This window comes from Arachis stenosperma, chromosome 8 (assembly GCF_014773155.1).
Source record: "Arachis stenosperma cultivar V10309 chromosome 8, arast.V10309.gnm1.PFL2, whole genome shotgun sequence".
NCBI lineage: Eukaryota > Viridiplantae > Streptophyta > Magnoliopsida > Fabales > Fabaceae > Arachis > Arachis stenosperma.
In genome coordinates, this window is record NC_080384.1 from 33963801 (window position 1) to 34035889 (window position 72089).

A 72089-nucleotide genomic window follows, 5' to 3' on the forward strand; every position below is an offset into this window, starting at 1 on the left:
CCTAGTCTATATAATAGATTCATTTATCATTCTATTCCTTTGAGATTCACAGTTCTGCAATCTATACTGTGAACATCACATTCTCTTCTTGCTTCTTCTAAATTTTTGACTTGCTGGACACGATTTCACACAAGAATGATAAACTTACTTATAATCTTGAATTTTCCTTTTTAATGTATATATATAAAAGAGCTTATCTATAATGAAATAATGATGCCGCTTTTGATTCAAAACTAATGCGGATATAAGAATGTGCATAAGTATGAGGTATCACTTCAGTAGTATTCTATTCTCTGACAAATAAAACATATTGCCCGTATTTTACATATTTAATTTCCACTTGATTAGCTAGTCATATTAATTAAACTCGGCAATTCAACAATGTTCAAGTACAACATTGCAATACAAAGCTTGCTTCTCTTTTATTAGGCTTCTTTTGTCTTTTGGATTCCTTCGTTATACATTACTAAAATTGAGTTAGGACTTGTTTGGATATACAATTTAATTAAGATCTTTATTAAAAGAAGCTTAAATTATAAGGATTTATATTAAAAATAGTTTATAAATAAATTATCTTGTATTAATTTTTTTAATAACAGAAGTATTTATTTAAAATTTTAATGATAGGCAATTTTAGAAAAAGAGGAATTATTTTTTTAATTTTTTCATAAATTCTTTGAATAACTTTTCGAGAAGCGACGAATTAATTTTAAAAATTGTACCAAATACTAATATTAAAATTTTTCATAATTTCAAAGCTTAAAAAAAAAACTTCTAAATCTTTTCAAATAAGTCCCAAGTCTAATTCAATTTTAAAGTAACTCATAAAATAAGAAATGTCTTACGTTTAAAAAGATACTTTAACAAGGATATATAATATTAATTCTCTATTATTTATTTATTTATTTGTCATACAACTCACACACTCTAACACATTCTATTTAAGAGTTCTTAGTATATTGTCTCTATTGAGATTCCGAAGATATGGTTTATGACACCTACATATTTGCCACCAATATGAGAGTCTCACACTCTCACCATATTAATTCTCTATTATTTTTCTGTCTACACTTTTTTTCTTCGGTAAGTTATCGGGGGCCTAAGCCCAAAGAAAACAGACACACACAAAAAACGCCAACGCTACATGGAGAGGAGGTTTTTGAAGGACTCTATTATTAATTTAAATAGTTGACCCTGACAAAAAAAAAGTAATTGACAACCTGTTGGGTTGACCTAGCTGATGAAAAAAATGGAAACAAAAACTTTATTTGGACCTGAAAAATTTTTTACACTAACTTTTCCCAATATACATTATTGACTTGCTAGTTGCTACTTATAGGCCACGGCTGGGGGCAGGTTAAACCCAATAGATGCATGGATATTTTTGAACACTTGAATTCAGATCTAATAGCTTCATCCAATAAATCCCCAGAAATAAAGGATCAAAATACAAAATCAATTTAAATTGATCGAATAATCAATTTACTTCTTTGTTTAAATAACTATTGATGATTCAAATTCTATTTTGTATATATGTCAACTCATTGACTAAAGATAAATCCTTAATCGAAATTTCGATTTGTAACGAATTAGGGTGTGTTTAGATTTGGGTTGAAGAAGAGAGAAGCCCGTTTAAATTTCTTGAATGTTTCATCTTTATGTTTGGCAGTTTTTATCGTGTAAACCTAAAAGTAATTTTTATCTTTAACCCACGTTTACTAGAAATTAAAAATTCTAGCTTTTTCGTTCACTTTTTTTTTTACGTTGGATTGAACTTTATATTCTATGTACTAATTATGTCCTTCATTATTCATATGTTTATTTTTTTATAATATTTTTTTTAATACTCTCTTATGCATATTATTTTTTTATGAAACTTCTGTTTTTTTATATGAATTCTTTTACTATTATTGTTATTTTTTTTTATGGAATAATGTTTTTTACTTTATATTATGATTCTATTAATCCTACTAAAATACTAAAAAAAAATTAAAATTTATTTAAATATTTAAAATAAAATTATAAGATAATATAAAATAATTATTTAAATTTATGTTTTTTTCTATAATTTTTTATCTAAAAGTGATTTTAAATAATGTAATCCAAACAATATTTAGTTTATTATAATCTATTTTGTATAAAAATTACCAAATATAAACTACATTAATACTAACTCACTTTTGATCAAAATCAATTTTATAAAATTAATTTTATACAAATTTTTATTTGCAAACAGTCCAAACACATACTTAGTTCTTATCTTATTGAATCGAGAGATATTGTAAAAAAAAAAAAAAAAAACAATAAAAAAGGACAGAGGAGGGAGAAAGAGGAAGAAAAAAAAAACAGGAAATTAATGCAGCTTAAAGTAAGTCAGGGTTGTGTTAGGTACAGCCGTATAGGGCTGTGACCGCAATCCATGGCACATTGTATTATTCTTAAGACTTTAGTCATTAGATACTGAGCCCATGGTCATTATATATGTTCTCATCAGTCAAAACATGTTACAATACATTGTTATAGCATTATTATTCAATAATCCTATGGTTACAGCCCCTACCCACACAACCAAACCAAAAATTAAAAAAATAAAATAAAGTATTATAGTAACTCATTTAAAAAGATACAATTAGTCCATTAGAAATTGTTTAAGGATAATGTTTTCTCTTTATTTTCCACAAGAAGTTCTGAATGAAGAAGAGGAACTATATATATTATTGTCCTTCTCTAAGACTCAAGGATGTCATAAAGCCTATAATTAGAAGTTAAGAATCAAATACAGTGTCTTTTGACGCACATTTTTTAACTATTACTCCAACCATGCATCGTAGTCAACTCTGATTGCTACATGCCTACATCATTCTAATTCTAGATTCCGGTAATTCCAAAAGCAAAATTAAAAAAAGTGACGAACCTACTAATTAATGACAACTTTTGCATGATCATCGCTGATTACAGTTTTGGAGAACCACACATTGTTTAATTTGGAGTCTCAACTCTAAAACTAACACGGTAATATTACCATTTTGTAAAGTTAGAACGTTATCCAAACATTTTTTTTTAGCCAATGTGATACTAGCTATTATATATATATGGTTTGGATTTAGAAATTCTTCAAGTATATATAAAGATGTTTAAAGTAATCTTTTGTTTGATTTTGACCCTTTTGATGTGTGTGGAAAATGAACAAAGATAATTAGACAAGATACAAAGAAATCGCTTGTCTGAAGAGAAATAAAGCTAATCATTTTTTTCTGATTTTTTATTTGGTTATTTATTCAACGGGATTGAGATGAGTCATTTTCTCCAAACTTGATCGGTGCGTGTAGGCATTAACAAATTCAAGATTATAAAACCATGAACCACCAAATTACCGCCGAAGAACATGGACAAAAAAGACCACATTCTAGAGGATACAACATATAGAAAATAATAAACAATTCTGTTATTAGATGTACATATACTCTTTATAATAAATATTATTTTAATATTAATTTTTTTAACAATTAATACGTTCTTTTATTTTGTTAATTAAAATATATTTTAAATATATGAGTTATTAAAAACAACTTTTTTATATGTGTATAAAATATTTAAAAATATTATTTACATATTAAAATTAGTTATTATGTATTTATATATAAATATATATAATTTAATTTATTTTTAATATATATTTTAATATATATGTTATACTAACAATTAATTTTAATAATTTATTTTAATGTCTATCTAATATGGTTATAAAATATTTGATGTATAAAGTATAAACAGTAGAATTATTATTGATACATAAATGCACTAATATTTCTTGGGTAGCCTGATCCCAATGATATCCAATTCCATATTTACTACTATTTCCAAACATAGTCCAACACCACAAGCAGGTGGAAATTTAGTATGACTATTACGATAGATATTAAAATGATGATTGAATTTATCTACTAACGTAATTGCAGCCTCGTCAGCAATTCATATATCCTATCTTCAAACCTATAAATAAATATAAGTATATATCTATACGACTATATTTATGTGAATCAATTAACGGAAGAACTTTAATTAGTAGATCTAGTAGTCAACGAACAAAATTGCTTTTAAGAATATATAGTTATACATTTTTAGATAAATAATTATACATATGTGTGATTTATGATGAAAATTTATACTAGCTATTAGAATAATATATATTAATTATCCTCTTAATTTATAAACAAGGAAAGTATTTAAATTATTCAATATTATTGTTGAATGGGTTGATCTATTACATTGTCAAACACTTGTATATATATAACTATATATATATACACTTGCATTCTTGATACATAATTAATCTTAATTAACCAATATTAGTATTTTAATTTGCACACTAATTAAGCTTGGTGTATGTGGGACGTGGGAAGAAGAACTATATATAGCATCACGTTTCTGACATTGAGCCCCTTAATTATAAATTCTAGTCATCATATCCATGTCCCTCATATTATATTACCAAAACAATAATATCTAAAGTGGATCTAACTAAAAGTGAAGCATCACCAAATTAATTAATGGGACGGCATATATAATTATCTCCAATCAAATCCTCAACCTTTGATTGAGTCCAATCAAATAGAGACACTATGCATTAATTAAAACACCCTTGCTTAACATATATTTATTAAAAGTAAAAAAAAAAAAAAAACATTTCTACTACCTGCAGCATTCTAAAACAAGAGTAGTAGATATGTGTATTGCCTTTACTTTTGAAGTTTTCATTAGATAATTAATTAATAATTGTTTAATTGGATATGCCATTCATTGGGTGAACGTTTAAGTTCTGGCACCTAATTAGGGACTCCATCTATAAGCCTAGCAATTAGAATTATATATATATTTTTTCTGGTAGGTCCAATTATTTAGATAATAATTTGATTACAAAGCAATAATTAAACCTATATAGTTGCCTCAGAGCACTACTTGCTGATAAACTTCACATCATATTCTTAAAAAGTGGGATGATTATTATTATTCGACCACTTCCTAGCTCTTGTTCCCTAAAATAGTAACATCCTCTAATCTAATTATTATATATTACATAATATATATTTCTTAACTTCTTAAATCTTACTTGCTAATTAGTAATTAGCCATGGTGATAATTGATGACACTCAACTTTTGGTGCTTGACTTTCAAACTCTTAACAAGTTCATTCTCAATGGTTATCTGATTCAACATTTCATATGGCAAGTGGTTGTTTCTTAAATAAATCGGATTGGATGCAACATGGTAGATGGTGTTTCATGTAAATTGCACTATATATCCATTTCATCGTTATTATGATAGGTTAATAATCATATTAATCTCTAAAAAATAAGATGTTTTTAAATTTATTTTTAAAAAATTATATTAATTAAATTAGTTATTCAAAAATTATAAATTAATTATATTTGTCTTTTAATTATTCTACTCATAATTTTCATCAACGATTGATAATAAAAAATATTAACTAATAATATATATAACACTTAACATATTTAATTAGATACTAACTAAATATGTTTATAAAAAATTATAAATTTTATCGCTTAATCATATTGAAAATATAATTTTTTATAATTAAAAAATTATTAAATTAATAAATTTTTATAAATATTTTTAATTAAACATATTAAGTATTATATATGCTATCAATTAATATTTTTATAACATTAATTTTTAAAAAAATTAATAAAATAACTAAAAAACAAATATAATTAAATTTTAATTATTGATGAATCAATTATTAAAAAATAAATATTTTATTTTTTAAAAACTAATTTAACTATTCAACCTCCCTCTTATTCTTCCGTGGTTATGATGAGTAACATCATATGTACAGTCCATAGCCAAATAAACTAAGGGTGTGACTTTGGTTATGAAAAGTGCTGGTTGACTTTCTTCCCCTTTGATCAATAGGATTGATCACAGATCTGCACGTGTAACCTAATGGTACGGTGCCTCACTTCCATAATTAAATTTTGCAAGGAAATTAAATGAGTAGTTTATTCATTGGATTTAAACTTTAAACACTAGCTACTACATTAGTGTATGTGTATGTAACAATAAGTCAACAACAAATAATAAAAATAAATTCATATGGTTTCCTACACCAAAATGAAATTAAAGTCTAAATTGTAGACAAATATGTAGTGGCCAAGAAGAGGAATAGTATATATATATTATGGTTATTGACCCTCATTATTCGAAAAATTAAACAAATAATGATGATGAACAACATTATTCTTTAATAAAATATTAACACACTCCTCGGTCATTCCTTACTACTCTATGATTGAATTTGTCGGTGTTTATATAGTGGCCAAAGTAAGCTACCCTTTTCTTTTCTTTTCTTTCCCCCTATACCAACTAGCTAGTACTTCCATTATTTATTTGGCACCACTAACAATATGATTATATTGTCTTATTAGCGAAATTTATAGAACAAAATTAATACGCTATCAGAAATAATCCAAGGTATAAAGATTGTAAGCAATAAATAAAGCAGAGATTGGAAAACATAGAAAGCTTGTAGAAGACTAGTAATGATTGATTAATCTGAATGAATATGTAAATACAATAGGAATATGCTTAGCTATATATTCATGAGTATACTATATCTCTGATTAATAAAGGTAAGCATACCAGAATAACTAACAGAAACAGTTACACATTAGAGCAGAATTATTTTGGTTAGATATATAATCAATGAAAATTAATTTCATATAATTTGTTAGATATAATTTTTTCTTCTACTGTCACTGCAAGGTCAATTATTTTGGTCAACATAACTTTCTTCCCTTTGAATTTGACGCACATGTTTTATAAGATAGAACGACATGTCAGAGAAACCAAATAATTGAAGAGACTGTCAGAGATAGGTTTATTAGTTTTTTTCTTTTTTTCTTTTTATAGTATCTCTTAAAATAGGTTAAAGAATAATTTGTTATAAATAAAAATTTTATTTAAAAATTTATTATTAATTAATAAATTATTATATATATAAAATAAAATTTAAATATCTTAATATTTATTTAAATAAATTAATAAATTAATTACTAGAACAATTCAAAATGATTAGATAAACTTATTGGTTACCGCCAACGGTGAATTACTGAAAATGAAATTGATGGATCCATGGGAGTCAAGTCAACCACACAGGGATTTAGATTGAATGTTGTATCTTGATTGGTCATGCGTATATTGATATATATGTACATAACACTAAGTTAAAGTTCAACGCCCGAACTAATTCTAGCAATTTCAATGCTTGTTTTTTTTCTCAAAATAAATTTTAAAATTTTAAAATCGTGAATGGAAAAGGTTAAGTAATAACCTTTTTTTTAAATTATTGAAGTAATACCTGAATCATATATATTATCTGTAAGAACTTAATCAATACTTCAATATTAGTGATACATATAAACAATTTATTTTATACACCTTCGAATAATTAGGTATGATAAAATCATGAACATGTCACAAAATGGTCAAAATATTTCTCACTATTTTTAAACCTTCAACGCTTAAAAACGTCTTCAATATTTGATGATGATTGTGACTTTAGCAAATGTATTGGATTGTACAAATAATACAATAATGAAAAGGAATATTGTGTCTCGTTTCAAAAATTTCAAGTATTTAGGGTAACATAGGGCCAGATTTCTTATAACTATATGTTTATTCATGACACCCTAGAGGTTAAACAATATTTCAAAATAGTATAGTTATTTTAAAATAATAAAATATAAAAAAATATTTAAATTAAAAATTTATATTTTATATATAAATAATTATTTTATTATATCTAGTTTAATTTTGATTAAACTTTGATTAATTTAAAATTTTTGAACCTTGCAAAATAGAGAGGCTACTTGAATTTGTAATAATCTGCATATATAAACTAACTAATATTTTTATTAAGGCTGATGAAGGTCTATGGAATATTGTGACCATGCAATGCAAGTCACGGCGTTTATATGTTTCAATTATACTGTGGATCAGGCCACTAGAAGCATCATGTGAAAAAATAGATACTAATTAAGCAACTAAAATAATTAATAATAAACGAGTAAAATATCTTTAACTTTAAAAAATTAACTATCAGAGTATATTTAACGTAAATCAAAAATTTGTAAGACAAAATTAAAATAAAATTTAAAAATATTTTTAAAATTATTAAAAATTTTAAAAATAAAAAATATACTTTTTATCTATAATAAAATTAAGATTGACCCTTTGTGGTTCTCTCTTATGTAATTTATTTTTAATCATTCCACTAAGTATCATTATGAATCAACGAAGTGACAATCTACATATCAATTTGTTTCATACTTTGACATTTGTTGTATTGCTAATAAATATTATTATTTTTTATTAGTAATAATTTACATTTATATTTAAATATATTTTATACACAAATAATATATAATTTATATTTATATTTATTAAAATTTATACACATAAATTAAATTAATATAGTTTATACTTATATTTTTTAAAAATTGTATACATAAATTAATAAAATTTATTTATTAAAGATATATTTGTATATGTACTGACTAAATAATAATAAAAGATACTAAAAATTATTAATCTCTAAAAATCTTTCTTATCTTTGTATGAAAATATTTTTTTTAACTATTAGACAATAAATTATAGAATTTAATTTTAGTATGTTATAAAAATATTATTTTTATTTAAAATATAATTAAATAAATAAATTATATTTTTAAATAAATATCTTTATAAAAAAAGTTTGACATGTTTATTAGAATAGATGCTTTACCCTATTTACATGTAGAGAAGTAGTAGAGTGCTAATCTTTCCTATCTTTTTCACACACTTTTGGGTTATTTGACTTAAGTAATTATATTTTTTTTTTTTAAAAATGTTAGTGAGAAGCTACATATTTCTTTTTATATATATTGAGAAGCTACGTATTTTGACTTCTCATAAAGAACAAAAACTGGTTTTTTGAAAAGTATAGAGATTACGTATCTAAATAAGACAAAAATCTCAATAATAAACGGCGTACACAACGTATTAATAGGTTGTTCAGTTTAGAATTAATTAAACACAAAAATGTAAAAAAAAAATAAAAAACAAAAACAAAAACAAAAACAAAAACAAAAACAAAAACTTTCCTATCGTTGAAGAGGTAGGTAAATATTAAGGAGACTTTTCAGGTGTTCAATGGTATAACATAACTAAATCTATTCCCAAAAATTGATTTGATAAAAATATTACATAATCCACAACCATAGCAACAAGGAAATAAAGCAGCAAAAACTAGTTGTGTTTAATTAAGCATGATGAATTATAAATCTCATATATATATTCAATCCAATCTAACCAATAATTAAATAAATTAGATGTCATATGTCAATATAAAATTTCATTGAATTGTATGATATGTATAATTTCTTTTATAAGGTAAGATTTTTATGGGGAGTGCTAAGTAAATAATGATATCTTGAACAACATGAATAACCACCAATCAAATAAAAATACATTATATTTCTAAATTAATTATCTAAATTTTAATATTAAAATAACCATCTATACACCTAATAAAATGAACATCCAATATATCTATTATTCATCTTATTTAATATTTTTATTATTTACTTGTACTTTTACAATTTTTATTATATAAAATATTTTTGCAAATTAGTACTACACACCGTACCATCCACCTAACATAATAGATAAATGGATGGGTATCTGTTTTTTTTTTTTTTTTTCATATTTACATTAACATTAGCCAATTCTCTTTTTGTTTTTTTACACTAAAAATATTGGATCCTAACATTTTCCTAAATTTAATATGTGTCAATATTTAAACTTAAATTTTTACGTAAGGACAACTTTAAATATGTTTACTGAGTTTATTTCCAACTTTTGTTGAACGAGTTACATGCCGTAGTTGCTAGGTAATTCAGGTGTTGAATCAATTATTATAATATCTATCAATTATTCCAATTTTTGTTTTCTGCCATACAATAATAATGAACTTAATTTTACTTTTCTTTCCCCTAATCTCACTCTAAGCTACCTTTTCGTCTTGGTTAGTTTAACGCTTATTAGTTTTATGGCTACGTAACGAAATAATAGTAATATTTATATACTCTTGAATTAGTATTTGTATTCTTGCACCAATGCTACAAATTAGAGGTAACATAATCATTATTATTAATTATGTATAATATATAATTGTACTACACTAACCATTTTTATATGCTAATTGCTAACCAACAAATTTCAAAGGCAAATGAATTTAGTTGTTAATGGATGAGATATCAGTTGCATGTTTGTTTGCGGACATTGATTAAAATTTCGCTTTCAATTTTTATATTATTAACGCCTCCTCTCTATTTTCTATTTTTCGTAACACTATACTACTAGCTAATTAAAGAGATTAAGATCGTTGTTGAAACTTTGCCCAAGACGACGAATAATTACTTATAATTTTCCTATCCTACTATATATACCTATCAGAAGTGAATTAGAGGCCAATTTTATTACACTTAATCATTCACAGCTAATAATAATTAGAATTGTAAAATGATTCTTGATTTAAATGTAAACTTTGAAGTTATTTATTTATTAGAACTTGCCTTGGAGTTAGGATTTCCATAATAATATTTTATTGTTTGGAAGACAATAAAAAATTAATTCAAGTAGTTTAAAATTATTTTATTTAATATTTATTAATTATTATTGTCTAATATAAGAGAAAGATGTAAGAAATAGAGGACAATAACCTTTTTAAATCTCAATTTTTTTATAAATTATATAAAAATTTTAGGAAAAAAGACAAATTAGTCCCTGACCTTCTAAATCATGGACTAATTCGTCCCTTACAATCTAAAAATACAAAAACGCCCATCACTATTCAAAACGTGTGACGGATCGATCCTTTCGTGCAAAATGCTCTCCCAAACGTAACGAAAAGGGGTGATGTGTCGCTTAGTTGGCGTGTGTTTGGCCTAGACCACTGTAACGGTGCACATGTAGTAAGGTGAATTGAGTTTAGGGACAAATGGGTCCTTGGATGGAAAGACGACGTCGTTTTTTGTTTGCCCTATGTATTCAAATGGAACTCGTTTGCCATTACCCTTGTTCATTTCTGTGAGCGGTTGAGGGTGGTGGTATTGTGCAGTCTTAAATGGCCAGCGACGGAGCTTCATCCAGCACACGATGCGTTCCACTGCCGCCAACCGTGAAATGCGTAGAAGCTGTAGAGGAGAAGGACGAGATTGCTCCGACGTGTAAATGCGGGGTGTACTACGCCATATTGTACAAATCGAGGACGACGACGATCTCCAATAGATTGTTCTTTAGATGTCCATTCTTTAAGGTATGTTGATGATTTTATTCGGTCAGTTTGATTATACGGGAGTTGGTTATGTTTTGTTTGTTTTGGAATGATGAACATGCAGCTGAAAAATTTCAATCACTGCAAGTTCTTTTTATGGCTGGATGACCATGTTTCAACAATAAAAGTCCTTGAGAAGTTTGTTACGGAGAACGAGGTTGATGATCTGAAAGTGTATCTTGGGAAGAAGGTAGTGGAACAGAAACTGATTGATTTGGAGAAGAAGGTGTTGCATCTAGAGAGGAAGAAGAATGTTAAACTGTATTTGGTTATTCTTGTAGTGGTTTCTGTAATTTTTGCTTCTGTTATTGCCAAACTTGACTGAAAAGTAGGTAAAAAAATTATGTAATGTAGTATGGGATGAGTTTTTATTTTGTTGTATGCTGTTTGAACAAAAATGTTGTAAGCTAAATTATGATATTTTCAACAAAATGATTGCCCTAAGCAAGTTAATGGCATAATTATTTAGAGATATGATTATATATGTAAAGCATAAATTAATCTCATGAAAGAGTTGTTAATGTTGACAAAAGAAATCAATAACATGTCTACTGCCAAAGTAAGGCATAAGTTAAGCCTGCAAGCTATACATAATCATATTGTTTTCAAAATAGTTGCTTTGTAAAATAACAGTGTTTTCCAAAAAGATGTTGATGTCATGACTAAAGTCTAAACATTTAGCATTAATTACTTGGTTTGTTTAGTCCTGGAGTGGGGATGAACTTAAACAGTCGTTGGGTTGCTTTGCCTGCTGTTGCCAAAGTATGTGGAGATGCTCCTGATGTAGTTGGTTATTGTAGAGAGGGGAGATGCTGTTCACTCTAAGGAGGTGGCACAGACTCCGAAGGTTTATTTGTCAAAGGCTTTCTCCTGACTGTTTGGATAGGCCTAAATGGCCTTGGTGCAGGATGAGATGAAGACTGGGCTGGGGTCCTGAATGGTGCTTTCAGAGGCATTGATTGTGTCGCAACTGCTGCTATTGAAGGTCCAGATTTTTGCTCAGGCATCGTTGCAGCGTTTGCATTCGAATTACCCTTCATAAAGATCGAAACAAGTGTGAATATAATGAAACCAGCAAACAACAACAATGAAATGCCACCAAAATTCATACCTCATTAGCAACTGAATAATTTAGCAGAATTTTATTCAACATGAGGAGGGTTCGTAGTAGCAGCGGGTCTGAGATGAGGCATTTTATAAAATGTATCCACTTGGTGTAAACACTCCCAATGAAGCACATTATATAATAGGACATTTAAAACCACTAAGCATTAAATTATAGACATATAACACCTTAAATAAAACTATAATAGACACTTAAATTCCTGAGTTTATTATTGGGGAACAATTACATCCCTGAGTAAGTAAGGACTACTTCTTCCTCGGGGGCTGATTGGGACAAAGGTAGAACCACTAGTGATTCAGAGTCCTTGTGCTTTATCCTTGGTTTTTTCGTCTTTGGCTTTCAATTTGGGTTGGATGGGATCCTTTTGCACGTCTTGTAGTTGTGTCCCCTCTCACCACACTTGCTACATGTGACATAGAAACTCCTCTTCAACTTGTCACCAGCAATAACAGTCTCAACTGGATTTTTCTGTCTGTTATGCACCTTGGAACGTCCAATTGGCCTTTTTAACATAGGTGGAGCAGGCTTAGTAAACTCAGACCTTGTCCAATATTACTCACTAGTTACTAGCTGGATGAAGTGCTCGTATGTCTTTTTAATGGACTCCATATATAGCCATGGATGGACATAATCATCGGGATTATCATGCCATTTTTTTATTGCTACTATAGTATGAATGCACGGCATCCCTTCACGGCAGGATAGCAGTTTCACAACAATAGAATGGCATAAACATGATTAAAATATGAAGAATTAATAGAAATTCACAACATAGCTAATATCTCGAAATTCACAGCATAGTTAATATCAACAGATTCACACCAAGCATGTCCAAATTGATAGCATGGTTAATTTAAAAAAATTCACATAATGATTATAATAGAAATTCACAGCATGGTTAATCTCAACATGGTTAATATCAGCTATGATTAAAATTGAAATTTACAACAACTATGATTCACAGCATGCTTAAATTAAGAAAATGCACAGCATGTTAAAATTGAAATTCAGAAACCTGACTGACCAGTGAGTTGCTATTTGTTATACGAGCAGCTGTGTTTGATCAGATCCACATCAACTTTGGATTCCTTGTAAGTGACTTCAAACCGTTGTGCTCGTTATCACCAATCCACTCTGCTGTCCATTTGTTGCTTGGTTTGATAAGCCTTTGTAGCATTTTCTCTTGCACTGGCGCCAGTTTCCCTTCATGAGTCCCCAGAAATTTCTTGTGTTGAACCATTCGCCGCATCACATAGCACCATAATTCCTTGCACATTGTGAGTATGGGCTTGCATCTGTACTTCACCACCTTTGCGTTAAACGACTCGCACATGTTGTTTCTTAGGTTGTCAACATTGGGACCATGGATAAAGTATGATATAACCCAGCTAGCATGTTCAAATTTCATAAGGTAGGCCCAAGCATCCTTATTCACTTCTTTCGGTCTTTCCATGGTTGTATTGAATTCAAAGATGGTGGTGCATCTTGCACAGTCCCACACTATTTCTCTTATATACAGATCCTTGAATTGGTTTATGAAATTCTTCCAGATATGCATCATGCAGTTTCTGACATGTGTACTAGGCATTACCTCTTTCAGTGCAGGTAGCAGTCCCTAACAACAATGAAGGCATCAAGCCATGTTTACAAAAATATATAATCCAATAAATGACTGAGACAAGAAACAGGGAATGACAAAAAAGGAACTAACCTTCTGTTGATCCGACATAAAATTTCAACCATGATTGCCAACATCACCAATATCCTCCTGTAATAATATTAGGAACCACTTCCATGATTCTTTATTTTCGGATCTTGCAACTGCGAATTCAACCACGTAAAATTGGTTGTTAGCATCCTGTGCAATAGCAGAAAGTAGTTGTTCCACATGGTATGTTTTAAGAAATACTCCATCTAGGTGGATCAATGGTCTGCAGCCACTCTTGAATCCCCGCTTGCAGGCCTAAAAAAAATATACAACTTATCAAACATAGGGGGTGCTTGAGACTGAGGAATCAGGTCTAGCAATGCAGAAGACCCAGGATTACTTCTATGTATCTCTAATAAGTAATCCCTCAATTTTACGTAATGTTGCCTTTCGTTACCCATCATCCTCTCCCTTGCCTCCTTCACAGCTCTATACACCATCTTTGGGTGTGCAGTAAGGTCAAAGTCCTCTCTTAGAAAATCAATAGTTTCATGAGTTGTCATATGCGGGTGCGTTGCCATCCTCTTCTCCACCTTTTTACTGATTCAGTGTTGATTAGCGGTGTTGCTTCCAAAGTCCCTTCCACAAGTGTGCTCGTTTCTATAAGTCTTGACTTGGAAGCATTGTAATTGCCGATTGTATGACAAGTGGGCAATCCAAGCACACTCATCGTCCTTGCACCCAACCCTAACTCTTTCGTTGTCATTCTTGATCCAAACTAACTCCCAGCCTTCAGCAATAAAGGTATCATTTACAACATCTTTGAACCTCTCAATTGTTGCAAATCTTGTTCCAAGCTCAAATCTTTTCTCTCCGAAACTATATTGGTCATTGAACTCAAGCCACTGATATTTGTTTCCGTCATCCTCAGAAGAAACGGGGTGTATGCAGCTCATCAGATTCATACTCCTATACAATATCATCACCATTCGTGTCTACATTACTCATGTAGTCTACCAGTGCTGGCCTTGGTCCTCTGGTCCTATTGGACTCCTTTGTAGGCCTAGATCTATTGGGCTCCCCTGCAAGCCTTGATCTACTATGCTGTCCACCAGGCCCACCTGCCTCGGGCTCATGGGCAAGCCCTTTCTTTCTTGCAGCATATCTTGATCTTTGAGACACGCATCGAGCTTACTTCTTGGGTTGCTTACTTGGCTGAGGGGTTCTCTTAGAGGAATGAGGCACTTGTTTTCTCTTTCCTCTGTCAGACACAGACCCACTGACAACATCTTTCCCACTCTCACTGTAATTTTCGTTACCGGGAGGTGGAGGTGCATACGGCTCATCCTCTGCGCTCTCGTAACTATCGTGTTCCGTCGACGACTGATCCAATTCATCCACCTTGACACGAACACTATCTTCCTCTACCTCATCGTTTTCCTTACCAACACAATTTACAGGCTCTGGGTCATCAATAGGATGATAAAAAAAATATGTAAAACTCATAAGTATCTTTGTTTCTCATCTTTGCTTGGCGCATCTGGTTGATGCATACATCTTCCCTCAGAACATGCAGCCCTGACTCTATACCCTTGTTCTTTGGATCATACCAGTATGCCTCCTTGTATGATTGATATCCCAATCCTTTGAACAGTGTTATCAAGTCACCGAAATTTACAAAATTCAGGTCCATCGGTGGGAAACTCTCAACCTTACCATCCATGTAAACTAATTCACCACTCGGGGCCCTTTGAAGAAAAACAGGAAACACGAAAATATCTACCATCTGCAGCATTGTTTGACTCAACGATTAGCACTAAGCATTACCAAATACACAACTACCTTTCACCTAAACCCCACACAACCCATCTTCCATGTCCTTTCCAATACTACATTACACCTAAACCCCAACCCACGACACGCATAGCAGATAACGTTCGAAAGTAACAGTCCCATTCAGTTTCGCAATAAGGGTACTTACTGGTACAGATGACAACCAAAATTCCACCAACGAAGTTTTACCGGTGCAACGTTACACGAAAACGACGAAGGGAAGAAGATCAATTGTTTTTTTTTAGGAAAAAGATCATACATATGTGTGCTAGGACTTCTTTGGAATTGTGTTTGATTCATATCGGCTTCTTTGGAATTATGTTGAAACTCAAGAACTACAACCAATGTTCTCAAAACATTGCCGTTTTACCTCATAAGGACCTATTTGTCCAAGACTTTTTCCAAAACGGCCACACCAAGCTTCCTCAACGGTACTGTGTTGACACATAGGCCTAACACACGCCAACTAAGTGACACATCACCCCTATCCGTTACGTCTGGGAGAGCATTTTGCATGGAAGGATCGATCCGTCACACGTTTTGAATAGTGAGAAACATTTTTGTATTTTAAAATCGTAAGAGACGAATTAGTCCATGATTTAAAAGATCAGGGACTAATTTGTCCTTTTTCCAAAATTTTAATTCATTCCTCCTAAAATATTTAACTTAGTTTTTTTCATATTATAAAATTAATTTTGTCTCTTTCTAAAATTTAGTCTAGCTCTCTCCTTAATTATTATTAGAATAATTATGTCATTTTAGATGTAATAAATATATAATTACGAATGTTATATTATATAAGATAACTTTATATAAATATTATTTTTTTTAGATGACCGTAATACTTTATATGATACAAAATTTCTTATGGCTACGTTTGACAAAGGCTGATTTTAAAATAGAAATACACGAATCATAATTAAAAAAAAAAGGTTTCAGAGGGTGTAAATTTATGTACTTTATATTTTCTAAAATTAAATATAAAAAAGATTCATTTTCTATTTTTTGTATTTTATTTCAAAAACGGATGAAATAACAGTAGTGTTGCTTTTTATTAAATCAAAACCTGCAATTATATTCAATCATTTTACAGTTGAAAAATATTAAGAAAAATCCAGAAGAAGTTGAATAATTTTTTACTCATCTGTGCAAACGAAAAATAATAATTAATCGATCACTTTTAGATTTTAATTTCATGTATGGCATATATGTAAAATGCTAAAATTTAGTAAAACAAATATTATTAGTCCATTCTCATATATTTTGATAATCGTATAACAATATGCAAAATTAAAAACAGAAGGTATTCTGTTTTTTAAATGATGAAAAAAAAAAAAAAAAACACCCCCGCTTTGTTTCATTAACCAATCAAGAGTGTAGCCTTAAATTTAAGTCCACGATCCAATCCAACGAAAGATTCAAAGATGCTGTGGCCTGTGGAATAGTAAGTTAGTAACACAAAATTAACAAACCTCGTTCTATATGTACCAGTAAATACAAAAAAGGAACTAATTATATATCGCATAATTTAGGTAGGAGATCATTTTAATAAAGATACTAAAAATATTTTTTTTTTAAAAACGTTCACATATATTATGTTATTATTGGATATTTTTATTAAATTGGTTAATAATTTATCTTTTATTATAAACTAGAACAAAATCAGTTTATTATAGCAATAATAATAAACTCAGTTATCTGTATTATAATTATTAGATCCGATTTAATCCAATCAAATTATACAATCTAAATCTAATATTTTTAAATTTTTTGATAAAAAAATAATTATATCCCTGATTTTTTATTTTTTGAACATTTAAATCCTTAAAAATTTATAAATACAAATAAATCCCTAAAATAATTGAGTTTATTGTTATTGTTATAAAAAAAATCGATTACGTCCAATAATAATGCGACATGTAAATGTCTTTATAAAAAGACATTTTACATATCTTTATGAGAGCATTCCCATTAAAGTAAGTCACAACTTGTTAATTACTAAAAGAAAAAATTTAGGGACTAGCAACTTTGTTAAATTTTGGGTAGTATATAATCAGCAAAAAAAGTGAGTTATTGAATAAAATCTCACACTAATATTACACTATTAAAATTATTATTGATGACTATTTAATGACTATAAAATATAAAAGTTATTGTCCCCTAACATTCTTGTTAATAAAATAAAAAAATGTAAGATAACAACCTTGGCCGTATTTGAATTCAGTCTTACTATTTTTAATTTTGGTTGTAAATTCCGCTAAACGCTTTTATATTTCTAGAACATTTAGAATAATTTTAGATAATGAATGCATTGTTTATGCACCATATAGTCGGTTCCTTTTCTTGCAAAAAAGCCAAAAATACATTATGTTCTCAAAATTTCATGCAACTGAAAATTTGATGTGTACATTAAATAGCTATTATACTCATTCTTGGAAAGCTATTTCCATAGATTGTTTAATTTTCACACCCACATGTGTGCGTGTGACTAATGATTAAATTAGTCTTTAAAAAATAAGTTATTTTTTTAATTTTATTTTTAAAATATTTTATTAATTAAATTAATTTTTTAAAGATTATAATTAATTATTTTTTTATTTAATTAATAATTTTTGTTAATAATTAATGATATAAAACATTAATTGATAATATACATAATATTTAATTAGATTCTAAATAAATATATTTATAAAAATTTATCAATTTAATTAATATTTTTAATTTTATAAATTTTAATCTAAATATAATCTAATGATACTAAATTAATTATTTTTTATAAATATATTTATTCAGCATCTAATTAAATATGTTAGATTTTATGTGTGATATAAGTTAATATTTTGTATCATTAATTATTGATGAAAACTAAAAAAATTGTCAATTGAGTGACTGAAAAACAAAAATAATTAATTTATAATTTTTGAATTGAAAAATTAATTTGATTAATAAAATTTTAAAAAAATAAATTTAAAAACTAATTTAACTATTAACTCTGTATATGCTAATCACATACTAATAATTTCTATAGAACGGAGGGAGTGTTAAAACTTTTATGTAAAACTAATATTTTAATTTCATTTATTAAAAAAATTTTATATTCTCTACCATGATTTATTTAGTAGAATTTTAAAGTAAAATGTATTGTTTTATGTTTCTTTAGTTTTATTTTCATTAATTACGATGGTCTTATATTTTCTCTCATTACCTTCTTGTTGACATTTGAAAACGCATTAACGATGCATTTTTCTTAAATTATTATCCCATCAGATCTTTATATATTTGTATAATAATAAAAATGCTATGTGCATGATAAAAATTAATTATATTTTATATATATTTTATATTTTAATTTATATTCTATAGATGCAGCTAATTTGATAAATAATTTTTATTATATACGTAACATGAATGATATAATAATTTAAATAATTGATAAAAAAGAGTCAAATAAGTAATGAATAATATAGGATTTGGATCCTCTAAAATTTAAATTTCACTTTAAAGAATAAAATATGATCTTCTATCCTTGAATAATTTTTTTTTCATATTTATTTTTGGTCCCACCTATAAAATCAATAGTAAAAAATCACATTTTACTCTTTAAAGTAAAATTCAAACTTTAGAGGATCCAAATCTAATAATATTGCAGCATATGTTTGAATGACAGTACAAAATTATAAATAAAAAAATCTCATCTTCATAACATTTAGGAAAAATGGTTTTATAAGGTATGATTAAGGACTAATAAAAGCGACTTTGAATTGCAAAATGCAAAATTTTTAAAATTTCAATGAATTCTCATCATAAAGTGAGCTTTTTTTAACAAACAATTAACTTTCTTTGAAATTCTTATCACCACGTACAGTATTTCTTTAATTTGCTTCAATTTATCTTTTACTTTGAATCTTTTTTTCATAACATTTGTTACTCTTTATTTTCTATTCAAAGTAATATATTTTATACCTTTAATTTATAAAATAGTAAAACATTATTCCACTATTATCTTTTTGCATTAATTAGATATTGTTGTTTAATAATATTATCTTTTGACTATAATTAATTCCATATTTCTTACCAATTATACATTTAAACAAAATAATTCATAAAAATGTTAATGAGATAGATGAATAATCAAATACGAATAAACAAAATAAAGAATAAATTGATTTAAAAAAAGAAAATTGGAGTCGTCTCTGTTTATAAAAAAGATGGTAAAATTTTATCAAATATGGTTTGAACGTATAAGAAGAAGATCAGCTAAAACATTCAGACAAAAGAATGGATGAGATGAAAGGTATGTGTACATGTGATGAATAGTAAAAGAAGATTTAAAAAAAATCATACATGAAGTGGTTAAAAAAATTTTACATATCAAAAATCTCATTGTAAACATAATACATGATAGAACGTAATATCATTGTTTGATACATGTAACAATTCCACTTAATGAAATAAGACTTTGTTGTTATTGTTTTTATTTTACACTTTCACTTTTAATTTTCTTTACAAAATTATAAAACAAAAAATACTAAGTGTTTGTTTAGGCGTCATTAAATCGATAAAAAAATTAATAAAAAATATTTTTTAATTTTTTAGTGTGTTTAACAAATTTTTCATAGTAAAAGTATAAGCAATCGAAAAAAAATCTTTTTTAACAAGCTATAATTTACATCTTTTCTTAAAAGATATTTAAAAAAACGATGTTTTTCACATGATAAATGAACCAAAAAATTACTTTTCTTTTATTTTATTCAAACATTATTGATAGATAATTTTTTTTATATGAGATATCCAAACATAAAATCACTTTTACTTTTATAAAAGATTTTTTAAAAATATCATTAAAAAATATGTTTTTTAAAAATGACATCCAAATAAACCCTAAAATAAAGACGTTTAATTTAAAACGTCTTTTTTTAAAGATATTTTATAATAATTAAAATTTAACACATATAATCGATTAAACTATGTTATTTTTGTTAAAATTAGGCAAGACAAAATAATTTAATCGAAAAAATAGTGAATCAAATTTTAAACTGGTCTAAATTAATATTTTTTTTATAAAAGTTGACTACAATACACTTATTATAAAAAATAATTAAAATACTCCTATTATATATATATATATATATATATATATATATATATATATATATATATATAATAGGAGTATTTTAGTTATTTTATATAATAAGGATATTATAGTCATTTTTTATAAAAAATTATTATTAATTTAGATCGATTCAAAATTTAATTCACCATTTTTTTGTTAAATTAATTTATCTGACCTAATTTTAACAAAAATAACATAGTTTAATCAATTATATGTGTTAAATTTTAATTATTAAAAAAACATCTTAAAAAAATGACGTTTTAAACGTCTTTATCTCAATGACTTTTTTATAAAATATATATTAAAAAAATATATAAATATTAAAAATGTGTGAAACAAACAACACAAACATATATAATTACATACAAAAATATATAATAATTAATTTTTTTATATTTCTTTAACGTTTTCTCAAGAATAGAAATAAAAACTCAAATAGAAGAGAATTATTTTATTTAATTTTTTTGTGATGAATTCATGAATGTATAAATTTGGCATTATGATAGCACAGTTGTTGGTGTGTTGTATCCAATTCAGTGTTTATCTTTCAATTTATGATTTCTCTTCTCACTTCATTGATTCATTCAGGATTCACAGCACATTTCCTGCTGAATTCTCTTTCATTCTTATTTCTTTCTGTGGAATTTTCCTCCTTACATTAAATCATTTTTGACTTATCCTTACACAAGTTATTAACCTCTTCCATATCAGACTCACTCCTTTGTTTTCTTTCTTCTGATTCCTGCCAGAAATTCTTGCTGTTTTTCCGTTTTGATCAGAGTAAGACAATTAACACCTCCTTATATAAGGCTTCATCCTCAAGGAATCATAACATCACATCACAGCTTTCTTTCTGGTTTTCTGGTTTTCCTTTTACCTCTTCCTCTGGTTCTAGTTTTTCTGGTATTCTGTGGGTGGTTCTCATTTGCTATAAAGTTTTTTAAGGTTGTTTTGTGTGTTGGGTTCAGTTTTCTTCTAACAAAAATGGTAGCTGTTGTTAGCATTGGTTTTTCCATGAGAATCTGAGTCTCCGGTGAGAGAAATAGAAAAAAAGATTTGAGATTTTGAAGGAGGATGGAATTGGGTCTCTAAAAACGTCAAAAAATAGAAGTCTTTGTTTTCTCGCATTTTCAATAGCTTTTCTTTCTCTCTCAATTCAAATCCCGACAATCTCTCTCTCTCTTTCTCTCTCTGTCCCTCTCTCTCTCTGTTTTGGTTTTCAACCCAATCTGGGCTGCCTCTGTTTTCGGGGTTGGGACAGAAGCTGAAACTCCCTCTCTGGATTTCTCTGTCTCTCTCTGAATTTCTTATCTCTGTCTTTTTCTCTCTCTCTCTCTCAAAAAACCATGATTTTCGAAAAAGGGTCAATGCATTCTTCTTCTTCCAACCTTGACTGCTTCCTCCGCTGCACCACCCCTGTGATTCCATCCCAGTTTCTTGCAAAGGTATGATCTTTTTCAATTTCCCATGAATTCTATCGATGATGATCATTGAATGAATGATGAGTTTTTGTGTGTGCAGTCTGAGATGAAAGGCCTGAATCGTCTGTGGCATCCATGGGAGAGAGAAAGGGTGGAATACTTCAGTCTTAGGGATCTATGGAACCGCTATGATGAATGGAGTGCGTATGGTGCTGGTGTCCCTATCACCCTGCCCAATTCTGACACACTTGTTCAGTACTATGTTCCTTACCTTTCTGCAATTCAGATTTTCACTAGCAACACCTTCAGGTTTCTCTCTCTCTCAAAAACTTTTTCTTTTTTGTTTGGTTTAGGGGATTATGTTTGTGAGCATAATAATGATTTAGTAGCAGGTTAGTTAATTGATGAATTGATATTGAATTTCAGGGAAGAGTTTGAGACAGGGGAGTGTGAAACAAGGGATTCATGTAGTGATACATTGAGCGATGAGAGTGAGTGTGAGAAGTTATGGAGATGGGATGGGAGTTCCTCAGAAGAAGGTGGAATGAATAATGTAGAACAAGATTCTCATCAATTGCATTTTAATGATAGATTAGGTCATCTCTATTGCCAATACTTTGAGAGATCAACTCCATATGGAAGAGTTCCTCTAATGGATAAGGTAATTTAATTTTCTTAGGCCATATCTTACTTCAGCAACTTTTATTATGTTTGTTTATTGTTACTACTACTTCCTTCAATGGGGGGTGCATCATTCATCTATATCTATCTTCTGCTTTTTCTCACCTTAATAAGGCAGGAACAACCAATTGATTAGCCATAGAATTTTGGGAAAGTACTTAAAGGTGTTTTGATTTAACCAAAATTCCATGAATGATAGCTAGCCATCCGTAGAAGTTAGTAAAAGGTTTTTTTTCTTTTTAAATTTTCTTTTGCCTTTTGACTTTTCAGTATGAATCTAGCTGAATACATACTCTCTTTTTTTTTCTGAATATTTTCATTTTTATTAATTATACATTTCTTTATAAAATTTCCCTTTTCTTCCTTTAAATTAAACAAATAAAAGTTCCTCTAACATAAGAGTTAGCATTATAAAATAAAAAAAACTATAGATTCCAATAATGGTTTATGACTTTTTATTTTTTTTTCCAGATCACAGGGTTAGCTCAAAGATATCCAGGGTTGATGTCATTAAGAAGCGTAGACCTTTCACCTGCAAGTTGGATGGCAGTTGCATGGTAATTAATTGAATAATTTCCACTTTTTTCTCCTACCCCCTATCTACTTTTTCTTGACCATGACCATATCCATCTTCAATCTGCCACCAAAAAAGGCAAAACTATAACCCTAAATGGTTAAGAACATTTTATTTTGAATTGGCCCTAACATTTATCATTGACATTAGGTCACTTATGTATGTCAACATTTACTATTAGTACTAGGGTAATTTATAGTAAATTTTCATTCATACTTTACATTTATTTTTGTTAAATTTCAGGTACCCGATTTATCACATTCCCATGGGAAGAACAATTAAAGATCTTTCCACATGCTTCCTCACTTACCACACACTTTCATCTTCATTTCAAGGTACTAAATATTATATTTTACTCCCATGATTGTCTATTTTCTATTTTTCTAATTTTTCTTCCAATTTTTCATGTCTCTAGCCGTGATGGAAGGGCCCATTAACATTCACTTTCTTGAACCGTACAAATTTTGGAAGAAAACATGCCAAATTGTTATTTAAAAAAAAAAACAAGATCTTTGACCGATATTATTGAATTATTGAATAAAATTATTTTACTATAATTTAATTTTTATGTATTCAAAATACTTGGCTTATGGACCAATAATTTTAAAAAAAATTTAATAATGAAAAATTCTTTTATACTGTCAGTGTAAAATAATTAATAGTTAAACCACAAATTCAAGAAAAAAAATTGTCTTTTATGTAATTGTCCTTTTTTATTTTTTTGGCTAAATATAAATTTATGAATAAGATGGTTTGCAAGTTTGCATGATGGGGGTGTTGTGTTATGGTATAGGTATGGACCTTGATGATGATATTGAGGGTGGACATGAGAAGAAAAAGGAAGAAGAGGAAGGAATCTCTTTGCCACCATTTGGTTTAGCAACATACAAGATGCAAGGTGGGAATGTGTGGGTCTCAGGTAGGGACCAAGAGAGGCTTGTCTCACTATTGAGTGTGGCTGATTCATGGTTGAAGCAACTTAGGGTTCAGCATCATGACTTTAATTACTTCATGGGTATTCGCCAAGGCTAAAGAGGAAAAAAAAAAAACATAATCAAAAGGTCCACTATTATCCTCTCTACAAAGAATTTGCACTTGCAAATTAAAGGAACAGGAAATATTGATAGCTTAAGGAAAAGGGAAAAAAAAGAAAAAAGAAAAAAGAAAAAAGAAAAAGGAAAAGAAAAGAAAAGAAAAGAAAAAATCCTCCTTTTTTTTTTTGGGTATATTTGGTTTTTATGCATTTTCTTGGACCATACCGTTAATTGGTTTTTTTTTCTTCTTTTGGGTCTTGTGGAGTGAGGAATAATATTAACAATATTGATGGAGTTTTAGGAGTTGAGGGGGATTTGTTATTAACCCTTTTGAGAGAGAGAAAGAAAGAGCATGTTTTAGGAGCAACCCCCCTATTGTGAATTATGAATTGTGAATGTATAGAGAGAGAGAAATAGGTGAGAAGAGGAAAAGAGGGAATGAAGTGAGAGTCTATGTTTAGAAATTTGATGTTTATGTATCATCACTTCACTTGCTATTGACCGTGTTAATGGTTAATGGATTGGATGAGTGATTTCATATCAATGGAGCATCTTGCGCATGTTTTTCTAATTTCCTTTCATTTTTCTTTGGTTATATATAATTGTTCTTAGTATCTAATCTTAGTACCGAATCTACATAATATGATGTAAACTTATTGGGACTCTAGAGATAATTCGTTTTTCTTTTTTTAAAAAAAAAAAAACAAAATTAGAATTTTACCTTGAGGTTAAATTTTTTTAAATAAAGTAAAAAAAAATACTTTAACTACTCTTAAATCAAAATATTTATGTATGTATGTCTCTCCATCGAATCATTTACTTATAAGAGTTGCGGAGTCCATTATATACATAGTTATCTACATATAGATAAATTCAAAAATATATATATACCTATGTCTAATGGAGTTTAGTATACACATAGTTGTCTACATACATATGAATCTAAAAAAATATTTATGTATATATGCTGACCACCGAATCATTTACTCGTAAGACTTATGGAGTCCACTATATACATAGTTATCTATATATAGATAAATCCAAAAAATGTGTACGTATATCTAACCACTTAATCAGATAAAATTTGTGGAGTCCACTACTTACATAGTTATCTATATATAGATGAATCTAACAAAATATTTATGTATATCTAATAAGTGAGTTGTTCACTTGTAAGACTTGTGGGGTCCACTATATACATAGCTGTCTATATACAAATAAATCTAAAAAAAATATTTATATATATTTGACCACCTAATCATTCACTCTAAGACTTGTAGAATCCACTACATACATAGTTATTTACATACAAATATATCTAACTATCGAATCATTCAGTCATAAGACTTGTAGGATCCACTACATACATAGTTATCTACATACAAATATGTTTAACCACCGAATTGTGTAAGACTTGTGGAGTCTACTACTTACATAGTTATCTACATACAGATGAATCTAACAAAATATTTATATATATCTAACAAGTGAATCATTCACTCGTAAGACTTGTAGGGTCCACTATATACATAATTATCTATATACAAATAAATCTAAAAAGAATTACATATGTCTGACCACTGAATTATTCACTCGTAAGACTTGTAGGATCCACTACATACATAGTTATCTACATACAGATATGTCTAACTACCGAATTATTAAGTAATAAGACTTGTAAGATCTACTGCATACATAATTATCTACATACAAATATGTCTAACTACCAAATTATTCACTCAAAACTTGTGGAGTCCATTACATACATAATTATCTACATATAGATATGTCTAACTACTGAATTATTCAGTTATAAGACTTGTGGGATCCACTATATACATAGTTATCTACATACAGATATATCTAACTGTCGAATTATTCAGTAATAAGACTTGTAAAATCCACTGCATACATAGTTATCTACATACAAATATGTCTAACTACCAAATTATTCACTCAAAACTTGTGGGGTTCATTACATACATAGTTATCTACATACATACGGATGAATCTAAAATAAATATTTTTATTTGTTAATGACTTAATTTAAACATTATTAAAATATGATAAATTAGAAAAAATGATATAGGAGCATAATTTAATTTTGTTTGTATGTTTTATTGTAGTATCATTTCATTTTTTCTCCTCCAAATTAAGCAGTCTATTAATTATATATGACCTAATTAGTGTACTGTGAAACTTTGCTATAAATTATAGTGTACTTGTAAATGTGAGAAAACCTTTTGTTTATAATGTGGCAACGTCATTCCTAGTTCTCATCGGCCATTGGACACAAAAGGTTTTTAATATTATGGCCAATAATATACTTCATTATTTTTCCTATTTGGTGCACACTGATTTAACTTAATAAAGAAAAGAAAAAGAAAAAGAAAGAAGGAATCTAACAGAGGGGATTCTTGAGAAAGGGATGGAAGGGTTGGCTTGTTTTAATTTAATGGATAGCAATGCATCTTCGATTGTTTCCGTGTGCATCCAAATTGAATATTATTACTCATTTTGATAATAAGTAATATTATTGGTTACACACCAATAGGAAAAAAAGCATAGAGTAAATGTATGGTGTTAATAATGTCACTAGTTTGATAAAGTAAATTTCTGAGATATATCACATCACTTTATTTGTATAATTTAATAAAATTCAATAGATATAATTCAGTTCCCTACTTTTTTTTTTAAAAAAGTTAACATGGAATTGGCGAATTGCTAATAAGCAGGTAAGGAATAACTCAAAACAAATAATTAAAGCCCAAAATATCGGCTAAGTTTGAAAAAATTGAATGCTGATATCTTTCCTATAAATGTTGTTCATCATGATCATCCTACAAAAACTGATTAATTAATTAGTTTCATTTTCTCTTCTTCAAGTATTATTTTTCTGATTTTATTATTTAAAAATTTAATACTAAAGTGTCACTTTTTTAAAATTAATTATTCAAATGCCACTCTTTCTATATTTTAATAATTAATCATAATTAAAAAAGAAATAATAAATTAGTTATTACCTTAGCAAAAATGTGATATTTGAATAATTAAATTCAAAAGGATAATATTTCAATAATAATAAATTTTGCAAAAATAACACCTTATTAGTTAAATTTATAGAAAGAATTTAAAATATTCTTAGAATACCGATTTTCAATATTTTTAATCGTTAATTTTAATTAACGATTAAAATTATTGGAATACTAATGTTTTAGAAACATTTAAAAATTTATATTTACTGATTTTGATGGCGAGTATGTTGTTAAAATATATAAATATATAATAATCAATATAATATTACTTTTTAGTATTTATAGAAATTGATTTAAATATATTAACCACTAATTTATATATTTAGAACTATTGCGACGACTAATAAAAGGCAATGATGTATCGCTATCAGAATGAATGATGTTGTTGTTAATTGGTTTAGGGTTATGATGTGATGTGATGAACCTAAAAACGCAGAGTGGAAAACGTGGCCACCAACAACGATGGCCGCAACATTAATATCCCTTCTTTTCTTTAAGCATTGAAGCCCGTAATAATTCTTTTTTCTCAATGAAATTAGAGTCAAATAATATATATTCTGTTTGAGGAAACTTACAATTCATAAATTATTTGCATGTGTCCATCAAATCATCGTCAAACATACACAAATTGTCAAGCATACAATAGTGGCGCTGAAAACAATATTTTCAAGTATGTGCATTTTTTTTAGAAGATATTTATTTTTATTAAAACAGGGTAAATTTTATTTTATAATTAGACCATTGTTTTTAATCAGAAGTAGTAGTACTTTTTTTTTTCAACTCTAATTTATTATAATAATATTTAAAAAACAAAAAAATCAGTTAAAATAGTCTAAACTTATCTTATTTAATATTTATTAATTGTCACGATAATTAATAAATATTAAATAAGATGAATTTAAATTTTTTTATCTCTTTAATATTATCGAATTTATTAGGTATTACTATGTGCTTCTTTTAATTAAAGAAATTATAGATAACATGTGATCATCATAAATTTTCAGATATAATATTTACGATTATTTTTTCCCTCAAGAAGTACAGTTTTCATCATTTTTGTTTATTCAGGTGTAAATGTCATCAAATAAGAAATTGACGAGAGAACCGGCCCTACCAAGATTGCTATATATAAACAATTCATTTTGATCATTAATCATATCAATAACTAACTATACCAAATTAAAAGTAAAGAGATGTGTATTTAGTGGAATCCATGACAAATTTAAAATACAAATTTCTTTACTTTTAGGGTATATATAGTTGTCAAAATGAATGGTTTATTATCATTTGATTGAGTGATAGTGATGATAACCACACCTTCAGGGGATACACAGTAAATAATTTATTTATTTAACGAAAACTCACGTATAATTATTTTCATATAAAATTATTAGTTAAAATTATTAAATAATAATTAGTTAAATATATCAAATTATCTAACATACCAAGATAAATGCAGGTAAGTTTCTACCTATTTATTTACATACTATAATCTACATCAAAATCTTGATGTAATAACCTGGATAATTAAATGACTATAGTTACAAACTAATTAAGTGAAATTAAACTATGTAAAGTTATTAAAGGTGTGTTTGATTTGACAGAACAGAATTTAAAACGTGTGTTTGTCTTATATTTTCTTAGAATGATAAGACACAAAAAGCATAAATAAGTTGCCAAAATTACCATTTTTATTAAAATAATTAAGAGGGAGAGAGATAGAGGAAGGACAATTTAGAAATGACGTAAAAAAATGAGAATATTTTGGTTTGAAGAATTTCATTAAGTTCGTGTCTTTGTAATCAAATATATTTTCCGTATTTCTGTTCCTAATATTTTAGAATACAAACCAAATGAATCTAAAGTTACTAATTGATTTTCACATTTGTATAGCGTAAATAAATTGTGATTGATGAATATGATTCAAACTTTTCCCACTTTTATTAACCCTCATAATGCTATGAAATTAAAACTTAGAGTACGTTAGTATATATAAAATCAAATGAATAATAACTAGTCGTCTTTAATTTACGTTAGTTACTAATTAATCAATCTTTCAAATAACCAATTTAGATTGGTCGAATAGTCAGATCTTTACAGACAATTATTAAAATTTGTTAAGAGTTATAAAATAAAAAAAAAGTAAGTTATAAACTTACTCTTAATAGAAATAATTACTCTATGATTTTATTCTTTCTCCTCCATTAATTCAAGGATATCCAAAGTGAACATTTGATCATAAAAAAATTATAAGTGAATTTAAAAAAAAAAAAAGGAAACTGAAGAAGTACTAGTATTATTATTATGAGTTTATGACAAGTAGGCATCCATTAAATAATAAAATATACATCGTGGCAAACAAGTATTTTGGATGAAAAGAAAAAGAAGTAACAATACTCGATTCCCCTAAATGTTTTAGAATTTTATCTATAAGTAGGTGATGATCACAAATTACAATTTAATAAGGTGATCTGAAATTGATAGCAACAACAAAGCATAAATGTTAGTGAGAGAAGCAAAGTGATAAGGTTACGAAAGTGAGTAGTAAGTAGAGTGTAGTGTTTGCAACTACCAACAATTCCATAACCTTTGCGGTCAAATACACATGGTAGCTACGCTTGTCGCCTATGCTTCTTCAAAGTCAATGCAATGCATCAACATCACGTTACCTGTTTCCACTTTGCCTTGTCTATTTTAACCTAACTTAGGTTACAAATTTTTATGTCATTTTTCTTCTCACATCAATTTATTGTCATAATATAAAAAGGAAAAAGATATAGTAACAATAACTCAATAATAATAAGATAAATATTGTTATTAAAAAATTGCAAAAAAACTTTTCATTGGTCCTTCATGCTTTTCACTAGTTGCAAAAAACTACTGCTATCACGTAAATCCTTCAATGACTAATATTAGTGCATTACACCAATTTAATTTCTGTGGATTTCACATTGAATTTAATGAAAAAGGAGAATAAATTAATTTATTTTTTTAAAAAAGAAAAAAGAATGAATATAAATAACACATGTTGCAAAAAGCTACTGCCACCACAGACACCTAAATTACATCAATTTTCTTTCTTATAGAAAATTAATTTATGTGAATTTCACATTGAATTAATGAAAAGAAAATGCATATAAATAACACAATTTATCCCCAATTTTTTTTTTGTTATCCTTTTCCCCTTTCTAGTTCCCCACTTACTGAATGTGGCATTGATAGCAATGATGAGTGCAGGTCTCAATCTCATGACTTAAAGCTATACGAGACTACCATGCCCAAAAAGTGCAAAGTGCACACTTGTTCTTCACCAAATCATACATCCATTGTACATAACATAATGCCAAGCTCAGCTGTACCATACAGTGTTGCCATTCACCGTTTCACGCGTAAATATATGGACTTGTTTGCCAACTCTCATGCTAAGAATACACTTTATTGTACACAGTTTATCCGTATAAAATCGTATATCTCTGTGTGATCATTTTTGTTATTATTTTTTTACCTAATAATTAAGACTATGTATCACTTCTGAGAAATATCGTGTACTTAATTTTGTAAATAATGTGTATTCATCATTACCTCCAAGAGATGTGTTTAACGTAGTGTATAAGATTAGATGAATATAAATAGCCACACATTTCACTTTCTTTTGTCAATAGAGGCTAACCTCCAAATATCCACCGGTCAAAAGCCAACAATAAATATTTAATCCTGTCGAAATTCACTTTTCAATGATTACAAAACTGACTACAAAATCTATTATACACATTGTCACCAATAATTGAACCCAGAACATACTATTTAAACACCTTGAAAACAATACCAATTGTACTAGATTTCTTGGTTACAACTTACAAGCAACACTCTCTACTTCATAAAGTGCTACTATCATCACACTCAAAACTCGAGCTAAACTCCGAAGTCTTCAGTGTAGTGTGTACTTTTTTCTAGGGTCAGAAAAGTCTTTAGAAAATTGACGATCTTTTTTGTAGAATGGATAATTTCCAAAACCGGCTGATGCATAGGCCATAGCGCCCATAGAGAAACACAAGACCTATAGATGGCCATCACACTTTGCTGGCTGGTTCGATTTCGCTGGATGAGAAAAGCTCAAAGGCCCATAGAGTTTATTGTTTTTAAGTCATCAACCCAATTTCGTTAGTCTAGCAATACAACATACTTTTAGCTCGTACTTTTAAAAATTATTAATCAGCTGCTATCCAAAAACAATAAATTTTGTTAGCCCTCTAACATTCCTCATGTTGAAATCCTAATCCTCAACCGAAATGACCGTATGTATAGTAAAAGAATTACTTTTTTTTATAGTAAAACATAATCTTCAGATGTATAACATGAACCCTAAATTTAATTTGGAGCTCTCTTTCGGCAGTTAATAAAAATAATAAACGAACACAATTACACAAAGTAAAAGCCATCATAAGTTAATTAAGAAAATCTTAAGGCCCAATGCAATCAATTTCCTCATTAGAATATAGCATGTAGAACCTATTTACAATATCCAAATAAATTAGGAAATATACAAACAGTACAAAATGGCCACCGGAAAAGTAATGCGTACCTAAACAGTGAAAGTGGCTATAGTTAAGAACTGAACTGGATGGTGAAATGACTTCAATTCTACATTTCTACTCCATAAGCTTCTGTAAGACCTTCCAATATCTCATGCAAGAAGGGTTCATGTGAATTGCCCGAATTACCCATCTCCAAGCACTATGAGAGGACTCTAATCTACCTGTGACGTTGGGTCCATCTTTTAACTGCCTTACAACCAAATGCATTTGAAAGTAGAGCTCTGCAGGCCTCATTACTGAGGAAAACCGTAGCAGAAATTAGATACTTCTATGAAAAATGTAGCGTTAAATTAATGTAGATGATATTGAGATTCTATTAATTGGCAAGGAATCAAGCATTATATACATCCTAACTCAACCTCTCAATATTAGTCATTTGTTCTATAACTGCCTTGTGATAGAAATACAAACACATTGGAAAACACAAACATGTTTGGAAAGAGACAAAAAAGTGTCTCTTGCACAAGGATAAAATTGTCGAATTTTTTGTCCACCCAAACCCAAAAGATAGAGAGTCTCACGTCACTATATTCTATTTTGAGACCCTTATCAAAATATAAGCAATTTGACCTATTTGAACAAGTTGAGCCAATCAGTGGTGCAAATTTTGGACGCAAGCAACCAAGTATTTATTTCTCCATAATTCAATCCTCAAAACTTTAGTTTTCACATAAAGCGCAGAAAGCAAACCTGATGGCCAGGAATACCATTCAAGGCGAATGCTTCTGTCCCATTTGTCTTTTGCACCGAGGCTTCCTTCTGCTTGAGCAACCAATAAGGAGGCAAGAGGCAAAGAGATTGGCAAAAGCTCATGAAATCTGTTAAGACTATCAACAGCCCATGATAGGAGCATCGAACCGCCATACTGCCTGGCAAGCTCCATGCAGATAGCACCTATAGAAAACCAAGATATCAGATGTTGTCATGGACATCAATTGAAAAGGTCCTCTTGAACCCACTTAGACCCCATTTGGTGCCAACCTCTAGGTCTGATATTCAAATTAAATTATTCAAGAAACTGCCTAGTGTTTTAATGATAACAACATACTATGTACAAAAGATGCTAAAAGCTTTTTTTTTTTTTAGATAAAAAAAGGAATTAAAAAAGAAAAGTGACACGCCCCAAGAAATAACAAAGACGTACCATGACATAGAAAAAGGCAGCTTTCAAAACCTGCCATTGAACAAGCCTCTCGCATGAGCTCTTCGGCTGAGATTAAATCCTTCTGATGAAAGGAAATCAAACCCCTCACCAGGTTATACACAGCTATCCACATATTCCATGAATTTGCACCCTTTTTAAGGCATTCTTCAAAGTTCGAATCAATGACATTTGAATCAATTTGCAATTGATAATGGCATTCCATAAGTTTGAGAGACATCCAACCAATATGGCAATCTGTCCTCAACTCCAAGCATCGAATATACTCTTTCTTACAATTCAAAAGATCACCTTTTATGGCATATACACGGCACAATAGTAGGTGGGCAAAGAACAAATAATTATCAGGAAGCACGAGTACAGAGGCCTTTTGGGCATGGGAGATAGAGGTGATGTGATTCCCGCATTGTAAACTGATCTCAGAAGCACAAAGTAGAAGTTGAAATTGTCTATATTCATAGCACATTTCTTTCTTTCCACAAAATTCATTTGAAAGAGCAACACATATTAGACGATTTAGAATAACACACAGCTGATGAGGAAATCTCTCTTCACGTGCCCTCTGGAAATAGGTAAGAATAAGCAAGTACCGAGCATCATGATTCCATGGTTTCTGATGAAAGTATCTGCAAGTTTGGAGGCATAAGAAGATTACTCCTTTTTACAATTTACAATACAAATAACTATGTGGTTATTTTGAACACCAAAATGGTGGTGATTTAAGATTTTTCCCAAGAATGGAAAAGTTAGAAGTGCTTGTACTCAAATTTGATTCAAAACTATTTTAAAACTCGAAAACATGATAGGACCAGAGTTTCGGGAATATACGAGGCATAAAGCAAAAGAAAAATAAAGTTACTACCTCTGCAGGTATCGGATTGCTGCAGGACCTCTAGAACACTGATTTGTACAAGTTTGAAAAGTAGACTTTGGGTTGCTGTTCCCATTGGCATAGCAGGCAACTACTGCAGCACCATGAATATCAGAAGCTGATTTTAAACCTTCTTTATCAGAAAGGTCAAGATGGTCCAGTTTACAACACCTTGTAGCCAGATGGCAACTGTTCGACTCTTTACCAGATAGTGAGAGATAGCCAACAAGGTTCCTTTCCCATAGAAATGTTCAACAAAAGAATTCAGCAAGCCTCAGAAAGAGCTAGCAAAAATGGCAAAGAACTATAAACAAGACTCATTAGATTATAAATTGTCCATCTAACAAATTGAGCACAACTACAGGGACAACTATTAACACTGAGTAACCTAACAGATCAAAATAATGTTAGGCAACGTCCTGTAATAAAAAATGACTACCTTATCAAACTACAGTTAGGGAACATGTGCAGAATCCTTCTGAGGTAGGCAATTCCACTCTGAACTGCAAGGAAGCCATCATGCCCATTTTTCACCTGTCAAAACCATACCAAACCATTGTCCCTTTCATCTTTATGCAGCAAATTGATTTGGGAATGGGGGTTGAGGAAAGAGGGAAGTCTGAGGGTAGGAAGATACCAGTTTACCAAGTGCTATTAGAAAGTGCACCCTGTCAATTTCATCATGATCGTTGAGAAAATATAGGTTCCTTGAGACAAGAAATCCAAGACGATTGTGTCCATCAAGAGCATCGATAGCAGACATAACAAAATTAACTTTTGAACTTTGAATAAGCTCCTTTGGCATTTTCATAATGTTGGTTATGACTGCATCTAGTCCACTGATGTAGTATAATAATCTAAAAATGAAACTAACGGAGATTTCCATGGCTGTCTTTTCCATAGAAGAAACACTTGCTGCAAGACTTCTGACTATTGAGAGTGCTAAATCATTTTTACCAAGTTGCCACAACGAGATTGCATATACTTGAAAAACTTCGAAGTCAAGCATTCCTTAAACAAGATAAAATGCAACAGTGTAAACAGAAAAGAAAAATTGAAATATCTTTCCAAGCAAGACCAGTCACAACAGGAAAAATGCCTTTACATGAGGCAATTCACATGAGTTTTATAAACAGAAGGAAGTTTAGATAACTTATAGCAAACAAGAATCAGTTAATATTCAAGCACAATAATAAATTCTTTATACTTTAAAATTTAAAAAAAAATTGAAGAACTCTAAAAAGAGATCAATTGTGAAATACGAAGTGAACCTTCTTTCCTCAAATTTTCACATTCCTGTATAGCATCAACAGCATTCCCAGCCTGTATCAAATAGTATGAGTTAGCAAACATCGCAACATTATTTGGAAAAGATAATACTGGAGATCTGTAGTGTAGGTACCTTACAAAGTGATCTCGCCAAATTAATTGATACATCTTTTATCTGTGAGTTTTGATTATCTAACGAGGCAATGCTAATGGCATGGAGGGCTATCCTGTAAGAAATAGCAGCAGAACTGTAATCTTTTCGAGACTCACAAACCAGACCATGTAAATTATGTGATTCAGGATAGTGAGGAGAACGCTGCACAGCTTGCTGAATAGCTCCAAAAACCTGCAACAATTACATTCATCATTTACATGAACAAATCACAGAAAAAAAATGAGTGATCACCATAGAAAACTGCCCATCTACCATATATCTAACCTGTGTAGATGAAAGATGGCCACTCAGCATAGCAAGCTTAGTGAGACCAATTTGGAATTCAGCTAACTGCAAAATAATAATAACCATCATTTTAAAGAAAATAATAAGAAATTAAACACAACAAAGAAATTTTTTTGACTAGATTAATGTCCAATAAACTGCAAAACAAGTATTGACAGGAGCTCCCCCCCCCCCCCCCCCAAGCGGGGGTATGTAAGACCAGATACCAAAATGATGAAAATAAACACCGAATCGCAACAGTGACCAAGTATAAACTAAAATCCCAACACACTCAATGTTAATGGCAGAGATTAGTAAATTACAGGCATCATCTGCACTGCTTGGGAACAGCTCTCAAACGCCTCATCGGGAGCAGACTCCCTACATTAGAAAGGAGCATATAGCTTAGAAAGCCAGTAAATTAATAGACATAGGTAAAACTACCATTTACAGCTAAATGAAAATATTTTACCTCACACAACAATCAGCTGACATGCTTGCCCATGGCAAAGCAAGGCTAGGATCAATACTTCTAGCACGATCAAACATTTGCCGTGCCAATTTCTTTTTGCTCATTTTACTATAAAGCTGCCAAAAAAAAAAGTAGAAGTAAATTATGGACTAGCTGAACTATTTGCACACAGAACTTGATGATATGCTGGGGATAGCATTTGATATTCAACACACTGTATTCCAAAAAAAAATAGTAAATGCATACAGTGAACAGTTACCACACTGGACTATCTCTTATTAGTAAATGACAGATGAGAGTACCTTCCCAAGATATCCCCAAGCAACAGCTAGAGATACATTCAACTGCAATCCTCTGATTAGAGCATGTTGATTTAGTGCATTTTGATCAGACAAACATCCCAATGTCACCCAAAACTCATAATTGTCACCTTCAAGCAGCAAAGCTCCCACACACATTTTCTCTGGCAGCTGCCTACTAAAACAATAAAGTTGAGAGGAGTAGAACAATAAAAAATACTGTATAAGTAATCATACTAAATAGATTACCATGCATCTAAGTCTCGTTCATAATCCTTGTCCAATGAGGTAATAAGATCTGAAGTTACAGCAATATCTGCATAAATGTTTGCTTGCCATGGACACAAGTGCAAGGCTCGTTGATACGAAAACCTAGCAAGTCTTGCCGCCGAAAGACAGGTTCTCCTCCAAGAAATGATGGAAGCACTGAAAGCTTCCTTATTAGCTTCCAATTCTTGGACCTCCTCAATCCAAGGATAACATCTTGCATATGCAAGCTACCACAAACCAAAAATAGAACATCATTGAATAATAATATTACCAGAGAAGAAGATCCACGTCCATGCCATGACACCAACATATGCCTGAAAATATAAAATCTTGAAAACAAAGAAATCCTTTTAATACTAACAAAACAAATGATACCTGAACATCAGCATATAGTTTCCAAATACATGAGACATTCCTAACAGAATAAGCACTTGCTCTTGCAACCTCAGATGCTTCCTGCAGTCAATTCAACGGTTACTAAAAGTTGTTGAAATGGAAGATTTTATTTGAACTTAAAAACGAATGCCACAGCATCCAAACAATTTCTATAAAACAAACCTCTAATAAAGAAGCCCCCCACTTAAATGCTCCCAGGTTCATGCAATCTTTTGCTAAACAAAGCAGCCCCAAAGCAAGCCCATATTGTGCAGGCACACATTGTGATGAAATCTCCAAAGCTTGTCGAAATTGTTCAACTCCCTTTCATGTAGAAAAACCCAAAGACAATTTCACAAACAGTTATAGAATATAAACAATTGGATGTGGTCGAACAGCTTCCAAAAATTCATGAAAGGATTTGCAAGAAAATAGAATTCATTATTATCGAAGAGTACCTTCCTAAATGAACCAAGTGTCAATGAGATATTTCCGCTTTCAACCAAAGCAAAGACCATCTTATCATCTAACTCGATGGCACGGCCATAAGACTGATGGAGAATTCAAAAGTAAGTTGGTGGTTGAGGAATTAATCATCCAGAAGATTTAAGAGGAACCCAAACAGAAGGTACCTTTATGGCTGCAGTATACCTGCCCAATCGCTGATAAGCAAGGCCCAAAGCCTGAAAAAGTTTTAGATACCTATTAAGGAAAGAACAATGAAAATGGTAGTCCAAAAGAAGAGAAGGGAAGTGAAATTACTTCCCACAGTTCAGCACATGTAGGATAGCCTCGTATGGCATGTTGAAGATTCTGAACAGCTTCGGACCATTTCTTCTGATGAACCTGTTAAATTATGAAAAAATATTCATAATGGCAGGTGTCAAGACTTGAAGAAATTTCAATATTAAACTAGACGATCCAGATTGAAATGAAATTGCAGAATGTAGTCTATACTCTCTACTTCAGCTTAAGCTCTCTGATGTATTAAATGTTCTTATACATAGAAGGAAAAAAACATTAAGATGGAGAGAAGAATAATAAAAGGAAAGATGGGAGGATAAGACGTGGCATATAGTGCACATTGTCACAGATTTCGAGTCTTTTCCTATTCTCAAAACCAGCAAACCTAGTCAAGAAAAACTAATCTGAAATTGCAAGACACACCCAATACTGACTAAAGATGCCAAATATAGTTTTCCATTTTAGAACAATAAAACAAAAGCCATAAGACAATGAAAAACAGATGTGATAATTTGCTCCACACATAACATAACCTTAGGTGGCCTTCGAAACTGCAAAGTGCCATAAGTAATTCGGTTGAGCACAGTTGCCAAATAAGGGATTTGACTTTAGAAGGAGTTTCAAACTTCTACATAGGCTTATCGATATTTAATGTGGCAAATGTTAATGAAGGAGGATGTTTGGATGGGTACAGTATGCAATAGAGCACTAGAGTAATAGGGGAAGAAAATGTACTATTTCCTCAAGAAATGAAGTTCAAGGAGCTAGAATGAATAACATGGGCTGCAGAAATAGTGTCCTAACTCCTAACCATTCTTGTCCAAGCCATATTTAATCTTGACAATGTGATGGCACGATAAATGAAGCTCTACAGAAAATCACCGCAAGCCATGTTCTTAGACACAAGATTTCTGAGACCCAAGCATTCTTACTGTTCAGCCAACAACAAACTTCCCAACCCATGATATGATCCTAGTCTCTATCCAATCGCCAAACCATGAATACAGAGAATTTTCTTTCATTTTCTATCACTACACTATGTCCTTTGCAAAACTCTCAATCGTAGTTTAACTAGGAAAATGTAACAATGTTTCAGCACAATGACAGGGTTTAAGTGTGATCCATAAGGGTGTAATGAATGCAAGAATATATAGAAGAGTGATTCTGCCTTGATAAACAATACATTAGAAGAGCAAACAAAATCGAGAGAGCAAACCTGCAGGAAACCCAATCTACGGAATGCCCAAAAGGCCCTTGGTGACTTTTCAGAAGCTTCACGACATACTGCTGCCTCCAAACTATCCTTTCCTCCTTGGTATAGTAAATTGCAAAGAGCTTCCTGAAGCAAAAAACGAAATTACAAAATGCCGTCATTGTTATGCCATTCAAAAGCTAAATTATTACTTTCAGTATCGCTAAAAAGGAACACATGAGGAACTACTAAGCTTACCCCAGAATCAGAATCATCAGGATTGAGAGCAACAGCTCGCTGATAACACTTAAGGGCTCTCTGAGTATCAATGGAAATGCGGCCATAATAATGACCAAGATATTTGAAAGGTTCTCCATTCTTGGGGTTCAATTTGGCTGATTCAATGAAATGTTCAGCCGCTTTTTCTGTGGATCCATTCGCTTCTCCTCCTTTTTCCCATAAGAATAAGCCCTAAATCATCGCATCACATATTTATGAATGACTTGAAAATGAACAAATGAATAATAGGTAGGGTGGGAAATCAAGAAAGAATGCATACAATATCAAAATGCAGCGACGCATCGTCTGGGAAATCCTGCAAGCGTCTGAAGAGATGTTCTACACCTTGTTCCTCCTATGGGAAGATAAGGAAAATGGTCAAAAAAATGAATAAACAGGGACAAAGAGATTAATGAAAGAATCACAGAAACAGAAAAGCAAGGAACCCACATTATGTGTTTGAGATTCCATAGGAGCTTGCCAGAAGACTCGAAAATTGTCACTTGGTTTGGTTTGTCAATATCTGGTTCACCAACAATGTCCTCATGTCTTGAATTAGAAATTAAGACTCTAAAACATATTGAACCAGCAAAAACTATAATGTTTTAAGGGGTTTTCCTTCTACTGTTGAATGATTTCCCCCCATTTCATTGTTTGAATTTGAATAGCAGCACTTCACTCAAGTCCAATCATTTCATTTTTTTTCCTTATTTACTTAAAAACAAACAAATCCTAGACTAAAACTTCAATTCTGAACAATTCAATTCATCTTATAAAACCAGCAAAAATAAAATAGCCTTTTTTTTCCAAGCAATTATTTTGCACAGACCAAACCAAAAATTTAGCAGGCATGGCAACAGAAATTACTAAATGAATGTACTCGAAAAGCTTTAAGAAAGCCATGTTACTCGAAAGTACGCTCAGAATGAGAGCCTTCTCTTTTCTTTTTCTTTTTTTCCTTTAATTTTTTTTTCTTACAGAAGCAGAAGAGAGGGACAAAGCTCTTAGTTACCAGTATTCAGGGGAAAGATGAGACGTTGTCTAGTTACCACAACTAGAGCTGAGCCCGTGGCGATGGTCGACGGCGATATGGTGGCCGTTGGCCGGTGATATTGCAGTTATGGAAGCTGAGGTGGTGGCAGAACCGCAGAAGGTGTTTGTTACAGCTGAACCCTAACACGGATTTTTTTTTATATAAATAAAATAAATATTTTATAGAACAGTATACGTAATAACAAATGGGAAAGTTTTTTAAATATTAATAGCGAATGGTGAAAAATAATAAATTAGGATGATTTTTTAATATTTTGTTAATAAATAATAAATTAATAATAAAAAATATTGACTACAAATAATAAATTTTATTGATTTTTAAATATTTTTTAATAAATAAATTTAGAGAAAAGATAAATTAATTTTTAATCTTTTGGTGTTGAGAATTTAAAAATATACTTAAATTTCTAACTTTTTCAAAATTTAGACATATTGATTCTTATTTTTATTTGTCGTATTTTAAAAATTTTCTTTCGTGTACATCATATCAAATTATCAACCAGATCATTATAACAGGAGTCACATTTAATTTTTTTATTGAATCACATATTCAATCATCCAAAAATCAAAAATTTATTTATTTTTTTTATAAATTTAAGTATTTAAAATCTAATACTTTATATAAAAAAAGATTGAAATATATCTAAAATACAAATGCTATCATGAAAATGAAAATTTTTTTTTTGTTAATCAAAATTAATCTCTTAAAGTTTACTAAATCAAATTGTTCTTTTAAATTTATCAAAATCAATTAGTTTTCAAATTACTCTACGTAAAAACAAAGAATTTAGATCATCTAAAATAAAAATAATAATAATAAAATAATAAGATAAATGATTAATCATTATTAATTTTGTAATTTTTATAAAATGTGAGTTCTATTATTTTAGTTTAAAAATGATTAATTTTTTATTTTATTATTTTAATAACTTTTTCACTTTAAAGAATTTTGATCTAAAAACAAATATATGAGTAATTATAATTACATCAAATTTATAATTAAATTTTTATACTTAAAAAACTTTTAATTAAATTTTTATATTATTTTTAATTTTATAATTAATTTTTTTTATAAAAAATATTAAAATTAATAGAATTTTTTTATAAATTAAAAGTATTCATAATTAAAGATTTAATTAGATTTTTTATTACATATTTTTTTAAAAAAATATTCTATTAACTTTAATTAATTTTACATGATAAAAATTAAATTACAAAATTAAAAATGATATAGAAGCTTAATTGAAAGCTTTTTTAAGTATAAGAATTTAATAATAAATTTATCAAAAATATAAATACTAATAACAGAATTATTAAATCTTTTTTAAATAAACAGGAGAATTCTTATCATGTACCACATGTAACATATGTATGATGCTCCATCCTATGTGTCATCTTTTTGTTGCCTATACAACAAATTTCTTCGAGAGGGGAAGAGGTATCTCTCTTTAACCATTCTCCAAGGAAGCGAAAGGCCAACAACAATATTTCATTTTTTTTTTAGATAATAGGTTATATTTCATTAATTATTAAAAAATAAAATACAAAAATGTCTAAAAGCAGGACAGCATAATAAAAGGTGGGAATTTCCCAAAAACACTACACTGAAGATATTTATCCAACGGTGCGTGGTCGAAAAACGAAGAAAAATCTTAAAGAAGAAATAATGATAAATCAAATTGAATGCACCTAAGAGTTTGTCTCATGGAGATGACGACCTAAACTGGGAGTTCTTTGGATTTCACGGAGCAATTTGACAGAGCTTGCTAGAATGGCAGACGGCATAGAAGTAGAACCTTCAAAAATCAACTGGTTGCGAGCTTTCCAGCAGTTCCAGCAAATGATGGCAAGCAATTGAGGATTACGGTCAGCATTCTTCAACGGGTTAAGTATCTCTGTTGATGCAGTCCACCATGTCCAAAAGTCGTTAGAACTCTGAGGGGGAAGACAGTCACGAAGATAACTCTGAGACCATACGTCTTTAATTCTAGAGCAATCGATCAAACAATGAGTGACTGTTTCCGTTGCTTCATGACAGCAAGGGCATATTGGTGATATAGATGGGATGCGGTGATGAATCTGAGCAAGCACCGGAAGTCGGCCATGGAGAACTTTCCAAATAAATAGCTTAATTTTGTGAGGCAAGTTCAACTTCCATAGATCAATCCACGGCTTTTTCTGTTGCATATAATTAGGACAAAGCTCCAGAGGCGGATGGTAAAATAAATAGCCAATTCTGTAACCTGAAGCTGTATCATATTGCTTGGATTTGTTCAAATCCCATTGCAATTTGTCCCTACTCTGCTGAATTTTAACTAACAAAATCCTGTTTGCAACGTCTTGGGAAAATAGTTCTTGAATGAGATTCTGATTCCAATTTCTATCTTCAGTAATTAGATCTTTAACTCTTGGAAATAACTCTTGGAAACAACTCAAAAATAGCCTGTCTATTTGGCATGTCAGAAATCATTAAAGGATACGGAGGAGGCAGCCAAGGATCCTCAAAGGTTCGGATATCCTCACCAGTACCCACAGCCCAATTAAGACATTTTTCAACAATCTTTCGGCCTTCCAGTATGCTCCTCCATCCCCAAGAAGGTAAGACTCCAATTTCTACCGTTATAGCATTACCATTGCTAAAGTATTTACCTCTTAAGATTTTGGATAATAAGGAAGTAGGCTGTGTTACAAGTCGCCAAAACTGTTTGCCTAAAAGCGCCAGATTTTGGATTCTGAGATCTTTAAATCCAATGCCTCCTTCTTTTCGTGGGCGAGTCATAGTGTCCCAGCTAATCCAAGCCATCCTCCTTTCAGAACCTTTTTGTCCCCACCAGAACTGAGAAAGTAGAGAGTGAATTTCCGAAATTAAACCATCAGGCAACTTGAAGCAAGACAATGTATAAATAGGAATAGCTTCTCCCACTGCCTTAAGCAATATGTGTCTACCACCTGACGAAAGAAGATTGCGCTTCTACCCTTGGATTCTTTTCCGAACCTTTTCTTTGATCATACTAAAAGAAGCCTTTTTCGATTTAGAGACTGTAGAAGGCAAACCAAGGTATTTATCCTGAGCCCCAATATGATTAATATTCATAGAGTTAGCCAGTAGTGTACGAGTAGTGGACGGAGTGTTGTGGCTAAAGAATACAGCAGATTTATTAAGATTTACCCTCTGGCCACTAATGCTTTCATAAGAATTCAATAAATGCAGGATATTTGAACATGCTTCAGGATTAGCCTTACAGAATAAAATGGAATCATCAGCAAACAGGAGGTGGTTGACCTTGGGACATCGCCTATGTATCTGAAGACCCTAAATTAGTCTATTTTGTTCTGCCTTGTGTAGCAAGAAGGAGAGACCTTCTGCACAAAAAAGAAAAAGATAGGGGGATAGAGGATCTCCTTGTCGAATACCTCTATTTGGTTTGAAGAAACCATAAGGTTGTCCTTCCACAATAACGGAATAAGAAACATTTGTCACTAATTCTCGAATCCACATGATCCATCGAGAGTCAAAACCAAACTTCTCCAATATAAACCAAAGAAAGTGCCATTCCACCCTATCATATGCCTTACTCATATCTAATTTTAGCGCCATTTCATTTTCGAGACCCCTTTTTTTGTTCTTCAAGTAATGCATACACTCGTGAGCAATTAGGATATTATCAGAGATTAATCTGCCTTTAATAAAAGCACTCTGCGTAGGGCTAATTAGTCTATTCATCATACTCTGAAGCCTATGTACAAATACTTTGGAGATAATCTTGTAAAAGACTGAAGATAGGCTTATTGGTCTTACTTGAATCATATCTTTAGCATCAGAAATATTGGGAATAAGACAGATCTGAGTGTGGTTAAAACCCTTCAAGATTCTGCCCCCAGAAAAGAAGCTCTTAACTGCTCGAAACACATCACCACTAAGTATGTTCCAGAAGCTTTGAAAAAATTTTGCTGTCATACCATCATCTCCTGGAGCACTTTGAGGATGAATGCTAAATGTTGCGCGTTTCACTTCCTCCATAGTCACTGGTCTTTGAAGCCTACGGTTCATGTGAGCTATAACCTTAGGTTCAAAATCAGTAAACAGAGGTTCAGGGTTCTCATGACAAGTGGAGGAAAAGATGTCCTTGAAATAAGATTCAGCCACAGAAGCAATACCAGCATTTGAAGTAGCCACTTCACCATCATTGCCAGTTAGTTGCCAAATTATATTCCTTCGGGTTCGATTTCTAAATTTCTGATGGAAGAAAGCTGTATTCTGATCACCAGATTTGAGCCATTTGACTTTAGACTTATCTTTCCAATAAGATTCCTCATTTTGCAATGCTTTTTCAAGTTTGTCCTCTATTTCTGAAATGATGTCGCCTCCATGAATTCCTGCTAAACGAAGTTTCTCTAATTCCGACTGTAGTAAATCAATCTCCACCTTCGAATTAGATCTGTGTTCTTGCTGCCATTTGACAATCTTATGCCGGCAACGCTTTATTTTTTGAGTTAGGATATACATGGCTGAACCATCAATCTGTTCATGCCAAACCTCTCTAACAATCTGGCGTATTTCATCATTGGAACACCATCTTTCTTGGAATTTGAATTGGCGTTTAGATCTCTCAGTTTTCGGATTAGAGTCTAGGAGAAGAGGGGCATGATCCAAGCCTGATTCTGACAGTCTAAGAACCGTTGCATTGGGATAGAGTTGCTGCCAATCAACTCCTACCAGGAATCGGTCCAGTCTTTCCTGTATCAACTCATCACCCCTCCGTCTATTTGACCAAGTGAATGGTCTTCCGACCATACCAATATCAATCAGGAAATTATCATCAATAAAACTATTAAAGGTTTCAATAGAAGAAGCAGATTTAGCACCCCCACCTTCTTTCTCCAATTGATTAGAAATGGCATTAAAATCCCCCATTAACACAACCTTACCATCGAACTGTTGGGTGACTGAAGTTAATTCAGCAAATTGAGCCATTCTATGTTGATCATTTGAACTGAGATAAACACCTAGAACACCATAGGGATCATTAGAACCAGCTGTCAGAACTGATGCCGCAATGAAAAATCTACCATGCTGTAAAATCTGAACAGTGCAACCATCCCTCCATGCCATTGCCAAACCCCCTGATAATCCATCCGGATCTACAATAAACCATTCCTTGAAACCACAAGATCTTAGTTTTCCTTCAACTTGTCGAGATTGATTTTTTGTTTCACAGATAAAACCAACCTCGGGAGAGTAGGATTTGCAAATCCCTTTAAGATTGTGGATTGTCAGGGGTCTCCCTAAACTCCGACAATTTCACGAGAGCAGTTTCATATTTCTTTGGGTGCCACTTGAAGGCTGGCACCCTCCACCGTCATAGCAATTATATGAGGATTCTGAGTCTCTCTGATTTGTTGCTCATGGTGTAGAGAAAATCAGAATTGGTATTCAATGATTCCAAAGAGACATAAGATATATGGAATGAGTGAATTAGAAAATGGAATGAATTAAAAGAGCAATGAATTGGAAGAGAAAACGAAAATTAGGGAGCTAAGTGGAAAAGAAATTAAGAAAAAAATAAAAAAATAGAAGAAGATGGAAAAGAATTTGACGAAGAAAAGACAAAAAAGACAAAGAAAGGTGTAACCATAGAGGCGGCGCAGTAAAACCCTAGCAGAGCGTCGGGCGCTAGATGAGGAGTACGTACTCCCACCGATTACATTAGAAATATTTGTTAAGGAAACAGAAATGATTTTCTTAACAACAATATTTCATTGGGAAAGAAAGAAGAACGAATCATATATTCATGTAAATATAAACAAATTGTTACAAATCTAAAATCATAACTCGACATTATATGTTATAGTTTGTTATTATATATTATAATTCAACTTAACGAATTATATCCCAAAATAAAAATGTCTGATCAGATACTGTAATTTATTAATTTATTCTTAATAAAATAGCTAGATATTGTTCATTGTAATATTTGAGCATCAAATTATAAATTATTATTCTATATACAAAGTACTATTTTCATAATTTATATTTAAGTGTTTCTCTTTTTTAAATTATTATTCCACATGTATAGTATTACTTTTATAATTTAGTTGAAATGGATTATCATTCTTTGACCATGTTTTAATTCTCTTTGTTATAAAAAGATTTTGAGTGACAATGACACAGTAGAAGACTTAATATCCAAAATAGCTAGATTAAAGAGGTTGAGAGCAATCCTTTTGAAAAAAAAGACAAGAGGATATGTACCTTCAACATATGATTATACAGTTTGGTTTGTTTAACATAATTTTGATTGCACCTTCTTTATTTTATTGTAAATTGATTCTTAAGGTGATTTTGATGCCTATGTTAAAAATATAAAAACACAGTTATTTGAAACACTTAGATCTATCCAATTTAGATAAATAAGGATGAGGAGAAAGCAATATTTAAGTTAAGGAGGAATGCCAATTTAGTTTATACTTCAAGTTAGTACAAAAGAGTTTTATAATATATTTTGTTCTGTTTTTTGTATTGATTTTTGGTAAAAAATATTCTGCTGTAATTATTTATGAATCATTCTATAGGATTTAAATGAAATATTTTGTATCATATTTAAAATTCTATCGATGTGTAAAAAAGGTATAATTTTTAAAAAAAATTACTTCCATAAAAATTCTGCAATTCTCGAAGAGAAAGGAATGTCTTAAGTTAAGGAGTAATGCCAATTCAGCTTTTATTTTGGGTGAGTACAAATTTGTAACATGTTTTATTCTAATTGTTGCTACTCATAGCTAATTAATAGAAAAAAATCTATATAGTTTATTGTAATTGTTTGCTGTCATTATGCAAAATGAAAAATTGAAATCTTTTGTATTATATTTAAAATCATAGAAATATGTGAAAAAAGGAATAATTTAAAAAAAAATCACATCAATAGTAATTTTGCAATCCATAAAAAAATATGGATATCCTTCCAGTTTTATTGTGTAATATTGTCCAATCCATTAGTTCAATCCAATTGTTGAGAAATAAATTGAGAGGCCTATTTGTATTTTTAATACTTCTTCATGGTATATTTTCTACTTAAAACTACTTTTCATCAAAGTTTTTTGTTTATAGGTGGACAATCATCATGTATTCATAGCTCACCTTCAAGACCTGATGTGGCTTTATTATATATCTTCCACTTCGTAGATAATATAAATAATGAGATGGAAAGATATGCTGTGTCTAGAGAGGCAAAATGCAAAAGAAGGCAATTATTAAATTAAAAGAGATCTATTCGATCTACTCAAAATTTAAGTATACCTACTTTCAGCAATAGTTTCTCCCTTTGGTACGAAGAAAGGACTCACAAAACCAGAAATACAACTCATCCGAAATTCTCAATTTGTTGCTTGGAAGGAAGAGTCCAATTGCCATTGTTAAAATCCCCTCCTCTTTTGCTACATAATTTACTAGATTACCATAGAAGCAATATTGCAAAAAAATTTAGAAAACATATTCGCATATATAATGCAGTCTTTGTTTTTACGTCTATGGATAGAAAAATTAATCATGAAATTAATAAACATGGTGGCCCATATACTTTTTATATTAATGGTCAAATTGACCATTTTCTTGGATCTTTGGTTCCTTTATATGGGAAAAAAGGTAAATTTGCACAACTTTATATCCATAACACAGCTAATGAGATATCAAATAGATTAGGAGTTTTCAACAATGATGATGGAAGTAGCCCCCTTAAAGAGAAAGTTGTGAGAGATCTAATTCGTATGTTTGAATAATTCGCATAGCTGACTTATGGGTATTTCATAGCTAATAAATCTCTCAAAAATTTATTTATTTATTTAATTATTCAATTTAACAAATATAACAAAATTCTAAACAGGACTGATCAATATGAAGAAATAATGAAAATACCAAGTCAAGACAATGCCAACACAAATCTTCATAGCAGAATGATTAGAAATCGAATAACTATTCAAGATCTAATGGCCATGCAATGGGAATCTGATGATCAGGTATGAAAAAAAAAACTCACAACATGCATCATACATTCATACTAACTCAAATACCATATACCTAATGATAACATAAATTGAATATTGGAATAGGAAAAGATCTTCACAATTTTAGCAACTATAAACGAAATTAATGACAATTTTGGATGGAACTATGTTAAATGTGAAAAGTGTCATAAGAAAGCATATAAAAAAGGAGACAACTACATTTGTGGCACATGTAATCAAACACCACAATATCCAACCATAAGGTAATTCTATATACTTTTCATAATTTCATCTATCAAATTATTAGTTACTAATCTAATACTTATTTTAGGTTCAGAATTCAATTAAAGGTTTCAGATCAAATTGCTACAACAACTTTTGTATTTTTTGATGGCGAAGCAAAAAAATTGTTGGGCACAACTGTTTTAAATCTAATGACACTCCAGGAAAGTAATGATATTGAAACACCACCCCAATTGAAAAACTTGTGTAACCTCACACTTATATTTGAAATCAAACTAAATGACCTTAATTTCAAAGAAGGTTCTCAATAATACACTGTTACCAAGACATTTGTTCCGACTAAAATTACTGAACATCAACATCCATTACAACAAATAAAATAGGTAATACTAAAAAAAATCACTTATTCAAGACATCATTTTCATTTCTAATTTAAATTATTCATTCATTACAGGAATCAACTTCGCCAACACTAATATCATCAGACGAAGATTACATACCCATCAAAAGATTGAGGAGAAAGAAAACCATACAAATTCAAGACACATCTTTGAAAGAAGAACATACATGCAAAGACGGAACAAATAACACAAAAGAAAGTGCATATAACTCAACCATTCATAAAGAATATGCATTCATAAGAACCTACGACCGAAAGAAGAAAACAACAACTTTAACAACAACCAATAAAGAAAAAAGGAGGACGAGCATCACATAAGAAGACTAAGTCCATAAATTAAAACAAATGCAAAATTCAAACAACCAAATATAAATTTCATCTTGTACAACTCCAACATCCAAATACTTTGTACTACAAATTTTTTTAAATAAAACACTTTTTAAATTTATTTTTAATTTATATATATTTAATTTAATTCTACAAAATATAACAATTTTTAATATTTATAATATACTATCACTAATTTACTGTCTCGTGCATCGCGCAGGTCTCATTCTAGTTTCTAATAATTGCTCTTCAATATAGACGATCAATAGAAGCATAACCAACCTATTCTACCTCACCTATAAAGGCATGATATTTTATCCTCATATGACACATTAAATTTCACAATACAAAATTAAGCATCGGAATGCCTTTTGCAGGCACACTCTCAACATTCTTCGCAATGTGATATATCTCTGGACAAAAAGTTTGGACCTCTCAAGTCCATAGTTCGGCATTGAAAACGACAGTTCGGCATCAACTCTCAAGAGCTGAATTACGTCTAGGTTACTCATGCGAGAACACAAACAAAAAATTATGTCAACTTTTAAATAGATCATACTGTATCTAAACACTAATAAAATAGATCTCGTAGAATGAATTACAGTTCCTTAAAAGATACAAGCTATACCAAAAAAAGCATAATAGATTTTGAAAATTGAGGGTCATTCAATTTAGAAGTAGTGATATTGACTATTGAGTAATATTTCATGCCACTTTTTCTTGCTCATTGAGATAAAGTATCATTGTACAATAAATTTATAGGTAAAGAGTTAATATCGTGTTAGTAGGATCGTTAAAATGAACTAAATTTATCTGCATATTTCATTTATATGTTTAAACGGACAGATTTTAGTCTTTAAAAATAAATTTGTTTAAATTTTAAATGAAGCCAATTAATTTGTTGGCTAAACGAACAGTTTGTTAAAATTTGTGTTGTATTTTTTAAAAAGAATTAACACTTTTGCCAATATTTTTGCTTGCTCGGATTCAAAAATTTAATCCATTAACAAAAAAATTATTTGTTAAAATTTTTTTTATCCGAAAATAATATTTTTGGTCAAAATATTTTTTAAAAAATAAAATAAAAAATAACCTATTTTCATAAACAATTCAAACTAAAAAAAATTATAATTTACAAATAAAACGAGTTTAAATGGACTAATCACTTAACTCACAAACTTAGGTGGAATTTAATCAAACTAAACTGATCCGTTTGACAATCCTATGTCTTCATTAGTGACACTTGTCATATTCACTTAGATAATAATATCAAGCGGCAAAATACAATTTATTTATAGATTTTGTTAGGTAGACAATGATTTTTGTAAACAATGTAAATAATGAACTCTAAAATTAGCTCAATAAAGTAAAAATACACTACACCCCAAATTATCCACCTAAATCTTAATATTAGAATAACCATCTACACACCTACTGAATTGAACATCTGATATATTCATTATTCACATTATTTAATATTTTTATTATCTATCTATACTTTTCTTTTATTTATATGTCATTTTAGTCCCATTTTCATCTTAGCTCACTATTGAGTCATTTATTCATTTAAAAGACCAATTTGCTGATATTTGAAGTTTTTCTTGTAGACTTTAACCTTAATAGCACATAATTTCTCTGACATAAACAGAATAGGAGATAAAAGAAAAAAGTTGCACACCAATAATTAATTGTTATTCATTAATTAACAGCAATAGATTCTTCACATAGATTCACACTCGAGTAAAACATCGGTTTTATCCTCAATGTTTGTAGTAAGTTCTATTTGTGTCTCTAACGTTTAAATCATCCTATTTGTATCCCTAACTTTGTAAAAGTGATTCAATATTATCTTGTCGTCAATTATACATCATGAGCTTTAGTTGGAGTTCTAAAAATCTCTTCTTGAAGTTATAATACAAATGTCTGGGACAGAACGAACCAATGATCCACTCCAGATAATAGCTCATCAAAAGTTAAAATTAATCCCTGCAACATTTACATAATTCACATTTTTAGAGACATAATTGAACATGAACACAAATAGTGGGTACAATATTGAAATCGAACACATCCAAGTGAGACGGAATTGAGAATGAATACATTCAAGTGAGAATAATTGAAAAATACAATCTGATCTGTTAGTATAATTGACGGCAGGATAACATTGAATCACTTTTATAAACATTAGGAATACAAATAAGACGATTTAAACGTTAGGGACACAAATAGGACTTATCCCAAACGTTGGAGACAAAAACGATACTTTACTCATTCACACCACAAAGCTAGCTGACTTAATGGATCTTATGATGATCAATCAGTCCATAAAATCCAAGCTCAAGCAAAAGTGGATGGATGTGTTCTTATTTAAATGGGGTTTAGTTAGGATTAATTTTGTTCACTTAAGGTTAATTTTGGATGATGCTTGTATGGTCAAATGAGTTTAATTCAGAGTCTAGTTCAAGAGGAATTGGCAGGAATTGACTAGATCCCTTCTTATTTTTTTAACGGAATTGATTGAGTTAAAGCATAATATTTCATGTCATTTTTTCGTGTTAACTGAGATAAAGTATAATTGTACAATAAATTCATGGATAACGAGTTAATATCGTGTTAGTAGAATGTTAAAATGAATTAAATTTATCTAAACATTTTATTTATCTAATATTTAAAATTAAATTTGTTTAAATTTCAAGCAAAATGTGTTAGTTTGTTAGTTAAACCGACAGCCCGTTAAAATTTGTGTTGAATTCTTCAAAAAGAATTAATACGTTTTGCTAATATTTTTGCTTGTTCGGACTCAAAAATTTAATCCATCAACTAAAAAAGTTATTTGTTTAAATTTTTTTATCCAAAAATAATATTTTTTGTTAAAAAATAAAATTAAAAATATCCCATTTAACTGATCATAAATAATTCAAACTGAAAAAATTATAACTCATAAATAAAGCGCGTTTAAATTGACCAATCGTTTAACCCACAAATTTAGGTGGAGCCTAATTAAACTAAGTGTTTGTTTGGATTACAATTTGTAAATGGAAGTTTGTATAAAATTGATTTTGCAAACATGACTTTGATAAAAAATAAATTTGTGTTAAAGTGATTTATGTTTGCAATTTTTATATCAAAATAGATTATAGTAAAATAGATGTTGTTTGGATTACACTACTAAAAATCACTTCTAGATAAAAGATTACTAAAATAGATATCTACTTAAATAATTTTCTTATATTATTCTATTATTTTAATTTAGATATTTGAATAAATCTTATTAATTAATTATATAATAAAATTAATATTTATTTACTAAAATAAAAATAACATATCAAAATTAGTAAAATATATTTTTAATTAAAATTAAAAAATATAAATTTTAGATATATATATATATATTATATTTTTCTTAAATTTTAGATATATATATATATATATATATATATATATATAATTATATTTTTAGTATTCTTTTACATCGTATTCTTATTCTAGTACTTTTAATAATCTTATTCTTAATATTATTTTAGAATTCAACGTTTATAATTTTATTATTACCTGTGATTAATTTTTTATTTAATTTGTCTTTTTTAATGTGATAATAATTTATATTATAAAAAAATACACTAAAATATAGTACACGAGAATTACAATTATAAGAGTGAGTACTAAAAATAATAAAAATTAAATATTTATCTTGATAGTGATGGAAATAAATCTAAAATATTTTTATTATGTTTTTATATAGATATTTTTAGTACTCTTAGTATTCTTTTTTAGTACACTATAATTTTACTATTATTATTCTATATAAAAAAATAACAAGTCAAAAATTTGTATAAACAAAAAATAATAAAAATTTTACAAAGAATAATAATATCCATGAAAGAGTACCAGAGAAAAAATATTATAAAAAAAAATTAATCATATGAATAATAAAAGACAAAATTGGTAAATAGAAAATAAATTTCAATATATCGTAAAAATGTAAACGCAAAAACTATAATTTTTAGCTTTGGTTAAACTTCGGTTGAAAAGTAGAATCACGTTTACTAGCCTTTGATGCTTCAACCCTAAGCCAAGCACACCCTAAATTGATCCATTTGATAATTCTATGTATCCCTTAGGTTGGTTTGTTTACAGAGACGAGACTTGAATTTTTTTTACTGGAGTTGTTCACCCAGATCCTTCCCACTCTCTCTGTAACTGCCTCTCTTTCTCACCCTCCTCTGTAACTACTCTTCATCTGCTTCCCGACCATATCTCGTGCTTCTCCGTCTGATTTCGTGTTCGCACCGACATCGGTGTTCCGTTTCTCCCTCAAAGCATACAGAAATACAAAATCATATTTCGAGAGACATTAAATTAATGTATTTTGTATTCATCCTAACAGTTATGACACAAAGATACTAAATTTTTCTTTTATTTTATGATTAATTTTTTATAATTATATTTTTTAATTATATTTTTCGTCTCAGATTTTTTAAATAAAAAAATAAAATTGAATTTTTATAATTTGTTTTTATTAGCGTTTGTTTTTTATATACATGTCTATCAATATGAGAGTACACAAGAGTACATGTATGGTTTTAATTTATTGAGACAAACACGGTTATACACAAACAACCGATAAAAATATGTATTTTATATTTCTATAAAATGTTGTGATACTAATTTATAACTGGAGACACTAATTTTTTTATAATTTTTGGTTATGTCTAATTTATTGAATAAAATATAAAATTAGTGTCTTCTTATATCTATATTTATGTTTCATTTATGTTGAGATAACAACCAAACATAACCTTATATCTTGTCCTCATAAACAAATGCATTAGGTGACAAAATACAATTTATTTATATGTCATTTTGGTCCCAATTTCATCTTAGCTCATCATTGAGTCATTTAAAAGGCCAATCTGCTCATATTTGAAGTTTTTCTTGTAGACTTCAACATTAGTAGCACAGAATTCCTCTCACATAAACAGGAGATAAAAGAAAAAGTTGCACACCAATTAATTGTTATTCATTAATTAACAGCAATAGATTCTTCACATAAATTCACACCCCACAAAGCTGGCTAACTTAAATGGGTCTGATGATGATCAATCAGTCCATAAAATCCAAGCTCAAGCAAAAGTGGATGGATGTGTTCTTATTCAAACTTGTGATACAAGATAACAGAGTTGCATTGCACAGATAATAATAACATAGTGCAAACTGCAAAGCTCATTGCCGTTAATCAAAACCACACCAAATGAAAAGATAGTAAGTAGCACACAAGCAAGCAACCATGATTAATTTGGGAAGGCCTCAATGATAGATGGAAGGGCCTTGATCTTGATGATGTTGTAACGAGGGAATCCAGTTTCAGCAAACAGCCATTTCCAATTCTCCTCAGTCCTTTCCTTTCCTCCGGCATTGTGTGCAAGAAGCATCATGTCGAAAGCGAAGCCGGTGTCGTCGAATAGATCGTTTCCTTCTGGCTGCAGAACGTGGTCCACAATTATCACCTTCCCGTTCTCTGGTATTGCCTTCCTGCAGTTCTTCAAGATCTTTATGCAGTGTTGGTCACTCCAATCATGCAGAATCCACTGTTTCCAAAATACATATTCTCAGTTATCATTTAATTTTCACATGAAAATAGTAACCACATATATATCTATACCTTCATGTAAATGGCATCGGCTTTGGGAACAGAGACGAACATGTCACCTCCAACGTGAGTGATCCCGTCGTACTGAGGGGCGGTGGCAACAACATGCGGCAAGTCGAAGTTGATACCCTTGATGTGAGGGTAAGCCCTTACAATTTCAGAGAGTGAACCACCAAGTCCACCACCCACGTCAACTAGTGACTCAATCTTGTTGAATCCTTCTTTGTACCCTTCGATCACAGCCTTTATCACCATCCTTGCCGTGCACACCATACCTTCATTGAACAACTTGTTGTACTCTGGGTCCAATCCCGTCAAGTCAAACTGCTCGTGTCCATGGCACCTTTTACAATCACAGATTCAGAAAACATACATTAGTAATTAAAATTTTCATTGTAGATGTTTTCTATTAGCCGCGTCAATCAAAACCGTGACTAATAGATAAAAAGGTAGAAATTTAAGTGCAGTTAACTTCATGTGAAGTTATAGTTGAGAGTGTTAAATGATTTGACAAAAATAAGGAAGAAAGTTTTGGATCCCTGACCTGAAGAAGGCGGTTCCCTTGTCAGTTCCTTCCCTGATGATATCACTGATGAAGTGTGCAGGGTTGAGGTGAAGAGGGTGGTTCTCTAAGAGCAACATTGGTGCGAGGGTCATCTTGGTGTCTTGCAGGATCCACTTGGAAGCGCGTGTCAGGCCGTAGAGGATCTCTCCGTTGTCGGACTTCTCGGCGGAGAAAATCTTCTTGCGGACAAGGACTCTCATGATGCGAAGGAGGAGAGAGGCGTCCGGGGACGGGGCGTCCTCGATGTTGTCGATGATCTTGGAGAGGGAGATGGGCTTGCCGTAGCGGTCTATGATGTCGGCGATGCGGAGTTCAACGGCGCATTTTAGGGCAAAGGAGTCGGTAAAGCATGTCATGTACTTCCATATCTCCGCTTGTCCAAGCAATGATTCCTCCTCCTCTTTGTCCTTCACACTCTGTAATTTCAACATCACCTTCAACTTAACATTCTTGTTACGTAAATAATGCACACTTGCATGCATGCCTTAATTTCTATTCTTATGCTACGGACGATGACAGTTGAAATAAACAGCGACAACTTTACAAAGTCTTCCAGTTAAATTCATATATTTAGATAAACTTTTAACTAGTAAGTTTGAAAATTATTTACTTTCGCTGATGTAGTAATCCATGATTAGATGATTGTATAAGTTGAGGGGGAAAAAATTGTAAGTCCATTATATTGTGTTAATTACCGATCCATTTTTATAGACAAAGAGATTTTAAAAGAAGGTTATTGTTATGGTGTCTAAAAAGTAGTGTTCAATTTACTATAAAAAAAATTAAAAATTAATACTTAATTTTAAAGGTATAGAAATAAATAATTTTAAAAAATTTAAAATTTATTAAAAAAAATAAATTAAACAAAATTTAAACATCAATTCGTAGACACCATAATAGCCTTAAAAAAAATACTGTCTAGACTTCAAATTGAAAAGAGTTTGTGAAACCTATTAGTAATTAAGTATAACTCAGCAGGAAAAACGACACCAGAAAAACAGAGTAATGCCAATAATTTACATCTAAGTTCACCTTCGATAATTAGCTTATATATAATGGTGGAAATTTAAGTGCAGTCGACTTTATGTGAAGTTGATAATTGAGAGCCGTTAGATGATCATTTGACTTTGACTAAATTTTTATCTAACAGCTCTCGACTATCAACTTCACGTGAAATCGACTGTACTTGAGTTTTCACCATATATAATACACCATAAATGAGAGGATGAAAATAGTATTTTTCAATGTCTAGTATCCACCATCATCAAGCACAGCATTAAGGGAAACTCAAACTTAGTTTGTTTCCGTGTTACCAATTAATGTTCTATGTTCGATCTGTAATTTTGCTCTGTCTCACTATCTAGGTTGCCGCCTTTGCCTTTCTCTCCAACTATCCTTTGTTAACAATATGTTTACGTGAAACTCTTTAGTTGAAAATTGTTAGATAATTTAATATATTTAATTAAATTTTTATCTAATAATTTTTAACTATTAATTTTACATAAAAATAATTGCATACGAATGTTCACATGTGTTATAATACTTTTTTTTTTAAAATGTAAAACGATTAAATAACCACAAATTTTAGGAAAAATCTAGAGGAATAGCAATTTTTGTGTTTTTTGGGCATCACTTAATCATAAAAAAAAAGTGAATAATTTCTCACCATTGGATATAATCTCACACCATTAAAAATACTATTAATAACTAATTGATGGTTACAAAATACCAAAATTGCTGTCCTCCTAGTATTGCTCAATTATAGCATCCCATATTCAAATCCAATTGAAAACTATAATAAGCTCTAAAGCTACCTGTGGAAAGTGTGGCTTTTACTTAAAAGAATGACTTTTTAACCATAAATCACACTTTTCAATAGTAGACCAAACTGTTTAAATGATGGTCTATGCCAGCCAGAAATCATATTTATACTACATTTCAATATACTATTAAATATATTATTTTTATAATATAAAAAACATTTTCTTTTTATCTTCTTTTAACTTTTAATTATCATTTTTTATATCAAAAGAAAAAGATGTATAAAAAAATAAAAAAATTATTGTGTTTGACTACCTTTTTTAAGAGCAAAACCATGCTGTGTTGAAAAATACTTTTTTTTTATTATAAAAAATATAACCCTTGAAGTATTTAAATTATGAGTAACACCAATACATGAATTACTAACTAAACAGGTGTAAATGTCCAAAGGGGAAAAAAATCTTATTTTGTTGAAACATCAAATTCAAGTTATATTACTATCAACATTTTCAAGAAGCAAAATAATTATTATTCCTACTACGGTCAAACACAATATTTTCATAAAATCCTTAAAATCGAAAAACCATAACACCACTACTCTTTTGGCTGGTTTTAGAAAACAAAACTTTAATCCTCTCAATACAGTAATTCCACATGAGATTCAAAGCAAGTAAAACCAAGAAATTCTAAACGGATATTCCAAGAAATGATGAATAAACTAAACGTCAGAGCGGTTTTCACATAAAATAAAAGTTAATTGACAGAGTTACATAATATAAAGCTGTCAAAATTATACTAACTACATACATCAACTAAGAAATAAGAATGTTAACCCTTTAGCCCCTCAAAACAATCAATTAAATATAATTTACAGTTCAATGAAACCCTGTTTGCATTACAATTATTTACAAACGTTGAGTAATAATAACATGAAAAAGTAGCTACTAGCTAGTGAAGTCGAACAGAGAAGGCATGGTAGTAGTATCACTGTAAAATGTTTTAGTCCATCCAGTGGCCACAAAATCTTACTGGAATATGATGAGTAATTAGATAATTTAACAGCACGAGAAGAGGATGGTATATATGATGATTATTCAAAATTTATTATAAAAAAAAAAGAGAAAAATTTCATGAAATCTATCAAAACTTGTCAACTAGGATATAGGAAAACATGGCTACTTTATGTGTATCAAAATGGCTCTATCTTTTAAAAATAATAATAATAAATAATTTTTGGGTTTCAAAACATGCTATTAGTCTTTTCCAGAGAGTGCTTTATATAGACCAAAAAACTTAATTTCAACTTCAAATAGTAGAACTCCCCAAAAGAGTTGATACTGACAAATTTGGTACCAATTTTATGTACAAGTGACTTATAATTGAATTCCAAGAGTAGTTTGGAATATCATATCATATTTTAATGTCTCAATTATTAGAAATTAAATCCATATGTCTTAAAACAGATCATATATTATCATAAAATTAGAGCTATTCTCTGCAAAAACATAAAACCATATAAAATTAATTGATAAGCAGAATATATAATAATGTATTGGAAGTTAGTGAAGTATATGTTGATGGGGCTCTGACTCTGTATATAGATACCTTGAGGATAGTTGGTGGGGATTGGTTGGAAATAACAGTCTCCATGTATGTATGTGTTTCTGCCAAAAGAAAAAAACACAAGGGCCTAAACCAAAATAGCTGCTATTTCAGCTTCCTTCTCAGTTCTCAAATCTCAGAGCAAGCAACTATAGTTACTACTACACTAACACACTGGTTCTTGGTGTTGGTGTTGGTGTTGGATTGGTTAGAGGGAAATAAGTGGGCAATAAATAAAGGTGATGAGGTAGCACCAAGACATGTGAAGCTGAATTGATGTTTTGGAACGTTGCATTCTCTGATTGGTTGAATGTCACAGCACCAGAGATCCCACACCTGCATTATTGAGCAGATATGATCAAGTGTTACAAGAACATTTGTGTGGTGGAGATGGGAAACACCTTTAATTTAATTACAGCTTGCTTTGCATGTTAATTTTGCCAACTCCTCATGGTGCTACTACTACTACTACAATAGGGCATGTGAATAATTTTCTTTTTTTGATAAAGATAGGAGATATGTGAATAATGTATATATATGAAGGGAAGCTTTCATGAATTTGAACCACACTTCTTGGCATATTATATATTATTGAAATCAAGTATGCATTTATGACAAAATAATACATTTATTTATAATTCAGTAATTGATTTTTGATATACACAAAATATTCTTATATTGAATAGAGTTTTAGTTTGATGCTTGAATAAAATATTTTTACTTATTAAAATTGGTGGAAATCAAAATGATTCACCATCTGTTTGATATTAGATACATTAGAATTTTAAAAAAATAAATAAAAAGAAAAAATAATAAGTGGAAAGTGATGGGCACATCCAATGCCAACAAAAATGGGTATGTCACCATGCAACAATAATGTCTAATCCCCATTGGCTAATAGCTAGCTTGGACTATTCTACTTCGTTTGTTTCTGTGACATGGTACTATTTAATTTCATCTTTCCTTTCATGATTTCCATATAAAATTGATGATGATATCATTACTAATTGAATGTAAGGAAAAACAAAAATTTCATTGTATTTTTATATAAATTTATATATATAAAAAAGAGTAATGACATTATTAAAATAGAAGTGATAATATTTATTTTCTGAAAAGAACAAAAGGACCATATAGTAATTTAACTAGATGCAACCATGGACCACTAAATAAAACAAAATTTGGGTTAAATTATAGATGGTACTTGTTAATTATAATAAAAATAGAACACCCCCCCCCCCCTTTTTCCCTCTTTTTCTTTTCCTTTTTTCTTTCCTTAAGATGTTCTATTCAATCATTTGGAACTTGTAATATGAGGTGGAACAAGGGAAGTTTTCTTTTTTTTTTTTTGGGAAGTTTCATCGGCTAATTTGGTGCTTGATTTCTAGTTTTTCATCATTAATTTTAATTCTGTTAATTCAAATAGAGTTGATTTTGAAGTGATTTAACATTTGATAACTTCTTTAATAATTATTTTAAGGTTATAGTACCTAATCAATGACTTTCTTGAACAACATGAATAACCACCAATTAAATAAAACCACACTACACCTCCAAATTATCCACCTTAATCTTAATATTAAAATAACCATCCGTACACCTAGTGAAATAAACATCCGATATATCTATTGTTCACATTATTTAGTATTTTTATTGTCTATTTATACTTTTTTATTATTTTAACATATAAAATAAGAAATTTCAGTTCTAGAAGCCATAATTATGGTCTCTGCAAATGAAACATCTATCAAACATGCATCATCTAAAATATTTGTACTTCTCCCAGAATCAATTTAAAAGTATAGATTGATATGAAAAATCACTTAAACAAGAAAGGTAGTCAATATTTTACATCTAACATGCATATGTGTTTTTGAAACAAACTAAAATTTCGATTTAGTAAATTTTTTATTTTTTAAAAATAATTTATTAAAATTTATTTTTTAGAAATAGCTATTAAAAAATTATAGCAACTTTAATCAATAAAAAATCATTTTTAATAAGCATAAATTACAAAAATCATCATTGATAAAATTATTTTTAACATTTAAAATGATTTCAACAGAGATAAAATTAAGAGTAAATATAAATATTTATTAATATATAAAATTATATTAGACTTTCTAATTTTAAAATATACAAACTAATTTTAAACAATATCTTATAAATATTTTCAAAAACACTCTTAACTTTTAAAAGTACAAAACATATAATTTTTTTAATTTACCAAAAATAAAATAAAATACTTTTAATACAAATACCTTTTCTAGTAATAAGCGCTAATGATGAAAACTGAGTAACCAATCACTTTTGGATCAAACTTTGAAAATAAATGCGTTTTAAAAATTATTACTTTCATACCAAACTTTGGAAATAAATGTGTTTTTAAAAATTCCAACTTTTTTTTTCTCCAAGTGTCAAGAAAAAGTCGAAGCTGTCACTATAAGAAATTACAGAAATAACAACTGGGCGACTGATTTTGGTAGTCGCTAAATTAGAAATAGCAACCAACTTAGGTGCTCACGGTTAAAAAACTGATTTAGCAACCAACTTTATTCAGGTCATAGAGAAGACCTATCGATCGCCAAATTGATTACTATTAGTGACCGATTTTGTTAGTCGCTAAAATTGGTTGCTGAACGAAATTAGCGACCAACTTCTTTTGATACTATAAATCCTATATTGGTCACCAAACTAATCGCTATTAACAACCAATTTTATTGATAATTAAAATCGGTCGCTATTCTGTTAATTTCTTATAGCACGTGCTAAAGAACTGTTGTTTAGGTTCATCCTTACAAGACAAGGGTGACCTCTTTCTCTCTTTTTCACTTTCCTTTTTTTCTCCTCCTCTTTTCTCACGCACACTTAGCTTTCTCTTTTTCTTTCATCCTACTTTACCTTTTCTTCTTTTTCTGGTTATTGGTTTTTGGTTTTCTGAAATTTAGATCTCAGTAATTCTCTTTGTAGTTTGTTTCTTCTCTTTTGTGGAGTACTTGTTCTTTTTTATGAATATTTTGGATATATTGACATAGATCTAAGAGAAAGATATATTGAAAAAAAATTTCTCCATAAAAATTTGCTCAGATTAGAAAAAATGTGTTTAAATCTATTTGGAGGAAAAAAAAAACATTATGTTACAACACATTGGGTGTAAATTTATAAACAAAAGAGACTCATCAAATTTGTCTCTGTTTTTATTTATTAATATTCTTTTGTAATTGAATATAATTCAACATATAGAATATTCATTTTCTCTTCTAGATTTAAATTTAAAATTTTCTGTATCGTTGATTACTTTTATGAATGAAAGTATTTAAAAAAAAAAAAAAACTTTTGGATCAATGGCTTCTATTATTGTGTCTTATATGGTCCTATCAAACAGTCACACCTATTCATACTTTAAGTTGTCATTATCAGTAAAATATTAAAACTTTTTCCAAATGACTCTTAAAAGTTTATTGGACATTTAACAAAGTAATCTTTGTTGGATATTATAACCTTATAAGAGGCTACAAAAGGATTTTTGTTCTTTTGGAATCTGTTTTGTTAATGATAAAAATTCATATGTCGTCGTTTTTATATAAAGTTGGTAACTGAAAATTGATAAATAACAATTTAGTTAAACCTCTCAAATTATCTAGTAGTTCTTAACTATCAATTTCACATTAACATAAATGCATGTGAGTATTTACATTTGTTAATACCGTTTACTCTAAAATCAGCTCATCTTATTTCTATACAAAATTACACATTAATGGTCGTGTGTGTTCCTAAATCCTTAAGTCTCTGAACCTAACACATGTCTTATTTGTTTTGTTGGTTTGTTTGGTACAACATCAATAATGAAAAGCAGCTTTAATGCTCTTGAATTTGAGCCACAATTTCTTGTGATATTATTGAACTCGGTGGAAAGTGACACAATCCAAACTCATAATTTCATATCTAACAAACTAGCTTTCGTTCTGCTTCTATCTAACGCGTGTTCGTTCTCCCCAAAGAAAACAACAAGACAAAAATCGAAAATAAATAACTAAATAAATAAATAAAAACCGTACCTAAAAGAAGTTGGGTCTGGATCCTCTCGGCCCATTCTAAGCCCAGACGAGCCCAATTGAGCCCATTTGTGGGTTGCAATGATACCCAATCCATTCTGAGGAAGCATTTTCAGACGGCACAGTAACCGGGCCTTAGGACCTGCTTTGGTACACAAAATAACATTAGTCATGACCAAAATTCAAGCAATACAAAAAATGTTAAATTCGAAATGGAAGAAATAAGATTTTTTTTTTTAATTTTTGGGTGACTATAAGAGTTTTCAGCAAGTCGAAAAATATCAACATACTTATTACCCAAAAAAAAAAAAAGAAAACAGGAATATCACTTTCAGCATTCATCAGACTTGATAAAATAGGCAGAAAATTAAAGTATTAAACAATTAGATTATAAAATCTGTATATTACAAAAAAGAATCAAAAGGTTAAGAAAGTGGCTCATTTCAAGTTATAAGTTTTGCTATTATAAGCTATAAAGTTTTTTTTTTTTTTTTTCGGTTTCTCACGGTATTTTTCAAATCGGCATTTCAAGAACTAATTTATCGTAGATCTAAACTCTATTTAATGGTTTACTGTTGATCAATGAGTTATTCCATATAAAAGGAAGAATTCAAATCTCTAACACTTACTTAAATAAACTACTTTAATGATGAATAAACTAATGATGAAGTACCCGCTAAACCAAATCTAAGTTGGTTAGCTTTTGTGAATCAGTACATCATGGTGTGTATATACATATTGTCTATTCTTTTTTGGGACTTTGGACCGTTTCACACAGATAACTCAGCGTCATATCGAAATAAAAAAAAAAAAAACGAAAAAATGGTAAAAAGTATATAGAGAGGCAGGCCATACATGTTCTTTCCCTTGATTTTCTTCTAGAAAAAACGAAAAAACAAGGAAGAAACCAAATCAGATTGAAAATTGAAAAGGCTTTCTCAGGTGCTGAAGCTAATTAAGGTTCGCAAAAGAACACGAATATGGTATAATATCACAAGTGAGAGTGAATTTTGTAGCTTTTTAATCGATAATATTATTCTTTTATTACCCTCAATTGTTATTATGAGTTTGTTTATTACCAAGAAAGATAAAATAACGGGGATAAAATAAATCACATAAAAATAAAGAGATATTATCAAGTAGTTCAACAATAATCATAATGTTATACACACTTACACTTCACTTAACAAAGAAGAGAAAGCAAATTAAAGAAAACAACGCATCACTAATTACCTTAATTAGCAGAACTTATAACTGGTAACTTGCTGTTAATTGTATTCATCATCTTAGTTCACAAGCCGGAGATCACAGATTATCCCCTCAGCCATACTAAAGAACAATGGATACACCATGTTAGAACACCAACAATTGCAAGGAAACACGAAATGGAACTATTTTTTTATTTTCTTTTTTTAATTAGCCATAGAAAATTATACCAACATGGTGTAATAATAATAATTTATCAAGAATAAATAATAATAGCTTACCGGAATTAGATAATCACGGAGATCTGGGCTTGAAGAATTGTCTAGTAGGTGCCATGCCGAACCTTGTGAACCATTGAGATGCTGCAAGCAGGTGCTAGAAAGTCCCATATATTCTCTTACACTTAATTACTAGCAATTGCACCTTTGCATATATTATATTATATTAAAATAAGGTACGACACAAAACACAGAACAGGTATTCAGGTAATGCCCGAAATGGAACATTTTCGAAACAAAGCATATCACAACACAATTGATGATATGAATTGATTTTTATCATTAGTGCGGTCCATAAAATTAATTTTTAAATTTTTTTAAAAAAATCTGATTATGTGTCTATCTATATGACAAGTTGAGACCAATAGCATTAGGAAGATAGCGGCGCAGGTGGTTGCAATACAGCTGTAACGTACTAATGTACATGCATAAATATTAAATTAATAAATAAAATGATGATTTTCATCCTAAGATCCACGCAAGCATGCGTTGTCAACTTGCAAATAGAATCCTACGTGTCGACTCTGTATGAGAGGATAAGATATGAATCATGCTCTTCACTTCACATTCACCCCTGGGCTGGGTAGGACTAGGAATAAGATCATGGCCACATCTTATTATAACCTTAATTAGTTCCCTCTCTTTCGACTGAACTTTCCTTCGCTAATTAACACTAACATCTCATATAGCTTTGATGTACATTTTTTGTTATTATTTTTATAATAGTTATCTATTTAATTTGAGTTAAGCCCTATAAGACATAAGGTAAGATTGATGTTGTGTGCTAAAATTATTTTTAAAATTTTAATTATATTAACTATATTTTTGAGATTAATAAAAATATATTATATTAATTCTTGATTTATTTTTTATTAATGACATATTGATGTATTTTGAAAATGTAGATCGTTAATAATACGTATCACTTCATAAATTGATCATATGTAATGGTATGATAATAGATTGATTAGTGATTCGTGACATTATGCCATATATTATAATATAGGAAGTACTTAAATAAAGATGTCTAAAATATCTTTTTTAAAAATATTTTTTAGTAATTAAAATTTAACACATATAATCGATTAAACTGTGTTATTTTTGTTAAAATTAGGTCAGACAAATTAAATTGACAAAAAAAAATAGTGAATCAAATATTAAATTAGTCTAAATTAACATTATATTTTATAAAAAATAACTATAATACTTTTATTATAAAAAAATTAAAATATTTTGATTATATATATATATATATTAAATTTAAAAATCCTAAATTCTATCTCTTTAATTTTCTGTCATCATAAAATTGTGATTTAAGATAAAAAAAAACATATATATATATATATATATATATATATATATATATATGATGAGTTTGGAAAACTCTAAATTAATATTTGTGATGACTAAACATTGTTAAAAATAATTAATAACAAAATTATTAATCTGATTCTCATTTAACATATTTTGATTAATTATTTTGTTGCAGGTTTTATGATGGGCCGGGAAATGAGTTTCTGACTTAAGCCCAACAAATAGCCTTGTTGCATGCTTTATACTATGAGGCTGAAATTTTATAATAATGGGCCAGAACAAATATTATTGCTGCAAGCCCAAACAGATGCTTTCTTGAGTGTTCTATGCTTGATCCGAAAACAATTTTATCAGGAAAGCAAATGTTAACCAAATGGGCCAGCTTTGATCATATTGTCACAAGCCCAAATTATACTAAAGAGAATATGTTCCATGCTTGGTCCGAAACAAAGGAAAAATAAAAGCATAGTGCCTTCAACGGAACCAAGTTCTAACAAAGTGATGGATTTCAAAATCTATTACATTGTTAATTAATGCATGGGGAACATGAGAGAGAAAAATTCAGCTGAATTGATTTGATGGCTATTATGTCAAACACGCCACTCTATGTTAGGGAAGTAAAAGCAAGCTATTCCAAATTAATGTGTTTAACCACTCTACATTGCTTTTCTTCAGATTCTTTATTTCTCTCTCATCTCTTTCTTCTTCTCTCTTTGGTCTTTGTCCAGTAAACCATGGACGCCGTGCTCTTCAACAAAGAAAAAGAAAGAGTTGCATGCATCAAGACCATCAAGCTAATGATGGCAAGAAAACATACCAAAAGAAAGATGAGCTGTGGCTAAGATGCTTACCAAATGTGGTTAGTTTTGGTGAAGCTGTCTTAAGCCTTTCATGCTCAAAAATGGAAGAAGAAGATTCGGCCAGCTAGAGGAGATTCTTGAAGCATGGCTTGTCTTCGATTCTGATCAACCACCACAGGGAGTAGCTAGAGTGGCGAAGTGATGGTTGAAGGCAGAGATTGAAGCAGATGAAGTCATCATCATCATGAGGCATCAAGGGCCAGAAATCCATCTTGGAGAGCAAGCCAAGGATGGAGAGCCCGGATTGATGAAGGGTGATGATCAAGAAAGGACTAGAGGTAATTGCATGTTGGTTAATGCATGGTTATCTCTTCTCTCTCTGAGTGGCCGAACCGGTTCTGTGTTTGTTGAAGGAGGAAGAAAGTTGGTTCGGTTTTGGCTTCAAGTGTGGAGGCTTTCCTCTTCTTTAAAAAAGGGGGAACAACCACTGTTTGAGGCAAGGAGAAAATTTGAGAGTGCAAGGCACAGAGTTCTCAGAGCTACCTGAGCTAACAGATTTCTCTTCTCCTTCAATGTATTCTGTTTAGTATTTTTCTGTTTAATTTTGTCATGTCTTGAGTCTCATGGTAAAAGGCAAACAGTGAGGTTTGTAATGAAAAAGCCATAGAGCGGAAAAAGGCAGAGAGTGCAAAATTAAAAGAAAAGCCATTGATGTCTTAGAGTTCCTTTGTACATCTTTGTTGTGTATCATGATTCTGTGGGAATCCCCTTGTAAGTTGGGTTAGCACTTTACAAGTTGTAATTAGATTGATTATAGTGAAATTCCATCATGTTTGTGATGGAGACTGGATGTAGGCTGCACTGCACTTAGCAGCCGAACCAGGATACATCTTGGTGCAATCTTCTTCTCCTTCTACTCCAATTCTGTTTTCAATTACACAGGAGCAAAAGCCAGAATTATCTCGTGCCAAGTGACGAGACAAAACAAAAAGTCTCGTGGCAAGGGACGAGACAAAACTGAGTTGCTCGTGTCAAGTGACGAGCAAAAACAGAAAAGTCTCTTCTGAAGGTCAGCAAGTAGTAGCTTCGAAAAAGGGGGCTGAAATTCAACCCCCCCTTCTCTTAGCCACTGAAACCATCAAAATATATATATATATATATATATATATATATATATATATATATATATATATATATATTGGGAGATATATTAACTTTTATCTTGTTTTTATTTTCCAAATACTCCTACTAGCTAATAAGTGGTGGGAATACTATTTTCATCATCAACTAATCATATATATATATAAGTTTAATAAAATTAATCCATATAGTAAAATTTCATTTATATCAATATACATAATTTATATACACAAAGGCATCAATTATTAAAAAAATAACTATGAGTTCTATTTCGAAAGTTATTTGAAATGTCGATTTAAGTTTGAACGTGAGGTTTAGATTTTTTGTGATGACAGCGTTTAATTTTTTTAGTGCTGAAATATCATCTATTCGAGAGGATTGAGCCTTGCTGAGCATCGACCTTCGTACTAAGAAGTCGGTGTTAACCCCGACTTGGTCTGAAGAAGTCGGAACGGAGAATAGCTGGCAGATAAGCACTCATTCAAATGAGTAACTGCCCCTAAAATCTCTCTAACCACTTCATCGCGCCATATCTTAACCACCCTAAGATAATGGGACGGTTAACACCCTAAAAATATGGCACTACTCAAACGGTGGTTGTTGGCTCACCACTATAAATACGTTGACTCCCCTCAGGTATCTCTAAGCCCAATACTCTCTAGACCTGCTCACACTCTTGCTAACTTAGGCATCGGAGTATCTTTGCAGGTACCACCCCCCTCTCCTGGCACAAACAAGTCGGACGGAGCCTCCCGAAGTTGCAGATCCATTCGGAAACCTCCTCCTTCACACGTTGGGGCCAACCAACGCCATCCATCTTATTAATCTCCGGTTACCCACCGTAACATTGGCGCTGTTGCCGGGGACCCGAGAGATCATCCATCGATGGCGGACAGATCCCACGAAGAAGGTCATGTGGAGACAGATTCTGAGCAAGAGAATCTGGACACAGGCAATAACGATGTGAACTTCGCCCTCCACCAGGAATTGATAATCAGCACAGAGAAGGCACCTTCGGAGTAAAGAACCCGAAGGTAAATTCCTCAGAAGGGCACGAGTCAGAAAAAGAAGGACCACCCCATGTAACTGAACTCATGGGATTAGTCCACAGCCGCCTGGAACAGTTAGAACAAGAGCGGGAGCGACAAAAGGAAACTGAAAAGAGCCTGAAAGAGGAGATGGAACGACGAAAAGAGTTAGAAAGAAAACTCTTAAAGTTAGAATCCTCCCTCAAAGGTCGCAACTCCCGTGACGAACAAGAAGAGCCGCCCTTAGGTGGGGAGGATCCTTTCAGCGAGGACATAATGAGAGCAAAAGTTCCGAGGAACTTCAAAAGCCCAGATATGGACCTCTATGACGGAACCACGGATCCAAAGCATCACCTGAGCAACTTCAAAAGTCGGATGTACCTAGCCGATGCTTCCGACGCTACGCGATGCAAAGCCTTCCCGACCACTCTATCGAAAGCAGCGATGAAGTGGTTCGATAGCCTCCCCCCGAGGTCGGTTACTAGCTTTGAAGACCTCTCAAGGAAATTTTTGATGAGGTTCTCGATCCAGAAGGACAAGGTGAAACATGCACCGAGCCTCCTGGGAATAAAACAGGAGGCCGGAGAATCTTTACGAGCCTATATGGAAAGGTTCAACAAAGCATGTTTGGATATTCAAGACCTGCCCACAGAGGCAGTCATAATGGGGTTAGTCAATGGACTCAGAGAAGGTCCCTTCTCGCAGTCCATATCTAAAAGACACCCCGTTTCTCTAAGTGATGTACAGGAAAGAGCTGAAAAGTACATCAACATGGAGGAAAACGCCAAATTAAGAGACCTGAGTTGGCGACCTGGGCCCCCTCCCTCAACAAAAGAGAGGGAAAGGGAAACCAAGAAAAAGGAAGAACTCGGTCTCGAGAGGCCAAGAAAATATCACTCTTATACTCCCCTGAAAGTCTCTATAGTGGATGTATACAGAGAGATTTGTAATACTGAAAGACTGCCACCCCCTAGACCCATTAAAAATAAAAAAGGGGGAAGCCGCAACGATTACTGCGAGTACCATAAAATATATGGTCACTCCACAAATGACTGTTACGACCTTAAAAATGTGATAGAAAAGCTGGCTAGAGAAGGCCGGCTTGATAGATATCTCATAGAAAGGTCAGATGGTCATGGAAAGAGAAAGCGAGACGATATGGATAGAAGAGACCCACCACCGCAGACATCAGAGAGACATATCCATATGATCTCAGGAGGGTTCGCGGGAGGGGGACTTACCAAATCCTCTCACAAAAGACATCTCAAAAGAGTCTACCAGGTCGGGGAAGGGTCATCCGACCTACCTACCATTTCGTTTACAAAAGAAGATGGGCAAGGAATAATCCCTGGACACGATGATCCAGTAGTAATAACTATGATCCTAGCAAATGCCCATCTCCACAGAACCCTAGTAGACCAAGGAAGCTCGGCGGATATTCTTTTTAAGCCCGCTTTTGACAAACTAGGATTAGATGAGAAAGAATTAAGAGCCTACCCCGACACCCTATACGGATTAGGGGACACGCCAATAAAACCACTAGGATTTTTGCCCCTTCACACCACTTTTGGAAAAGGGGAAAAATCAAAGACTCTGAGTATATACTTCATAGTCATTGATGTGGGGTCAGCATATAATGCTTTAATCGGCAGAGCTACCCTCAATCGACTCGGAGCAGTGGTATCCACTCCCTACCTCTGCATGAAATTCCCGACCTCAGCGGGAATAGCAACGGTAAGGGGAGATCAAAAGTTGGCAAGGAAATGCTACAATGAAAGCCTAAATCTGAGAGGAAAGAGCAGAGAAGTTCACACGATAGAGCTTGGTGGCACAAGGGCCAGAGAAGAGCTGCGACCACAACCGGGAGGAAAAACCGAGGAGATACAGGTCGGTAAAGAGGAAAGGAAAAATACTCATATAGGAGCAAACCTAGGGGAAACCCTAAAACAAGGATCGACTAAGCTCCTAAGAGATAACTGACAAACCCCAATTTGACGGTTTGTTTTATATTGAATTTAGAGTATTTGATAACCTTTTGTCACATTTAGCCTCTGAATTAGCATTGTTTTGTTATCTCTCCCATATTTGTGCTTAAGTGTAAAAACATGCTTTTTAAGCCTTATTTTGATGAATTCTAGTTTCTCTTTGATTCCATAAGATGCCTTGATGTGTTTGCTAGTAATCTCAGGTTGAAATAGGCTAGGCATGGATCAAAGGAAGCAAGGAAGAAAGCATGCAAGTGGAGAGAAGCACAAAAAGCCAAAGAATTGATCTAGGCCATGCACGCGCACGCGCACAAGGCGCTCGCGCGCACATTGCGAAGCAGGCCAAGGACACGCACGCGTACCGTGTGCGCACGCGTCGTAGTCCGCACGTGACTCTTTTATTGCGACACGTGCCTGGCGATTTTGGAAGGCTTTCAGCAACCAACTTTGGCGCCGAAATGCACATAAGAGCCAAGGATTGAAGGGGATTGACACACATTCACACCCATAGACTCAATTTAGATTCTTAGATAGATTTTTAGTTAGTTACATTTGTAGAGAGAGAAACTCCAACTTCTCTCTAGGATTCATCTTCATTTTCTCAATTCTCAACCATTCCTTGGTGAGATCTATTGCCATTCTCAATTTACTTTGTTCATGTTGTAGATCCTCTTCTCTAATCTCAATTAGTGTTTGTAATTGTTCAATTCTCATAGATCTTAGGTTTAACTTTGTTGTTATTGGATTCTATTGATTCATTGAAGATCTCATTTTCATTGTTGTTCATTGTTGATTGTTGTTAATCTCTTGTGTTGAATTGCTTTGATTCTAAAGCTTTCTCAATTTTACTA

General features: G+C 30.6%; 4 protein-coding genes across 7 annotated transcripts; 2 read left to right on the forward strand and 2 right to left on the reverse strand.

The window, feature by feature from the left end:
* Nucleotides 1-11188: 11188 nt before the first annotated feature.
* LOC130945848 (uncharacterized) lies at nt 11189-11723 on the forward strand. Its single transcript, XM_057874545.1, has 2 exons — nt 11189-11380; nt 11463-11723. Exons 1-2 carry the CDS (start codon nt 11189-11191, stop codon nt 11721-11723), a joined length of 453 nt encoding a protein of 150 aa, XP_057730528.1.
* Nucleotides 11724-21669: 9946 nt separating this feature from the next.
* LOC130944084 (uncharacterized) lies at nt 21670-25381 on the forward strand. The gene is made up of 6 exons (XM_057872229.1): nt 21670-22563; nt 22640-22848; nt 22966-23200; nt 23692-23777; nt 24038-24129; nt 24588-25381. The coding sequence occupies exons 1-6, from the start codon at nt 22465-22467 to the stop codon at nt 24824-24826; spliced, it is 960 nt and encodes a 319-aa protein (XP_057728212.1). The 5' UTR covers nt 21670-22464; the 3' UTR covers nt 24827-25381.
* A 6076-nt stretch (nt 25382-31457) lies between these two features.
* LOC130944440 (tetratricopeptide repeat protein SKI3) lies at nt 31458-41051 on the reverse strand. Of its 4 annotated transcripts, none has more exons than XR_009072045.1 (24): nt 40843-41051; nt 40281-40353; nt 40111-40185; nt 39810-40022; nt 39576-39698; nt 38378-38461; nt 38248-38298; nt 38074-38166; nt 37799-37939; nt 37616-37696; nt 37220-37467; nt 36974-37148; nt 36672-36787; nt 36523-36580; nt 36200-36265; nt 35894-36106; nt 35763-35814; nt 35129-35502; nt 34931-35025; nt 34483-34725; nt 33603-34246; nt 33149-33352; nt 32446-32694; nt 31458-32029 (listed from the first exon to the last, which is right to left on the reverse strand). XR_009072045.1 is itself a non-coding variant. In XM_057872768.1 (23 exons), exons 2-23 carry the CDS (start codon nt 40299-40301, stop codon nt 32513-32515), a joined length of 3549 nt encoding a protein of 1182 aa, XP_057728751.1. In that variant the 5' UTR covers nt 40302-40353; nt 40843-41051; the 3' UTR covers nt 32037-32512. The 4 variants fall into 4 exon arrangements, 2 of the variants coding, with proteins under 2 accessions (XP_057728751.1, XP_057728749.1); XR_009072046.1 differs by having other exon boundaries at nt 31459-31961; XM_057872768.1 differs by lacking the exon at nt 31458-32029 and having other exon boundaries at nt 32037-32694; nt 36974-37145.
* A 13789-nt stretch (nt 41052-54840) lies between these two features.
* On the reverse strand, nt 54841-65208 carry LOC130944368 ((R,S)-reticuline 7-O-methyltransferase-like). The gene is made up of 7 exons (XM_057872658.1): nt 64975-65208; nt 64721-64816; nt 63491-63629; nt 59436-59768; nt 56049-56485; nt 55517-55847; nt 54841-55442 (listed from the first exon to the last, which is right to left on the reverse strand). Exons 4-7 carry the CDS (start codon nt 59478-59480, stop codon nt 55146-55148), a joined length of 1110 nt encoding a protein of 369 aa, XP_057728641.1. The 5' UTR covers nt 59481-59768; nt 63491-63629; nt 64721-64816; nt 64975-65208; the 3' UTR covers nt 54841-55145.
* Between the last annotated feature and the right edge of the window lie 6881 nt (nt 65209-72089).

Coding starts and splice junctions, on each gene's coding strand:
- LOC130945848 (XM_057874545.1), top strand. CDS start 11,189: ATGGCCAGCGACGGAGCTTCATCCAGCACACGATGCGTTCCACTGCCG. Junction 11,381..11,462: donor TTAGATGTCCATTCTTTAAG/GTATGTTGATGA, acceptor ATGAACATGCAG/CTGAAAAATTTCAATCACTG.
- LOC130944084 (XM_057872229.1), top strand. CDS start 22,465: ATGATTTTCGAAAAAGGGTCAATGCATTCTTCTTCTTCCAACCTTGAC. Junction 22,849..22,965: donor TTCACTAGCAACACCTTCAG/GTTTCTCTCTCT, acceptor ATTGAATTTCAG/GGAAGAGTTTGAGACAGGGG. Junction 24,130..24,587: donor ACTTTCATCTTCATTTCAAG/GTACTAAATATT, acceptor GTTATGGTATAG/GTATGGACCTTGATGATGAT.
- LOC130944440 (XM_057872766.1), bottom strand. CDS start 40,301: ATGGAATCTCAAACACATAAT. Junction 38,462..39,575: donor GTAGATTGGGTTTCCTGCAG/GTTTGCTCTCTC, acceptor ATAATTTAACAG/GTTCATCAGAAGAAATGGTC. Junction 37,697..37,798: donor GGGGGGCTTCTTTATTAGAG/GTTTGTTTTATA, acceptor AATTGACTGCAG/GAAGCATCTGAGGTTGCAAG.
- LOC130944368 (XM_057872658.1), bottom strand. CDS start 59,480: ATGGAGACTGTTATTTCCAACCAATCCCCACCAACTATCCTCAAG. Junction 55,848..56,048: donor AAGGGAACCGCCTTCTTCAG/GTCAGGGATCCA, acceptor TGATTGTAAAAG/GTGCCATGGACACGAGCAGT. Junction 55,443..55,516: donor CCGATGCCATTTACATGAAG/GTATAGATATAT, acceptor TTTTGGAAACAG/TGGATTCTGCATGATTGGAG.